We start from the raw sequence: 72,089 nt of genomic DNA on the forward strand, positions 1-72,089 counted from the left end.
TTGCACGGATTTATTTACATTTAATCTAACTTATAGCAAACAGGTTTTTATTTTTTATATAGTGTAATAACATTAATATTATTTGCTAATTATTATTATTTTAAAATCGAACAGGTCAGACTGTTATTATGAAAAGTCGTTGACGTTCACTAACCCGGATATTGTTTGAATATCGTGTTTCAGCTGCAGAGGGCTGCAAAGTGTCTTATCAAATACACATGAGCATGTTTGGATCCTGTAAAAATCAGCGTTGTCTGTTATATGCGTTCTCTTGAGCATTTTGTTGGATCAATGTTACTGAGCGTCTGATTTTAATACAGACACTTTCAAACAGGTAAGTCACTGAATGCTTCTGTATTTAAGTTGATTCTACGTGACAACAGTTCTTTAACTCAACGACAACTTTAAAACTGTTCAAAAATATTATTTAGGATTTTCTAATGTCAGTTTTACTATAATTAATCTGGAAGGGGGATTATAATGAAGAGTTTATGCATATTATAGCTGTATGTTTATATTAATATTAGTGCTTGGCAAAAATTATTGCGATTAACGTTAATCATATTCAAAATAAAAGTTTGTTTTGCGTATTTTAAGCGTGTGTGCTGTGTATATATATATATATATATATATATATATATATATATATATATATATATATATATATATATATATATATATATATATATAAAATAAAAAAGATATATATTTAAATATCTTGTATTGTTCAATGAATCAATAAATATATGTAAATATAATACACACATATATAATGTCAAAACAAACTTTTATCTTGGATGCGATTAATTGTGATTTAATCTTTGCCTAGCACTAATTAGTACACATTATGAATATACAGTATGATTGTTTATATTAGATGCATATATATGTTTATTAATGTATATGTAGGCCATATATAAAATAGTATTGTTTTATAGTTCTATAAACAAAGTGAAACAGATGAAGACCAGATAGTATTTGTATTTACAAAATAAATAAACTAACTTTAAATCTATTTTAATACTACTTTATTACTACTATAATATTTAATTTGCGGTGTTATTTACATTTAAGTAAATTTAGAGCAAACAGGTTTTTTATTATTATTATAAAGTATAATAGTATTAATAACATTTGCTTATAATTATATTAAAATATATATGTAGGTTATATATTAAACATTATTGTTTTATGGTTCTGTAACAAAGTGAAACAGGTGAAGGATATGATAAAAAAAAAATTTAAATAGTATTTTGTATTTAAAAAAATTAATAAACTACTAAGTTGTCACGTGTAGAATATTACTCAGCTCCTTTTTACTGTAATTGTCCAAGAAATGCAGCAAAATTAGTAGTTGAAATTAATAGAAATTAACTCACGTTTTGTGTGGCAGGCACTTCAGCCAGGTGAATGTTGGGGGTTCGAGCTCTGTTTGGCATTGGTCTTCTTGTGACATCACGAGGAGGCTTCGTCCTGACACACACACGAGCATGTTCATCTGCTGCCGCTAACATCTACAGTAAACACCTCACGCACAGACACACCTGCACTATGGCCAATACTGGGGTCAAATACCTGGGGTGAGTGCAGAAAAACACACTGCAGGAGAAAATGGCGATACATGATGAGTACTGATGCTTATTAGTCATTATTAATCCATGTTCAAGTTAATATATAACTAAAAAACATAAAAATTCATAATTTTTCTTATAAAAAGCAACAAAAAATAGAAGTTTGTCATGGAAATATTGGTGTTTTTCATTGAGTTTAATTTGATGTGCTTTTTATTTAGTCTTAATTGTTTTAGCACATCAAATTAAACTCAATAAAACTGAGTTTATATTCTTCAGAAAATATACATAAATATATAAAAACAAAGTAGATTTATTTGTTCATTAATTTTATTTAAATTAAGATTTAAATTGTAGTTAGTTAACTAATAATACCCCTTCATTGAAGCTTTAATGTGTTGCATTGTTTGCCAATATATGAATGCTTTTTTTCTAGCACAAATATATCAGGCTAGTTGTGTGTGTTGTGTTGTGTTGTGTTGTGTTGTGTTGTGTTGTAGTCAGGAGGAGGCTCAGCAGATTGATGAGGAGCTGTTCAGCGTATTCAGCTTCAGTGTGGATCAGCTGATGGAGCTGGCGGGTCTGAGCTGCGCCACTGCAGTAGCAAAGGTACTTCTGACGCTCCTCCATCACATACACACACACACAATGCTCACACACACTCTAATCAGCCTTTCACTTCATAGGGTTACCCTGTAACATCATTGCTCAAGAGTCCGGCCAGAGTCCTGGTCATCTGTGGGCCGGGAAACAACGGAGGAGACGGCCTGGTGTGTGCCAGACACCTCAAACTGTTTGTGAGTTCACCTCCATGATTGAGTGTTGATAATCCTTCGTTTGATATAAATTAGTGACATCATTGACAGGCAATTATTTGCAGTCATTATTACTATTATGATGTGCGTATGCATTTGTGTGTGTGCGTGCACGCGTGTGGGCGTATGCTTGCGTGTGTGCAATATAATCAATTTATATTTAGTCGAGCTAAAATTATTATTAGATAGATATAAATAATTCGTTTTAATTGTAGTTATGCAAAGTAATTATATATAGTAATTATTTTTGTTTTCTGTCATTATTATTAGATTTTTATGTATTTAAATATTTTATATATATTTATTTTTTCTATATAGAGAGAAATTTTATATTCATTTTGTTTTATCTATTATATTTTATTATATATTATTTTATATTATTTTGTTAATAATAATAATAATAATGTCATATATATATATATATATATATATATATATATATATATATATATATATATATATATATATATATATATATATATATATATATATTAGTTAAATACTGCTATAGTTGTTATGTTTATAAATATCATATTCATTTTATTCTTAGTTCATGTGAGTCCAATTTGATTGTGTTTTTTTATTCTAAGTTTAGTTTTTTTCTGTAAATATACATATGTAGCTTTTATTTTGTTTATTGTTATTAAGTAATAATGTAGTTGTTGTTTTTTTACTAATTTTATATTTTAGTCAATTTATTTAACCTTTTAAGGCCCAAGCTGTTTTTTTACATGCATTTTTTATTTCTCTTTGCTATTTGGGCTTATCGGAACCTAATTAGAATAAAACCTAAGTATCAGCTTTTGATATGATGTACTTTTAGAGAAAAATAATGTCCATATATGTGGACTCGTGGTTCGAATTTCCATAAGACACAATAAAGTCACCTTTGTATAATAGAATGAAAAACTCTTTATTTCTGCCTTGAACACAGCAGTTTTTTCCTGACTGTTTTTTAATGCATTAATAACACATACACACATTTCTTGAACATGTCTGACTATCAGTAAAAACATATTTTTTTCTGCCCATTTTGGACAGTTACAACAGTGTTTAAGACATTTCATATGCTGCAAAACAGTTGCAGAATGACACTGTATGTCTGTAACAAAATATGAAACATAAGACATAAGAGCTAAAATGTGCTGGCCACTAAGCCCTAGGAGGTTAATGTTGACGTTTAAAAAAAAAATTCATCATTTTTTACCTTGATTTTACTTAGTTTCAACCAGTTTGTTTTTATATTTCCAAATTTTGATATAAATATTAATGCAAATAGTTAGCATTAGTTTTTTAAGTTTTTTATTATATTTACATTTTTTGTTTTGCCTATGCACATGTAATATAATAATTTATACATCAGTTAATACAAATAATTTATGTATAAATAAAGAAATGCCTGTAACACGTCACAGGTGACACATCATCATAAGTAAACGTTGGCATTTTTCCATTGATTCATTGATTGTTCATTTAAACTACAATTGATGATGTAAACTTGTAGAATCTGTCATCCCCTAGTTCAGGATATCGCTAAAAATAAACCTGTGGCATCTAATTAAAATCTTTCCTTCATTAGCCTGAATATTTCCTGGAGCTGTATTGACATTATTGATGTTTCGTGTGAACGTGTCAGGGTTATGAGCCATCTGTATTGTACCCGAAGCGGCCCAACAAACAACTGTTCCAGAACCTGTCCATCCAGTGTCAGAAGATGGAGATTCCCTTCCTGACGGAGATGCCGGAGGTACAACAGCACACAAAAACACATTCATCACCACACGGGAGGCCTTTCCATTAATAAACCAAAAACTAAAGTGCTGACGGCCCTCAACCTGGGCTATTAATAAACGTTTCAGCACTTGAAATGTGATCAATACGTTTTCCTGTCATTTCATTTTATCACACATAACTTTATTTGTAAACTAATTATTTTGGGGGGTTTTTTAATGTATGAATTTCTTTGGTTGATACAAACATCCGGTGAAAAATTCTAATGGAAAATGCTGTTGTGTTCAATACTTACGTTTTCCGCTGTAAGTGTACTTAATGTGTATTTGACCCTGCTGTCTTCAGGCTGACGTGATCGATGAAGCGTATAGCCTGGTTGTGGACGCCATCTTTGGCTTCAGTTTTAAGGGTGCCGTCAGAGAGCCGTTTGGTGAAATTCTCTCCCAGCTGAAGAAAATCACTGTGCCCATTGCTAGTGTGGACATTCCTTCAGGTCAGCATTCAGACACATCATACTGTAAATAATGAACAAGAAATGTCCACTGACTTAGGACACTGAAGGCAAATCATTCATTCAATCATTTTCTTGTCGGCTTAGTCCCTTTATTAATCAGGGGTCGCCACAGCGGAATGAACCGCCAACTTATCCAGCATATGTTTTACGCAGCGGATGCCCTTCCAGCTGCAACACATCTCTGGGAAACATCCACACACACTCAGTCACACCCATACACTACAGACAATTTAGCCTACCCAATTCACCTGGACCACATGTCTTTGGACTGTGGGGGAAACCCACACGCAGGGAGAACATGCAGACTGCACACAGAAACGCCAACTGACCCAGCCGAGGCCGTGTAGCATCTACACAGGCCTGTTTACTGTCTGAAATTTCTGGTGATGTGCAGTAGTTTATGCTAAAAGTCTTCACTTGGGATGTGTGTTTTGACTCTTCAGGTTGGGATGTGGAGAAGGGATGTCCTGACGGCATTCAGCCTGATATGCTGATCTCCCTCACAGCGCCGAAGAAATCAGCGGCTCTCTTTAAAGGACGCTTTCATTTTCTGGGCGGACGCTTCGTTCCTCCGGCGCTTGAACAGAAGTATCAGCTCAATCTGCCTCAATACCCGGGCACAGAGTGTGTGTTTCAGCTCAACTGAACATCTACATAGCTGCTAGTCAAAAAAAAAGAGAAAAAGCTCCTGGAATAAATTTGCTCTGAATACATATTTTGCTTTTCTAATAATGGGCAGATTTGGATTTGATGAATAATGAGGTTCAGGTCATAAATGTCAAATAGTTGGCAAGGGATGTTAGGATGTTTCAAAAGCACTATTCTGATTTGATTATATGAGGATTTATAAAAACCTAAAATAAATATAATACATTTCTTGGCATTTAATCCTACTCAATTGTTATTTTTGTGTGAAATAAATGTTTTATGCTTAAATTATGCTAAAAATTATTCATTCATTCATTCATTTTGGGCTTAGCCCCTTTATTAATCCGGGGTCGCCACAGCGGAATGAACTGCCAACTTATCCAGCATATGTTTTACGCAGCGGATGCCCTTCCAGCTGCAACCCATATCTAGGAAACATCAATTTACTCTCATTCACTATGGACAAATTAGCCTTCCCAATTCACCTGTCCCGCATGTCTTTGGACTGTGGGGGAAACCGGAGCACCTGGAGGAACACGCGAACGCAGGGAGAACATGCAAACTCCACACAGAAACGCCAACTGACCCAGATGAGGCTCGAACCAGTGGCCTTCTTGCTGTGAGGCGTCTGCACTACCTACTGCGCCACTGCGTCGCACTACAAAATTATTATATTACACCAGGGGTCAAAAACCTTTTTTCCAGCAAAGAGCCATTTCTGATATTTTTGGCAAATGCATTTTTTTTAAAGAGCCATTGGGTATATATACACCCCTATGTACTACTATAAATAGTACAGGTTTAAATAAAACCTTTATTTATGCTCATGCACAACTCAAAAATAAGCAAATATGAAGCATCACATGTTGAGCAAGCCCATGATTGAAGACAGGACAATTTATTTAAATTCTGGTCAATAAACTTTCTTTTTTTCTGAAAAGCAACATATTTTAAAATAAATTAACATTTTACTATTATAAAAAAATGCATAGTTACTTCATATAATGCTAAATGAATTATGCAGCAATAATTTTGGCTAATTTTAAAGAACATATTATTGTTATTATGTTAATTTTAGCTAGTTTTGAAGAACAAAAATGTTACTATTATTGAGAAAATAGGGCAAATGACTTGTATTTCTATGGAAACCACATGTACGCGTTTGCCCTTTATTGGTGTCGCGATTAAATTGCATCCACAGCACTACACACGTGCATTGGTTAAGAGGTCCTTTTATTGGAAGTAAGTTTTTATTCATTTTGCTGTAAAAATACAATGAAAAGGGAATTGTAATTATATTTTCGGTAACACTTTACAATAAAGTTCATTAGTTAATGCATTTACTAACATGAACTAATCATGAACAACACTTGTGCAGCATTTATTTATCATAATTGAACATTTACTAATAATGCATTATTAACATCCAAGTCCATGCTTGTTAACATTAGTTAATGCACCGTGGGTTAACATGAACTAACAATGAACTACTGTATTTTCATTAAATAACACAAACAAATACTGTAGTAAATGTATTGTTCATTGTTTGTTCATGTTAGTAAATGCATTAATTAACATTAACTAATGAACCGTATTGTAAAGTGTGGCTGTATTTTTAATAGGAAACTGATTTCTAATGACGGTTATAATTTTTTAAACTGTAAAAAATTATTGAAGGGAGACAGATGGAGAGCCACGTATTTTTGGTCGAAGAGCCACATGTGGCTCGTGAGCCATAGGTTCCCTACCACTGTATTACACTATTATTTAAAAAAAAGCTAAATAATTACTAAAATAATGCTAAAATACCATTAATAAAACACACACACACACATATATATATATATATAGTAAAAATGAAAAAAAGCTAAAGATTACTACAATTTTACTAAAAATGCTTATACTATTAATGAAACAAATATATATATATATATATATATATATATATATATATATATATATATATATATATATATATATTAAAAATGAACAATAAAATAGCAAAAGATTACTAAAATTTTACTAAAAATGCTTATACTATTAATAAAATATTTTTTGCAAAAGATAACAAAGAGTCGATGTTTCAGAGCTTATATGCATTCTTGTAGACTTTTATTTTGTATTTTGTGTCATTTTGGTGGTGTTAATAAAAACAGCATACATTTTGGCATAGATTTTTTTTTTTTTTTTTTTTCAAAAATCTACTTTACTCTCGATTAAAAAAAAGTTACATGCAGGACCTTCTGAAAAAAATCTCACCACTGAAACCCATTAAAACAGCAATATTTAATCCCAGTGCTATTTAAACTAGAAGTCATAAATCCTTATCTTCAGTATTTAATCACCTAAAAATACTCCAAACATACTTATTAATGGCAAATCCAGAGAATTAATAACAACCTTCAAGTAGTCTTCATCTTTTTCAGGGCTGGATACATAATTACTATACTTTCAGGAGTGTAGAAACGTGTAACATTACAACTATAATTATAAAAAGTAAACTGGCATCTATAACTTTATTCAATATATTTATGGCCAAACAAATCAGCACACGGGCTAACACAAAATGTCCCGCATGCTGCTGCTTGCAGAAAATTTCTTCTATTTATATTAAACAAAATCTTTTGTGTCTGACTGAGGGTTTAACCAAGGTATTACTGTTTCATATAATAATACATTTTGCAAACTGCACCAGTGTACATTTCCATAATGAATATGAAACTCAGATCTGAGTTTAACACCCTTTGAAAAACAAATAACAAAAATAATTCAATGCAAAAATATCAATACTCAATAAACCATAGATACCTTCCATGAAAAGGTCTAATTGTTCAGTCTAAGATTTATATGTCAGTATTGATTGAGCTCAAGCTTTGTATAATACAGCACAACCCATATATGTTTATTTATAAAGTGATTCATTACTAAAAATTAAAAATACACCCTTTCTTACATCATCAGTTCCAGCTGTTTTTATCAATTTTATCAGGTGAGACGCTGCAGGCAAAAACACTTTTCAATTTTGAGATTTTTGAAATTTTGGTGTTTTGAAAAGTGTTTTTTTCTTTCTTTTAGCAAAATAATAGGAAATAATACATCCAAAATACACTTTAAAGTATTTATTTTGTTGCACTTTATTAATCTATAAATATCAGTTATTTTTAGAGTCTAAAATTTCTTTACACTTTTATAGTCTATAAATAACAATTGTACATCATTTTAAATTCCAATTTCTTAAAATTCTTTTTTTCTATGTTCAGATTTTTGTGCTAGAATGTATCCAAATGAATGCATATTTAATTAATTAAATAAACATTTTAGAAAATACTCATTAAATATATAATGTTATCAATCAAATAAATCAATTTTAACCCTCTTCACCTAGAGCGTCTCATTTTAAAAGAAATAATATTTTTAATGCTGACGGTCTCTCTGTTTCACTCACTGATATGACATCCAGTCAGGCTCAAGTATGAAGAAATGCCTTCGTGACCTCTGTCATCATTAAAAGTCTTTGTTTTGTGCTGGTGATGGTGATTTGTCAGGATGTCCTCTAGTGTGTTTAGGAGTTTCTGCAGCAGCTTCGGTTCTCCTGGAATTCCCTGGATGGACCGTGCGTCTGTCCGAGAGTCACTGCGCTGATCGAGCCTCTGGTCACTTCTTTACTAGCAACTTTCTGGTGTATCGCTGGAAAACATAGGAAACATAATCAAACACTGCAATGATTAGATTAGATTCAACCTTATTGTCATTACACATGTACAAGGCAACAAAATGTAGTTTACGTCTAACCAGAAGTGCAATAGCAGCAAGTGCAGGATACAGGTATAAGTTATAAAGTGCAGTTCTAGAAAAGCTATGGTGATATTTACAGATGGATGTACTATGAACATTATATACAGGTTGTATTAACTATGAACAGAGATTTACAATGGATGAATATATGTGCAGGTTACTATTAACAATAAGAAGTATCCAGATAGATATGAACATAATTACAAATGTATATGTACAATTCAAGATGAATTAGTGCAACATAGTGTGATGATATGTGCAATTTTAATTGTGCACATTTTAGTGCAGTGTTTTTGGGGAGTTATGAGGAGAGTGGGGGTGTATGAGGGGGGCAAAAGAGAGTTAAAAATAATGCATTTAAAGGTATAAACTAGTTTGATATACTATGTATGAGTGCTCAATGTTTGTAACTTTTTGATTTAGTGGCTAATTTTTATGAATTTGTGTAATCCCATTTGTACATTTTAGTCTGATTTGCTCATCTCCCAGTGACGTTATGGGTGAGTTCTGGGGATAGACTTCCTTTTAAACGTACATTTTCATATGAATGAAACTATGAATTTGTACGAATTAGCAACTCTCCTGACGACACATAAAATAGTTGCACTTCCTTGTGATTGGGTTGTGACACTAATGATTGCAGCAAGGATGCTGAAGGTTGTTTTAAATCATAGGAATAAATTACATTTCAAAATTTAGTCAGGTAGAAAAGTTATTTAAAACAAACTGATCAATTATACTTATATTTTTTACAATTTTCAGTTTTTTCAACAAATAAATGCACTATAAAATGATTTAGAAAAATTTTTCACTTTATTATACTTTATACTGGATATTATACTTTATTTAAAGTTTTTCCAATTTTTAGAACAAACTGCAAACCCATCCCCTGCCAGAAAATAATAATAAACATTTGTAAAATACATATTTGCAAATGTACAGATACTTAATCATATACTTCTATGAACAATTTATACATGCACACGTTTACAAGAGTCTACTCAAACATCTGCATATATACGTAATCATTATTGGAAATCATGAAAAAAAAGAAAGAGAACAAAAATAATAATTTATTTTAAAAAAAATCTAAATTATTGGAACATTTGGGTCAGTAGGGCCTTTTTCTGTTTCGCTTCAAACTGTGCAAATTGAAAATTAATAATAAGCCTAATGGAAACGTGTACATTTTGCTATTGTTCTTTATCGAGTCTTTAAAAATATCACTACAGATTTATGCTAATTTGTAATGGAAACATACCTACTTTAAATCCCATAATATTTTGTAGCACGTTAGCCTTAATCAGTGACGTTAAGTAAAAAATAAATCTCACCTGTTAGAACTTCGAGGAAAGCAGATTCAACATTAGTCGACTCTAAAGCAGAGGTCTCCATAAAAAGTAAGCCATTGGCATCTGTTTTTTCAAACAAAGACATTCATTAATAATTATAAATTGTCTAATTAGGATTATTCTGTAAAACCTTATGCATTTCAATAATTAAAAATGTCAAATTGTTAGGGTATCAATGCACACAGTGTGTCTTACATTACACACAGATGAATGAATGAATCAATTAATCAATCAAATAAATATGTGAATGAATGAATGTAATCTATGGATAAATGAATTAATTGAATCAATTAATGAATTAATCAATCAATAATGAATGAACAAATTAAATGAATCAAATCAATAATAAATTAGTCAAAGGAATCAATCAATTAATGATGAATGAATGAAATGAATGAATGAATGAATGAATCAATCAATCAATCAATCAATCAATCAATCAAAAAATGAATGAATGGAATCAAATTAATCAAGCAATAATTTATGAATCTAATAAATGAATCAATATTGAATTAGTTGATGGAATCAATGAATGAATGAATCAAAAATGAATGAAAGAAAAAAGGAATGGAACGAAATCAAATCAAAGAATGAATCAATCAATCAAATTAAAGGATGAATGAAATTAGCCAATAATTAATGAATGGAATAAATGAATGAATGAAATCAATGAATCAATGAGTGAATGAATCAATCCACGAATCAGTCAATCAACCAAATCAATGGATGAATGAAATCAATCAATAAATAATGAATGGAATGAATGAACTGAATGAATGAATGGAATCTATGAATGAATTGAAGGCCTCAACGAATCAATCAATGAATCAATCAATCATTGAGTGAATCAATAATGAATGAACAAATGATTGGAATGAATAAATAAACAAATGAATCGAAACAATCAATATTCAATCAATCAATCAATCAAAATGTGTTATTAAGTATTCTCTAAATGAACGTTTAAAAAAACGTGAGGGTGAGCAATGACAACATTAAGGTCCTCTTTCATGCTTGAAATGTCTAAAACCGAGGGCTATAAACTGCAGATACCTGCAAAGTCTTTAGCCTCCTCTGTGGGTACAGTGCGCACAGTTGTCAGGTCATTTTTATTGCCTACCAGCATGACCACGATATGAGGATCAGCGTGATCATACAGTTCCTTCAGCCAGCGCTCCACGCTCTCATAGGTCAGGTGTTTGGTGATGTCATAAACCAGCAGCGCACCCACCGCTCCTCTGTAATACCTAAAACAAACAGCATTACATTTAACACAAGAAACACAATTGCATATTGGCTCACATGATTCATTATTTAGTTTTTAATAAGTTGTGATCACACAACATCTACACTTTAAAGGTTTCGGCCCAGATATTAATCAAAACACTTTCCAATAAGGTCCATTAAACTTTAACTTTTGGCTAATGTATTTATTAATAATACTCATTCGTTTTCCTTCGGCTTAGTCACTTATTTATCAGGGGTCACCACAGCGGAATGAGCCACCAACTATTCCGCCATATGTTTTACACAGCAGATGCCTCTCCAGCCACAACCTAGTACTGGGAAACACCCATACACTCTCACATACACACACTCAGACACTACGGCCAATTTACTTCATCCATTTCACCTATAGCGCATATCTTTGGACTGTGGGGGTAACTGGAGCACCCGAAGGGAAACTCACACCAACACAGGGAGAACATGCAAACAACGAGAAATGCCAGCCGGCCCAGCTCGGGCTCGATCCAGCTACCTTCTTGCTGTGAGACAACAATGCAAACCACTGAGCCACCCTGCCAACAATAATGAACAATTGATAATGTTAAATAAGAAGCTTTTTCTCTGTATGTCAATAACAAAATGAAAATTTTTATACAGTGTAATTACTTTAAAGACATTTCTGATAAATTTATGGATATTGCCATTCTTTTGAATCTTCTATTTATTAATGAATCCTGAAAGAAATACATTTCAGTTACTACAAAATTATTAAAAGGCACCACAACGATTTGATAATAAATATTTCTTAAGTGCGGTGACCATGAGAGCTCAAACATGCTGCAAAGATCTAAAAAGTGTTATGTCGGCGCCAGTGGTGTAGTGATTAGTGGGTCGACACATGCATTCCGGTGCTCTCGGTGACCTGAGTTCAATTCTGCCTCGCAGTCCTATGCCGATCCTTCCCCTCTCTCTGCTCCCCATGCTTTCCTGTCAATTTTCTCTACTGTCCTATCAATATAAAGGTGAAATTTTTTTTTAAGTGTTGTTATTAAATTTTTATCTCTCATAATCTGACAAATTGCACAAATAATGTTAAATTCACTTCATTTGAGCTCTCTCGGCCACCGTATTCGACCATTAAACCATCAAATAAAATGTAAAATATATTGAGATAGAAAACTGTATTTAAAATACATTTAATTAATAAATAAATTATTAAATTTTTTTATTCAAACTTGTAATAACAATTCATGTGTTTTTTAATCAAATAAATGCATCCTTGATAAGCACACTTAAAAATGTATAATAATAATAAATTACCAAATCAAAACTTCTGAATAGTAGTTCACTAATCTGGAAGCATCTTTTAGCTAGAACTCAATATTCTGCAGTATTTCAGTAACTACATATTTGACATAACCATAGTTACATTCAAATTTGTATCATCTGAAAGCTCTAAAGTTCACAGGTAGGACGGCATCAAGGCATTTCCGAATCAAAATTCTGCTTCACTTCCTTTCTCAGAAGGGACCTTCATCTGATTGCATGTTGAAGGCAGCACAGATGTGTCCATTGCAATTCAATTTAACCCAGTGACTGGGTATGCCAATATTTGACAAGTTGAAATAGAAATTAGGGTGGCACGGTGGCTGAGTGGTTAGCAATGTCGCCTCACAGCAAGAAGGTCGTTGCTTTGAGTCCCGGCTGGGTCCGTTGGCATTTCTGTGTACAGTTTGCATGTTCTCCCCGTGTTGCCGTGGGTTTCCTCCGGGTGCTCCGGTTTCCCCAACAGTCCAAAGACATGTACTATAGGTGAATTGAATAAACTAAATTCGCCATAGTGTATGTGTGTGAAAGAGTGTGTATGGGTGTTTCCCGGTACTGAGTTTGCACCCAGGATTCCATCTGCTGCGTAAAATGTATGCCGGAATAGTTGGTGGTTCATTCCGGTGTGGTGACCTCTGAAATAGAGACTAAGTCAAAGGAAAATGAATGAATGAATGAATGAATGAATGAATGAATGAATGAATGAAATAGAAATTTGACTCGTTGAGTTGAAATAACTTAGCATTTTTAAATGTAGTGGTAGAAATTTAAAAACACAATCACGTGCTGTGCTATAGTAAAATAATACAAAAAATCCAAACACTTTAGCTGTCAGGAACTATCCTTTAAACTGTGTACCAGGTTAAAAAGAAATATAGGAGTGGTTCTGGGTGTGAGTCTAAATCAACTGCAACAAATTCCCGATAATATAAAATAAGGGAAAGTACATGAATCTGAGATCAAAGGATGATGAAGTGAGGGACGTACGCTGAGGTGATGGCTCTGTAGCGCTCTAGACCCGCAGTGTCCCAGATCTGGGCTTTGATGGTGATACTGTCCACCTGAACAGAGCGAGTGCTGAACTCCACGCCAATAGTGGTGCGACTGTCATGGTTGAACTCGTTTTTGGTAAACCTTGACAGCAGGTTGCTCTTTCCAACCCCTGATTCTCCAATTAAAACCACTGAAAGACAACCAAGACAACATTTAACTTACTTTGAATGATGCGTAGTTAAAGGAAAAATTTATTTTTCACACTTCACTTGTTGCAAACGTGTTTGACATTCTTTCTTCTGTTGAACACAAAAGAAGATATTTAGAAAAATGCTGGAAACCTGTTACCATTGACTTCCATAGTATTTGTTTTCCTACTATGAAAGTCAATGGTTACAGATTTTCAGCTTTCTTCAAAATATCTTCTTTTCTATTCAACAGTATAAAGAAACTCATAAAGGTTTGGAACCACTCGAAGGTGAATAAATAGTGAGTAAATATTAATTTTTGGGTGAACTACCCCTTTAAATTTCTGACAGTATTAGTAATACATGGAAAAGACAAAATAATAAATATCTTTTATATATTAGATTATCATGCAAAGCCTCAGAGGTAGTACTCATAGTAAAAGCAATCTGATCTTCAATCAGCTGACTGAAACTTACCTTTGAAGACAAAGTTGTAGGCTAAATCTGTCCCCATGTTGTCTTTAGCTGTAATGTGTCAGTCTGTGTTTAGTGCTTACGTGTTACTCGAGCTCAGAATCCACTGGGAGGAGAAAAGCAGATGCTCAGGTTTCTGCGAGAGCTTTATTGATCCATTCTTGCAGGTCTAAATGCAGATTCAGCCAGACTCTTCTTTGAGACAGTTTGGGTGGGAAAGCAGGTGAAACTGGTAGAACCACTGACACACACACACACAATGGGAGTGGCTTCATGCTCTCACACACACTACTGTTAAATCACCGTTCCTTCACTCCGACAGCGTGTATGTATCCAGTTCTGTATGTGCAAAAACAAACATCAGAGGAGCTGAGTCAGAAAAACAAGCCGTCCTGCATCAACATGTATCTTTATAGGCAACAGATTGAGTTCCTGTAAACATAAAATAAAAGAGGTTTCGCTTAGTATGACGTAATCAAACCAAAACGCTTTTAATTTAGCTCATTTTAATGCAAATTTACCCGTTTAGCCCAGTGTTTGTTCGTGTTTAGGCTTGTGAATCACACCTCTGCTGTCCATGCATTTACAACATCTTTTGTCACGATAACCATTGTGTATATTGTTGGGTACAGACAGCCAGGGGTGTGAAATATGTGTGTAATTTTATTAAATGAATGTTCATTCATTCATTCATTCATTTCACTTCAGCTTAGACTTAATTTCAAAAGTCGCCACTGCGGAAGGAACCGCCAACTGTTCCAGCATATGTTTTACGCAGTGGATGCAGCGGCGCAACCAGGGTGCGAATTGCAGGGGGGGGTGGGGGGTTGGGGGGGAGTCTTCTAAATAGAGAGTTTGCTCTGATTTGTATCTTAAAAGATAATATAAAAAATGAAAATAATAGGAGCGTCACGGTGGCGCAGTAGGTAGCACCATCGCCTTACAGCACGAATGTCGCTGGTTCAAGCCCCGGCTGGGTCATTTGGCATTTCTGTGTGAAGTTTGCATGTTCTCCCAGTGTTCGCGTGGGTTTCCTCCACAAGTCCAAAGACATGAGCTATAGGTGAATTGGGTATAGACTATAGCTAAATTGTCCGTAGTGTATGTGTTTGAATGAGTGTGTATGGGTGTTTCCCAGTGATGGGTTGCAGCTGGAAGGGCACCCGCTGTGTAAAACGTATGATGGATAAGTTGGCGGTTCATTCTGATGTGGCGACCCCAGATTAATTAAGGGATAAGCCGAAAATAAAATAAATGAATGAATGAATAAAAATAATAGATAATATGAGTATACATTTGACCACCCCTATAATGGTTCATATCACTGTGAATGCACAATCAGTCTATGTGAGAGAAAAAAATTATTTATCAGTCTGAAACCATCAGATCAGAGCACAAATAGACAACCTAAGTGTTCACAAGACACTTTTCTTGTAAAATAGGTTTGACCTACAGTAAACTCTGGAATAGCTAATCAGAAGATCCTTTAGGTCAGAATACATTAAATATCGCACAAAACACTGAAAACTTAAATATGTTTTATTAATAAATCAGATTAATTAAATTAGTTTAAATAAACACATACATGTGATTCACTGAAGCATGGATTACACAAACTAAAGTTAACATTACCGAAAAAGTTGACCCTCCTGATCGTGAATGTAGAATTCGCACCCTGGGCACAACCCAGTACTGGGAAACTCCCATACACTATCACTCACACACACATTCATACCCTGCGGCCAATTTAGCTTTTAGCTTTTTAACTTTATTAATACATTGCAAACAATGCAGGGTTTCCAGTTTGTTCATGTTGTCCCAACACACATAGATTAAGTTACTTAACAAATTTAAGTGGTTTAAACATAAAACAATTAAGTTGTCCCAAAAAATATCAAGAATTGTGTTGTCTCAGCTCATTTTATATGAGTAGCTTTATTTGAACAAACAGCAAAATCATTTTTTGGAAAGTACTTCTACTTCCACTTAAGTATGGTAGGTCATTTTGAGTACTTTATACAGCTCATGATAATATTAAACTGCATATTTGATTAATTTGTTACTTATGTGATAGAAATCATGCGGTAGCCTACTGTTTGTCGCGTCACCACAGACAGTCTGACTGGGTCCTGAAACACTGGCTTAGCATGGCTCTTGCTCCATTTTATGACCTTTAACAACATAAAAGACATATTAAGTAACTTCCGAACAAAAACAAACCAAAGGACGCAGTAAATCATAATTTGACATCCACCAAAACGCGAATGTTCATCTTCCTCTCCTGTGGGCGGCAGCACTGCGATGACAAGGCGATGGTGAGGTGATTTTAGCAAAAAGAAGTGCTTCCGTCTGTACACACGCCGGGGTTCATCATGGCGGCGGGACCGATTTCAGAACGAAATCAAGGTATATTTGATAAATATAACTTTTTTAGGAAAATTTTAATGTAGTGTTCAGGGAAATTGATGTATTGCAGCATTATTGGACACTTTAAGCTCTTTTTATGTTCTATAATGTCGTCAAACCGCTCTCTTTCATTCATTCAAACATGTTGGCTAAAGAAATAAAAACAAAGAAACGTTTGAGTTTTGGTTTTAATGAGGTGTAACAAAACAATCATGTATATTTAAATGCTAAAATATATGCTTACTATTATCGGAATTGATAACATGTATATAAATAATTCATCTAAATATATCCAGTACGTTTGCGTTCAGTGTTATATTACTCATTTTGATCATCTTTTATTGGCAGATGCCACTGTATATGTGGGTGGTCTCGATGAGAAGGTCTCTGAGCCTCTTTTGTGGGAACTTTTCCTTCAAGCTGGTCCTGTTGTAAACACACACATGCCCAAAGACAGAGTAACAGGACAACACCAGGGTGAGTTAACACGTCTTAAAACCCTTCATATTGCTATTGGGTTAAAGTTGGTTTTATATATGCACATTCTGACTTTCTCCTTCATAATATAATTTCAAAAAAGTATGATTTGCAAATGCCAAACAGGGAAATGACATTAGCAGTCAAAGACTATCAAAGGACAAGACCGTTCATGGCAGTGGTGTAATGCAACAATTTACAAATACTCACATTAGTAGTTTTTCACAGGAATTGCGCTTTACTAAGTAGTTTAAAAAAAAAGTGTACTTTTATTTTAATTTGTGTACATTTTGAGTAAAGATTGTCCCTTATCTGTAGATTTGCTTTACTATTTACCTTCAACCTCCAGTCACTACTTTATTTTTTACCTACGTTTTTATATTTCATTGTCTAAGTAGAGTAATATGTTTCATGATACTTTTTTAATCTTGATTTTGGCAGGATAATTTAGTTCATTTTGATGCCATTTATGTCACAAGACCTCTTTATTTCTGACTGTGGTGGAATGTTTGAGTAGATAGTGTTTCTTCCTATACTGATAAACTTCCAGTGAGTGGCTAATGTGACTCTTTTTCAATTTTATATGGTTCCTTTTACAGCATCAATGCTGTAAAGTAATTAAAATGTAATCAGTTAAATAGACTTTGGCATTCATTTAGTTGCTCAAGCATAAAATGAAATGAAAAGCCGTTTACACACTCGCACCCATCAGGATTAGCAGGCTAGCGCAGACGCTCCATTGAATATACTGGGGTAAAATAAATGTTCATATTTTAAAGACATGGTGGGAAAAAATGTAGTTTAATGCAGTGCTTCTTGTACATTCTGAGTAATGCTGTGCACTTAAGCCAAATTAAATCGCAATGGCGTTTTGAAATGCTGCAATTATGTAATCGCAAGAGGCTGCAATATGAAATATCGATGTATTATATAATTTTCCCCACCCACAGATGAATTCATATAAAAGTAATGTCGGTAATATGGGAATAGTTTGGTTTCAAAGTCACAGACACCGAACACAAACAGGTAATTTGTAAGAGCTGTCACAGAATTGTTGCCACAGCATGAGGAAATACAACAACCAGCACCTAAAAAAGCACCACAGGCGAGTATATGAGGAGTGTCTTGCTAAAAAGTCAACTAAAAGCATTGCCAGTGACATTTAATCTAGTAACTAGCAACAGCAAAGTACAATCTCAGAGTTGTTACACCATATGAAAAAACATCACGCAGACACCAGGGGTCCGTTCTTCGTAGCTCGCTTAAATGATCTAAGATGATTTGGCAGATCCTGGATCTTTTCATCTTAATAACTGCTCTCTGGCTAATTTGGTTCTTTAAACAAGTTCGTGAATCAGATTAAACTGATCTGAGATCGCTGCATGTGTTGTGAAGGACAGATCTATCGATCCTCGAAATCATGATCAGCAATGCAATGATTGGCTGACAGCACAGCAGCGTAATGACATCATCTGATTATTATTCAATTATCCATGTGAGCTAAATTACATAAAATTCTTAGTAAACTGTTTGTTAAATATGATATGCAATAACTTTCCACCTTTGTTGTGGGCTGCAGGCTTTACCCTTTCATGTGTCAAGAGTATTTAGCAATTTATTTAGTTTTACAGTTAAAGAGGCTTTTCTTTATTATAGTAGCCATAGTAGTATTATTGTAGCCGGTTTCTTAATCGGTGTAAAGAATAACTGAATGTTTACAAAAGCATTGGTAAAAGCGTCTGCAACTTTTGTGAAGCATCTAATCACCGTCATATTAACTGTTAAGACATATTCATGACTGCATAAATGTGTTATTCCTTTAAAAAAAAAGTCACGTATTATCACTATATATATATATATATATATATATATATATATATATATATATATATATATTTATATTTATATATATTTATATTTATATTTATATTTATATATATTTATATTTATATATATTTATATTTTTATTATATATATTTATATATATTAGTTAAAAAATACATTTACTATTTTCCCAAGTGTACATAACTACTGTAAGAAAATATCAGCATTTGGTACATACTTTCAGTATTATCTTTGCTTGAACTGACCCAATCCTATCCTGTTTATATGAAATGAGCCCGCTCCCTAGCAGGTTTGAGCTACCAGAACTGTTGCTATGACAACAACTCTCGGATCAGTTTTGAAGAACGAAATTATCCTGGATGGTGTCAAATCGTCAATAACCAAATCCAGCTAATTGAGTAATCCACGTACGAAGAACAGACCCCAGGAGTTAACTTATGCCATAACTCACCACTGAAAAATTAGTGTTTAATTTCTAAATGTTTCTAAACAAATTTGAATAGAAGTTGGAGTAAGTTATTATATCTTTTCAGTTTCAGTTTAGTTTTTAACTAAAACTCACTGCATTTTAGCAGTAAGAAGCTACGATACAGAATGTTCAGCTGAAGCTTGACTACAAAATAAATTGCAAATCAAAATCGCAATATCTGTTGAAAAAATCTTAATTAGATATTTTCCCCAAATTGCACAACCCCATTTCTGAGACCCACTCCACTCAGCCAGTGGAGATCATTGATATTAAAAGAAAACAGATGTTAAACGTGCCAATTTAGTAACTGCATACAGTTCACCGTAAACGCTTGTTCCAGGTTACTGACAAATTAAAAGTCCTCCTGCATATACCCTATTGCATGAAGAAATTAAAGTGTGTTGTAACATTGGATGCATGTAAAACAAAATTAGGAAGTATTAGATCACTTAAAATTAATATCACACTCTCTTCTCCAGGTTATGGCTTTGTGGAGTTTCTCAGCGAAGAGGATGCGGACTACGCCATAAAAATAATGAATATGATCAAACTTTACGGCAAGCCCATACGAGTCAACAAAGCTTCAGCGCACAACAAGAACCTCGACGTCGGTGCCAACATCTTTATTGGCAACTTGGACCCTGAGATCGATGAGAAATTACTTTATGACACATTCAGCGCTTTCGGTGTGATCCTTCAGACCCCCAAGATCATGCGAGACCCTGATACAGGCAACTCAAAGGGTTACGCCTTCATCAACTTTGCCAGTTTTGATGCTTCAGATGCGGCTATCGAGGCTATGAATGGCCAGTATCTGTGCAATCGGCCGATCACTGTTTCATACGCATTTAAAAAGGACTCAAAGGGCGAGAGGCACGGCTCAGCGGCAGAGCGTCTTCTTGCCGCGCAGAATCCACTGTCCCAGGCTGATCGCCCACATCAGCTCTTCGCAGATGCTCCACCTCCTCCCAGCATGCCCACGCCTGTCATGACTGCCCTCGGAGCAGCCATGCCTATTCCAGGTTAGAGATTAAAAAGATTTTAATGACATTTTCCAAATGTTTTTTGATTGGACATCTCTGCATTATAAACTAGTTTTGTTATAAAAAAAGTTTTGTTAAAGAGGCCTAAGTTCAAAGACATCAATAAATGCATGCATTTGTTTTTCACTAAGAGAATTTATGCAGGTCTTTAAAAAGTATTTTTCCCTTCCTCAATTTAAGACATACATTTATAAATCAGAGCAGATATAATATCAAAAATAATAAAAATTGCTTTTCTCGTCTTGAAATTGGTCATTCATATAAATCCTGTAGATCTGTAAAAAAAAAAAATTTAAAGTTGGAGGGAGGGGTGGTCTAATGGAAAATATTGCCTAATAGAATTATTAACCTGCCTTTTGAATTTATTTTTCTTTTTTAAATATTTCCCAAATGATGTTTAACAGAGCATTGAAATTTTCACAGTATTTCCGAAAATATTTTTTCTTCTGGAAAAAATTTCTAATTTGTTTTATTTCGGCTAAAATAAAATCAGATTTTAATTTTTTAAAAAACATTTTAAGGTCAAAATTATTAGCTCCTTTAAGCTATATTTATTTTCGATTGTCTACACAGAACAAACCATTATTATCCAATAACTTGCCTAATTACCCTAACCCGCCTAGTTAACCTAATTAACCTAGTTAAGCCTTTAAATGTCACTTTAAGCTGTAAAGAAGTGTCTTGAAAAATATCTAGTCAAATATTATTTACTGTCATCATGGCAAAGATAAAATAAATCAGTTATTAGACATGAGTTATTAACTATTATGTTTAGAAATGTGTTGACAAAATCTTTTCTTTGTTAAACAGAAATTAGGGAAAAATAAACAAGGGGGCTAAAAATTCAGGGGGGCTAATAATTCTGACTTTAACTGTATATACAAACATATTTTACTTTTTCAACTGGCGAGTTTCCACCCCTGTAAAATCATGGCACGAAGCCTTGTATTTGCAGCAAAAACTCTTCAGAATTTGTGTTTTGTAAAATAAATATATACAAATTTTTAAAGCCATATACATTTACTTGATGTAAAAAATACACACACACACACACGCACACATATAATATAATATAATATAATATAATACAATACATGCATATATAATCTTGTTTTCTGGAAGTTCAGACTTTTGCTAATATAGTACAACTTTTTTTTTTGCTCTCTATAAATTTACATGAACAAAATATTTTGACACGATGTGTTCCAAAGTGATCTTTACCTTTTATTAAGGTAAATTTTAAACCTTTTATTAAGGTAAATTTATAACTTTAAAAAGTTTAAAATTTGCCTTAATAAAATACCCTGCTCAATTAAGATTTTTTCTAAATTGCATGAATCATGGTTAATGCAAAAAAAAATTTATGTCAAATCTTCTCAATTTTACCAGTGAGATGTTTTAAAATGTGTCAATTAACCTGCAGTTTGCTAAGCAAAGATATTTATTATTTTCTACTAAACCTTTACAAAATTTTCTGCCACTTTTTGAAAATAGTAAAACACCAACAGTTATTGTAGAAAACATCAGTTATTTCCATTATATTTTCTCCTGTCATAATTCTAACCTAGAGTTCATCAAATAATTTCATGTTAAATTATCGCTTAAAGAACAATATAAATGGTGATTAAAGTCACCATACTGTGGCCCATACATTGAAGACTTTGAGGACAACACATACACAAACACACTCCATTGAACATGTACATAGACAATATACTATATTACTGCAGGTTAACTTTGTTTATATATAATAACTTTAACTGGTAAAAGCTATTAGTTACTAGTTAATTTCTTAAATTTTTTAGGAACTAATAAAGTTATAGTAAATGATAACCTTTACGAGTTTGATTGTACTGCAGTAATGTGCACCTTTTGTAGAGCTGCTTTTAAACTATAATTGTTGTCAAAAGTGCTCTACAAATAAACTTGAATTGAATTTGTGTATTAATCTCGCAGGAATGCCTCCTCCTGGTGCTTTCCCACCTGTTCCTCCTCCTGGCACAATGCCACCTGGGATGCCTCCCGGTATGCCCATGCCTCCAGCACCAGGTACTCCTGCGCCACAGGGCGGTGGAGGACCCCCACCGGGACACCCGCCCTTCCCTCCTGCTGGAATGCATCCACCAGGAATGCCGCATATGCCGATGCCTCCAACGGGACCTCCAGGAATGGTGCCTCCCCCACCCGGCCCACCAGGATCTAACCAACCAAGAGCGCCACCTCCACCACAAATGCCTCCTCCACCCATGGGTGTCCCTCCCAGAGGACCCTTTGGACCCCCAATGGGTATGTATGTATGCATGTATGTATGCATGTGTGTGTGAAGAAGACTGACTTGTTGTGTTAGTATGTATTGAAATCATAAAATAATAAATAATTATTCGTAGTATTATGACTATATCAGTATTGTACATGATCATTATCATAATATAATGATGTTTTTTTTATTTATACAATGATTTCTACAAATCTTCTACTTTTATCAGGTCCACCAATGCATCCGGGTATGAGGGGTCCTCCTCCACCAATGCCGCCTCCAGGTTATGGTGCAGGACCACCCAGACCCCCACCCTTTGGTTTTCAGAGAGGGCCTCCCATGCCGCCACGTCCTCCTGCACCCAGAGGTCCGATGAGAGCACCGGCGCCTTCCTAAACCCTAATGTGAAGACTTTGTCTCGTTTTTATTTTACAGTCTGTGCTCTATTAGATGGATCTCTTGCTTCTTTGTATACAGATTTCTTAATTTTGGTCAATGTACCTATTCGGAATTAGCAAGAATAAACCGTTTTATATAACATCGTAGTGGTATCTTAAGTGGACTTTTAAAAGCTCTCTACTACCCGTCAGACATTGAAACCATTATAATATGGATACATAGAAACAGAAGGATGGGATTATAGTTCCTAGACATATCAGCGTAGAATATAGCAACTTTTCATTTTCCGTCTTAGTACACCATGTAATCTACAGAAGAGTCCAACTTTAAATACAGGGCACCTCCGGGATCCTCCAAATGAAATTCAAGGCTTTTTAAGACCTTTTTAATACCATTTCAAATGAAATTCAATGCCAACTTCGTACCTATTCCGACAGAAGAATAAGGGCAGAATGTCAAATCTGTATAAATTTTGAACCCATATAATTTGATAATTATGTATAAGTGGGCTACTTGAATTAAATAAAACATTTAATTTCAATTATCAGTTATATTAAATCTGTCGTCCACCCAGTAGCGATTATGAAGGTCCAACTGCTTACTTTTGGTCATCTTATTGAGACTCTTGTCAAACATAACCACAAACCCGTTGGCCTTATTGACCTGGTCAATAGTTCTTTAGTTATAAAAGGAGCCGATCCGAATTTAGTAATATATGCAGTTTTGTTGCTTCCACACAAGAATGTAGCTGCAACCTTTGAGTCAGGAAACATGGTTTTGAAAACCTCTGTAATGTTCTCATTCGATGTGTAAGATAGGATGTTCTTTGGCTGTGGTGGCAATGCTTCTAATTTAGAAATTTCTTCCTTACTGATGTTTCAGTAACCGAAGAGGTCTCCGGTGTACAGAACTGCACAATAGGTGGTTGGCGCTGACGAGGAGTACTACACGTGGTGTGTTTGGCACCCCTCATATGGGAGTCCAGGGCCCGTAACACCCATCGTCGCAAGCTTAAAAGATTTCCGGCAGTAGGCGTCGTGGTCATTTCCTGGCACAGGCTAGACCCAAATGTAATTCGGATTCATTGGCCACAGCGAATTACACCGACGCTTTCGCATTTTAGCCGACAAACTAAGCTTGTATTCACTTGCCTTCTAACCATAGTAATGGGTGTGCATGCTTTCTGCTATGACGTGGAGCGCGAGGTGCACTCAACGTTACGCTGCATGAATTTTTAATTAGCCTAAATTAGTAACACTTAATTGTGTTACGGTATGAACTTAATCCTAGGAAAGGCAAAAATAAATGAATAAAAAAAGACTTTTGTAACGAAATCCAAGACTTTGTATACAAAATTCAAGGCTATAAAGGCCTTAAATTGAGATGATCAAGACTTTTTCAATGCATTTAAGACCCCGCCGGTACTCTGAAATTGGAAATTGATCTAAAAACCTTTTAATTTTTAGTGAGATGCTAATAGTCTAATCCGATTCAATGATGTATTCCCGCCTGACATGAAGATATCCGATGAATAGATTCAAAAATGGTAAAATACAAGTGTTTAATTACTTTTATGTTAATTGATACCAATGCGGTCATATTTTGCCCCCAAAAAAGTCATTCACACTGTTACACCACCAGCAGCTCGGACTGTTGATATAAGGAAGGATAGATTTGTGTTTTATTTCATTTACACCAAATTATGCGCCAACAATTTGAACGTTAAAGCAGAAATTGAGACTCTTCAGACTAGGCAACCATTGCTGCCGTTTGATTGGATAATTAGATGTGTGTTACTGAACATTTGAATTGGTGAAATATTAAATCAATCACCAAATAAGTGGCCAGTAAGCGTACACCATACAAAAACCTCAAAACATCATGCAATTCTGAGTGTGCCTCGCATAGGTGAGTGGGTTTGACAAACCACCTGTAGAAACTTTCACTTTCGTCTGACATTTGCACATTTGTACCAGACGCTTTCTCACACTCCATATCTTTTAATAAAAATATAAGCTTTGTGCATTTATGAAGTGGGTTGGTTAAACCACCTGAAGAAACACCCAAGATTCCAAAAATATAACTTTTCGTCGGAACAGTTTTGTAAGTATCCTAGCGATAACATAGTCATCTACTTTATACCATAGGTCTCAAACTCAATTCCTGGAGGGCCGCAGCTCTGTTTTGCTCCAACCTAATCAAACACAGCTGATGCAACTAATCGAGGTGTTCAAGACTACTAGAGACTGTTAAGCAGGTGTGAGTTGGAGGTGATTGGAACTAAACTATGCAGAGCAGCGGCCCTCCAGGAATTGAGTTTAAGACCACTGCTTTATAATCTAAAATAAATACATGAGCAACACAAAATGTACATGGAAGCCAACATTTGGTAATTGGAACATTTTTAATCAAAAATAAGTCAGGATTTATACATCATTTAAGCACAGCGCTCAAGATTTAGCATTAACATCGGTGTAGTTCTGTAAATTGTAGTGCCGGTTTGTTATTGTGGTTTATACAATGAGGGAACGGTCTTGCCTTTACTTAAAAAGGGAAATAATCACATACTTTCTATGTGAGAAACTAAACTTTATCTGAACTAGATTGAATGAACCATTAACTGCTTATTTAGGTCATTTATTTTGTTATTCAGTGGAATTTGCATAATGCATATTTCATTATCCACCTCAAAACCCAACTACTGATTAGTTTAAATCCCAGGGAGTTCACATTATGTACTATAAAAGCTAAACCTTGATGCTGAAAGTAGACTTTTTACATTTGTGAAAGCAGTCATTGTTCATTTAAACAAAAAAGAAAACATTATACACAGAGACGAGAAATACATTACACAAGGAATGCGAGATAAACGTACTATAAATGGGAATTATATCTTATAGCCATTAAAACAAATACTATTTATGCAATAATTCGTGTTTATGAATGAGAACTAAAAACATGCGAAGGCACTTTTAATTGACCTACAGATTATTTTAAGTTGTTCAACAGGACAAAGGAAATCTCTGAAAACGTGTGCATTATTTTATTTCAATGCATAGAACACATAACACCGCTGCATTCTGAGATGAAGCGTCAATGTTTGCTTTCGAAAGCGACGAAACTGAATAAGGCAGCTACATTTCTACAGGAGCTCAAAAAGACGTAAGATTTGCGAAGAGTTCCATCCTGAGTGACTCTTTTTTTCCAGCTGTTTGGAACAACCACATCTAGGGTGATTCACAGGTGTTCGCTTTTAAGGACGCTACTGATACAGACTTCCAGAAAAACATTCTCTTCCCAGGTCTTGTGTGTGTTTGTGAGTGTGCATATGATGCACATTGTGGTTGTTTCTTTATGAACTTTCAAATCGAAGCAAGAAACGTTAACCGAAACAGAAAAAGGAAATAAATTACAAAAAGGACTTTGGAGGAACACTCCACTCTTAAAAAAGGTTGATTTTACAACACCCGTCGAGGTAAACAGTTCACTTTTGCCATTTTTGAATCCTTTCTGGCGATCTTTGGGGGAAGCAGTTTTAGCTTAGCTTAGCATAAGTCATTGAATCAGATTAGACCATTAGCATTTTGCTCAAAATTGGGAAAAAAAAAAAAAGATTGATAATTTTCCTGTTTAAAGCTCGACTCTTCTGTATTTACATCGTGTACTAAGAACGACAGAAAATGAAAAGTTGGAATTTTGTAGGCCCATATGTCTAGGAACTATATTATCGCATGGTAATAATCACGGATGTTTGCTGTCGTACCATGGCTGGAACAGGCACAATGATATTACATAGGTCTGTTATGTAGCTGGGAACTATTTTTAGGCACTGCATGGATATCATTGCACTTGCTGAAGCCATGGTACGGGAGCAAAGTTCTGTTTTTATTAGGCCAGAATGAGACAGATAGATATATAGTTCCAGATACATGTATAGTTCCTAGACATATCAGCCTAGAAAATAACACCTTTTTACTTTCTGTTGGTCTAAGTGCACAATGTAACTACAGAGGAGTCAAAGTTTATATAGAAAAAAAAATCTAAAACCTTTAATTTTGAACTAAATGCTAATGGTCTAATCTGATTCAATGATCTATGCTAAGCTAAGCTAAATGTATTCCTGTCACACCCGGAGATCGACTGAATGGATTTAAAAATGGTAAAACTGAACTGTTTAACTCTAGGTAGGGTTGTAAATTGAGAATATTTCCCAAAAAAGCAGCGGAGTGTTCCTTTAAAGAGATAGTAGACCCAAAATTTTTAATTTACACACCATTTACTACACTCTTGTGGTTTCAAAGAGGTTTTTTTTTCTGTTGAACACAAAAGAATGTGAAAACTGGTAGCCATTGGCATTCAATGTAGGAAAAAAACATATTACGGAAGCCAATGGTTAGACGTTTTCAACATTCTTTAAAATATCTTCTTTTGTGTGTGTTCAATACTAGAAAGTCAAACAGGTTTGGAAAAAGTGGAGTAAATAATGACAATTAGAATTTTTCCATGAGAGGTAGCCACTGGCATTCAAAGTAGAAAAAACAAACACTACAGAAGCCAATGGTTACATGGTTTCAACATTCTTCAAAACATCTTCTTTTGTGTGTGTTCAACACAAGAAAAGTCAAACCGGTTTGGAAAAAGTGTAGTAAATGATGACAACTTTCATTTTTGCGTGAACTATCCCCTTAATTGCCTGAAAAATCAAAACGAACCAAACTGTGCTGATGCACTCTTTGGTTTCTTGTATATTCAGTCCGCGTTCTGGGGTGGTCTCTTATGAAACGACTTCAGTGTGACCTGCTGTTGCTTCCACCAAAGTGATCTGCTCATCGGCAGATTCGATTTCTTCAGTTTTGATGATGACATCGCCTTCTGAAAACACCACGACTTCCTCTTCCCCCTCTGCCGTTTCTTCAACAGCGAGCTCCTCCTGTACGAACACGACGTGCTCCTGCTGGAGAGCCGCTGTGCCGTTGCTCTGTCCGTTGGCCATGGCCTCCAGCTTCATGCGGTACTCCTCGGCCTCCTGCTCTTTGCGGAGCAGCTGCTGCCGATACGCTTGAGCTTTTCTGTTGGCTTCCTGCAGCTGCCACTGGAGATGCTCCTAGAGGACGAGGACAAGATGGAGCAGGGTGAGACATGTCATCTGGAATGTTTATATGGGTCAAACATCAAAACATTAAGTGTAATTGTGATTAGCAATTATTATGACTTTTCTTTACTTTTTCTGGGCAAAAATAAAAGATTTTCATACGTTTTTACTATGATTTATAAATGACAGCTACTAAAATGTCTTAGTGTAATAATAGTTCATATCCAGAAATATCTTGTGAGGCATATTTATGACAAAAAAACATCTTTCAAACCACTAGGGTTTACGAATTTGAAATATTTATAAATATTTTATCATTTAAAATTACTGCTAAGCAATGATTAATCACATTCAAAGATAAAAGTTTATATTTACATACAATATGTGGCTGTAGCAAGAATATCTATTATGTATATATAAATACAGGATGATTGTATTTCAAATAATGTATTAGTTTTAGTTGTTTAACAAAATTGACTCTCACATCCAGTGGCGGTTCTAGACCAGAGTAACTGGGGGACCAGGCATGGGCCACTTGTACTTTTAGGGGGCACACTTTAACATACATCACTACTACTTATTCAAAGCCATCTTTTCTTTCATGCGTCGCTCTGCAGTCTTCATAAACAAGCTAATTAAATAACTTGAACTTAAAACTCATTAAATTAAATAACTTAAACTCAAATGTTAATTTATTTGACATGTAACTTTGTATTGAAAGCTAACACAAGTACATCAAGGCAGATTTTTGCACCTGTAAACTTTAACAGATGCAGTTGAAGTCATTGTTTCTGCCCTCCCATTAACTTAAAATAATATTTTCCAAGTGATCTTTAACAAACCAAGGACATTTTCACAGCATTTCCTGTAAAACAAAAATAATTATTCTGAAGTCATATTAAGTCCTATTTCTTATAGTTTATTGATTGAATGAAAGCAGTTTTTAATTAAAAAATATATATATATATATTAAAAGGTCAGTATGATTAGCCTCCTTAAAAAATATTTACTGTGTTTTTTTTTTTATTGTCTACACAACAACTTGACTAATTATTCCGATTTTCCTGTCGGTGCAATAGCCTAGTGGTTAGCGTGCAGACATGATGCAGTAGCATTCAGGGCGTCCCGAGTACGAATCCTGGCTCGTGGACATTTCCCTATCCCACCCTTTCTCTCTCTCCAACTTCGCTTACTGTCTCATTACTGTCCTATCTAATAAAGGCAAAAAAGGCCAAAAATAAATCTTAAAAAAAAAATACTAATAATAATAATTATTATTATTATTCCAATTTTCCTAGTTAACAAAACCTAGCTAAGTCTTTAAATTACACTTTAATCTGAATCAAAGACTATAGAATACTTAAAGGGACTTTGTCTGAATACAACTATCTTGCAAAATGACTAGTAAAATATTATGCACCCACTAGCTAGGTTTCCATCCAAAAATGCGAATTAACTTTGTGCAAAACTGGATTATTGTTTAAAAGACGTGCGAATAGAGCAGCGTTTCCATCCAACGGGTCAAAGCGAACAAAGTCATCACTTCATGATTAACTGTCACCAAATATCAACCGTAAAAATGGAATTTGCTGCAGTAGGAGAAGCTGCGTCAATCTTTTCTTCATCTAATAAATGACTTGCGCCTCAGAAGGCAATCCTGACATGCAGTGAACGCGCAGTGGCGTTTGAAGATGTCAGTCGCAGAGCACAGACGCTCTTGATCCTGGAGGTCATTAATTATATAACAACACCAACACTGAAACATTAAGGCGTTTTACAATGACCAAAACAACAGTTCAGATGTTTTACAGTGTGTTCAGCCTGTTGGTTTATCCATTTACACACATTTTTATCATCACATGATCTCTTATGACAGAATCACATCACCTTTTTTAATGTGCATACTGAAATTTATGCAGTAAAAGTATTTCCATCGTAGTTTATGCACATCTTTTCTTATTGAATAAAAAGTTTATCCTACTCAGTTATGCGCATACATTGTTTCTGCGGATATTCAAAATTTATGCGCATCATGGTGTTTCCAACCGATTTTTTAATGCAAAATGCGCATAAAAATAGGTGGATGGAAACATAGCTACTGTCACCATGGGAAAGATAAAAAATAAGTTATTAGAAACTAGTTAAACCATTATGTTTAAAAATGTGTTGTAAAAATTCATGTGTTTGACGTTTGTGCTCTGTCACTACAAGACTTAAACGAGTTGAATATTTTACATGAGTGTGACTGAAAACTAAATGTTATCAACGTGTAACATCTGTTCTTCAGTACTTGCCGACTGTTTTTAAATTCAAGACTGCATTTTCTAACGTAAAACTCTGTACACTCAATTTCTGATTAATAATAACCTCTGCAAAGCCGAGGACTTCCTATATTAAAAGTGTTAAAATCGCTATTTTAAACAAAAGTCTAATATAATCAACAGTGGACATTTTGATGGTGTTTTTCACAACATGAACATGACTGAAGTTGAATCGTTTAATAACCCGTGTCGATTTGGGGGTTAACTTCTGAAGAATGCGGGGAACTGATGCACACAGCACAGTCACTGACAGAGAGCGAGTGCGTGCGACACCGAGAGAGGCCCCAGTCATATCTCCGCAGTTAGGTGCTAATGGCTGATCTCGCTTCTCCGTGGCATTTTGACACAAAAATACGTGTCCAAATTTAGGGGGGCCAAGCTTGTTGACACGGGAGCACCGGCCCTCCCTGCCCCCCCCAGAACCGCCACTGCTCACATCTAGGAGGTTATGGTGTGGAGAAGCCCTAAAGAAGCATGCCACCCAGATTGTTGGATGCCCAGAGTAAAGCATGGGGGTGGATCAGTGATGGTTTGGGCTGCATTATCATGGCATTCCTTAGGCCCAATACCTGTGTTAGATGGGCGTGTCGCTGCCAAGGACTACCAAACCATTCTAGAGGACCGTGTGCACCCAATGGTTCAAACACTGTATCCTGAAGGCGGTGCTGTGTTTCAGACTGATAATGTACCACTACACACAGCAAGACTGATGACAGAGCGGTTTGATGACCATGAAAGTAAACATCTCCCATGGCCTGCACAGTCACCAGATCTACATATTATTGAGCTACTTTGTGGTGTTTTGAAGGAGCAAGTCATTCACATAGTAACCTGGCCACTATTCTGCAAGAACACTGGGTCAAAATCCTTCTGGCCACTGTGGAGGGCTTGTATCTGTCATTCCCAATATGAACTGATGCTGTATTGGCCACAAAATGAGGCCCTACACCATACTAATGTTTTATTATGGTCTAAATCCAGGCGTTTCAATTTCATTGTCCGACCTCTGTATATATACAAATTATATATAAATATATAGGTTTAATTTTGTTTTTATATTCGAGTATGTTTTTAGATACACATACATATATTATGTGAAAACAAACTTTTATTTTGGACGTGATTAATCATGATTGTTCATTGCCTGGGATTATTTAAAATACAATAAACTTTCTTATGATTCCTTATTATTTATATATTTTAATAAGTACAGCTTAAAGGTAGTATGTAGTTTCAGTGTTACACAAATATATATCTGTTACACAATGACATCAGACATTATTTCAGACATATTTAAAGATTTTATTTCTACATTCAGTACACTAATCCTGGGACTTTTAATATGCTTTTCTATGGATATAAAATAGATGTAGAAAATAATAGGAGGGGGCATCTCATCTTTGACCCATACACATACCCAGCTGCACATATTACACTCACCGTTTCACCAGTCTCTGCATTACTGGATGCGACTTCGATCTTCCTTTTACGGGCAGGAGGTTCAGACTCCTCCACCACTTCCTCTGTGATCTGATTGGCTGGAACTGCCAATACTAAAATATAAAAAAAATGAATAAATCAAAGAGGCATACTACAAATTCAACGAAAAAAAAAAAGTGTAATAGTGCAACGGGATGTTTGTTTGAATATTTTGCAAACCAACAATGCTATGTGTGCAAGCCATTTTTTAAAACAGTCATTATTTAAATGACTTTAACAGTCATTATTTAAAACAGTAAAAACAAGGTCAACCGTTTGGTAGAGCAAGTAGTTAAAGGGTTAAAACTTAAGTTAAAGGCAGTTAAAGGATTACACTTAATTTTACTGCCTTTTTACAGTGTAACTACACATTTAAGTACTGAGTAATATTGTTTAACTATAAGTACTTACTATAGGATTAGGCTCAGGATGATGACTAGGATTAGCATAAACTACACATAATTATGCATAATTGACTGCTATTACTGTAGTACATTGTATAACAAGGACACAGTAAAATATTTAAACTATAATAATTACATACAATGCCACTCAGGTTAGGAATAAGAGTGAGTAAAGATGTATTACTGATCAAAATAGTGTCTTGTCGGTCAGCGCCAATAGCTTAGTGGTACTGTGCGCTGACATATAGCACCGACGTGCTCACGGCGACCCGAGTTCGTTTCCAGTCTCGAGGTCCTTTGCCGATTCTTCCCCTCTCTCTACTCCCAATGCTTTCCTGTCTGAAATCTCTACTGTCCTATCATAATAAAGGTATAAAAAAATAAATAAAATCTCTTGTCGTGAGTGTCTTGTCGGACTTTTGTTTCATCAAAGAATCCCGAAAAAAGTATTATGGTTTTCATGTTTTTTTTAATTGATGGTACACTTGCATATTTCTAATAAAAAACATTTCTTGTACTGAGAAGCTTGATCTAAAAGAGGCCCATTTCAAACTGATAACCAAAAGCGAGTAAAAACGCAGTTTTACATAACCAGGCCAGTAGATGGCGATGTTACTCTGTAAACAAACACTACACAACACGAAAAGTACACGTACGATCAAACGCATCACAAATTAGCATTTTTTGTGGATTTTACAGAGAAACTGTAACCCATTTTTGGAAACTTTGCACTTTTGCAAACAATGCTATTGTGTAAATGAATAGCACATGATGATTCACAATATTACTGTTTTAGTGTATATTTGATCAAATAAAATAAGCATTGGTAAGAAGAAACTTCTTAAAAAAAAAAAAAAAAAAAACATTTGATATGCTACCAACCCCAAACTAATCACAAATCTTGAAGTACATCTTAGCGAAGCTTTTTTTAAATCCAAAATAAGAAGAGCAAGCGATAGTTGTCAAAAATATTGATATAACAATAAATATCGATACTGAAATATTTTAAATGATACAGTTACGCTTTTGGTTAGTATCGATACTAACTTCGCACTCTCGCAACGGCACAAATAATTTGATAAAGAATCAAAAACAATATTAAGATTTTAACACTTACAGTAATATTTTTTATTTTGTAATTTATTGCCTTCTGGACTTAAGGTTGATTTATACTTCTGCGTCAAGCACAAGCGTATGGTCAGGAGCTGCCAAAAAAAAAAAACGTAACAACGCGTAGCACAAGCGGTGTGATTTGTCAGCTGCGATGAGTGTGGGCAGTGCTGAGAGCCGCGAGCCTGATGGAGGGAGTGTTTACAAGTGTCGAGTCCTGTGAAGGAGCTCCAGATGGAAACTTTTGTTTTGCGTTTACCTTCTGATTAAAGTTGTTACACGTTCATCAGTTCCTGCCACTGAATGAGCGAGTTTTAGCTAGGTGTACATTAAGGAGGCATTCAGAAAAAACAACACCAGTAAAAAAAACTCAACACAGAGGAACATAAAAACCTGCTGCCAGCAAGCATTTCGGAAGTGTTATTTCAGAGCAACACAAACAGCGCGCAGAAGTAAAATGCACAATGCGCAAGGCAGGTGCCGTCGGTCACGGTGATCACTCGACGCAGAAGTATAAATCAGCCTTTAAGGACTGCAGACGTACCTGGTGTAAGAATAATAAAGTTTAGCTATTTTTTTGTCCTTTTTTACTTAATTTGTATACTTTTAATGTTGCAGAATTTGTCTCACAGTATCGAAAAATCAATATTTTTCAAGGTATTGTATCGAAGTTGGAAATTACAGTATCGTGACAACACTAGTAAGCGATACCTTGTCGTCCATCCTGCATCGTGACAAAAAACGGCTGACCAAGTCCATTAGTCTGCAGGTTCCCATGTTGATCTGTTAATATGGTTATGACCCTCTGACCCGATTCATTCACCACCTGCTGGATACTAGAGTCCAAAGCGCTGACAGCAATTGCCTCCTCTGTGTCACCTAAAAATCAGCCAGAAACCGAAACAAAAGATGGTTTAATGACTAATTGAAATCATAAAGCACCGATCAATGTTTATATGACCATAATCTTGCGTTGTGTACCCGAGTTGGTTTTGATCAAGTCTGTGAGACTTACGACTCCCCCTTGGATGTTCGGGACACCCTGAATGATGAACTGTGGTGTTGAGGAGCCGTTTATGATTGATGCTTCTGCGTTTCTGTTCACCTGATTCTCCATTCCCTCCTAAAAGACAAGAGCATTATTTATTGACCATGCAGCTAGAATTAAAGGGACAGTTCGCCAAAAACTGAAAATTATCATCATCATTCCATTGCATGGTTTTAAAATGCATTTCTAGTAGGTGATCCCAATAAACAGGGTCTGAATCACTTTTTGCTGCTAGAGGTAACTGAAAATCCACTGATCTTCATTGTTCAATTTATGTATAACAGTCACAAGTTGACTGTTATTCTCCATAGAAAAACAAAATACTGTTAATTTCAACTGTTACTGTTTGTTTACTGTAACTGATTGTTCCGTTGTATTATCTGTTTGTTCTGTTTACCGTTTGTTGTTTTATTGTCAGGTTGTTCCGTTTACTGTATATTTTGTTGTAAAATTAGTTTATTATATTTAAGGCAGATGCATTTTTCAAGATACTTGTTAGCATTGTTGGGCAGTAGCATCGCTACTACATTTCTCAGTAGCGTCGCTACTTTATAAATCCAATAGCTTTTCAGTAGCGAAGCCACACAAGCTACATTTACCAATCGCAGATCAATAAGTGACAGCATCAACATTCACGGAGCTGTGAGGCTGGTGTCTAGCCGATGAAAGTAAATCCATTTGATGGCGAGAATGACGATTTTTTCTTCCTGTTTTACGATGGTTGACAACAAACTATTTGGTGCGTTACTGCCACCTCTCGCTCTGGTCGGTGATGTCGCAAATCAATCATTGGGCTGACACGTGAAACTTGCTTGATGGAAAGATGACTGAGGTAGGAGTTTTATTTAAATATATAGTTTATTGTAGTAAAAACTAAACTATACTACGGTAATTACTATTATTTCATGATAGTTATTAATGATACTACAATATGCAAGTTAGTGTAATTTAATGCTTAATCGTAAATATTTCCCTTTACTATACATTACTAAAGTATTTTAAATGCGTAACACCTGGTTTTATTGGATTTTTTGTTTTTGCTGTTATATATTAGAATTTGTTTCTGTTTGGTACAATATTATTTACAGTAAATAACTGAACTGAACAATCACTAAGATATAAATGATAATTTAAGTTCCTTCTTATTAAAAATTTAAATAGCTTAAATGTAGCTAAGCTACTTTTGCAAAGTAGATTTTAGCTTAGCTTGCTACATTTCCCAGGGTGTAGCTTTGAGTGTAGTTAAGCTACATTTTAAGTAGTGTAGCTGATAGCTTAGCTCACTACATCAGCACGAGGACTTTATGATTGTTTATGAGAGTCAAAAGTGGGTGATCTGATCGGCGAAATATTTGACTGCGTGTCACTGCATCTCAAACGACTAAAACAATAGCTGCGTTCGAAAACCGCTTACTAAGTAGGTACTGCATTTGAATTTAAACGTACTACTCGGCCGTTAGAAAAGTACGTGCTATACAGTATGAATGTGAAAAGTATGAATGGAATTCAGATGTACTACATCTGTCATTTTGTCATGGTCACGTGACCTTCCTGCATCAGTTGTGTTGCTTCACTCCCATTCATGAATTCTCTCGCGGGGCATCATAGGATAGCGCAGCCTGCATGGGATGCGCACTTCAGAATCTCGCCAGTAGTATTAAGTATTAACTGCATTTCGTTGCCTTGTACTTGTACATGTGTAATGACAATAAAGTTGAACCTAATCTAATCTAAAAGTCATCCGGGTACTTCTCGCATACTGATTTTTGAATTCTATGAATTTAGACATACTACTCAGCTCGCATACAGATTTTAGCATACTGTATGGTATGGAAGTATGCGGTTTCAGACGCAGCCAAAATAACTAAAGAAATCTTATTGAACAGCGCATCATCGATAACGCAAGCGTGCCCAGGCCCGAATGTAATCTGAGTGCAGGCCGTCGGGGGGACAAGTCTGAGTACGCCCTTAGTATAATTAGACAAATCATTGTATAATGATGGTTTACTCTGTAGACAATCGGAAAAAACATTGCTTGAGAGGTTTAATAATATTGATCTTAAAATGCTTTAAAAAAATAAAAACAGCTTTTATTGTAGCAGACATAAAACAAATAAGACTTTCTCCAGAAATAAAATATAATAGGAAATACTGCGAAAAATTACTTGCTCTGTTAAACATCATTTGGGAAATATTTGAAAATAAAAATAAACAGGAGGGCTAATCATTTCGACTTCAACTGTATACTAATAAACCACAGCAATGACAAACCTGTAATAGATGCATGAGATCAGGGTGTTGGATGTCGACGGCGATATCAAAAGCGGTCTTGCAGAACTTGCTGAGGGCATGAACATCAGCGCCGTGTTTAACCAGCAGCTCTGCGACGCTATGATGGCCGTGTTGAGCTGCCCAGTGAAGAGCCGTCATCTTCAGCATGTCTTTGGCGTTGATGTCGGCTCCACTCTAAAACATGAAGGAAATAGATGATTAACAAATGTATAGTATTATAGTATAGTATATATTAATATAGTATAGAGTATATATTTAATAATATATTAAAATGATCACAACGTAAAAAGAGCATTGTGTTACCCTGATTAATAAATCCACGATGACCTCGTGGCCTTCTGTGGCCGCCATGTGCAGCGGGGTCCTGTCCACTTTTGTTCGTGCATCTCTGCTGACACCCGCCCTCAGCAGGACCTCAGCGGTGGAGTAATGACCATGCTGAGCTGCTAAATGTAATGGAGATGTACCAAGCTGCAAAAAAAAGTTATGTGTAAAGAGGCCAGATAGATTTAATTCAGAATTTTGAAATGGGTTAGAGATAAAATTTGATTTATAAAATAGATTTTTCCACAGTACGAATATTAGAGTTATGTAAAGTGCATGTTTTAATATTAAAAATGTTGTCCACATGTCAAAATATGAGTTTTATGTAAAAATGAAATAGAATTATTCTGACCAATACCCGTTTTAAACTAATCCAATATAATTGGATAATGAGACATATATAACACCGGGAATGTTAAATTTAATAGAAATATTTTGGACATTTGTGGAAAATGTTTGATTTACAAGGGCACACTGCTCCATTGTGTTTGGCAATGTGAGCACTTGCAATCCTTTTTGAAAATAATTAATAGGTGTAATCTCTAAAACTATTGGTAAAGAAATCCCTGTTTGCCCTAAAATCTGTTTTCTTGGTCTTTTCCCACCTGCCTTATCGCTGAAGTCATATGAACAGAAGTTTCTAAATCTGTGTCTATTGCATGCAAAGCACCTGATTGCCATTCACTGGAAAAGTATTCATAGTCCATCTTTGTCACTCTGGAATAAGGAAATGTCTTCATGTATAGCAATGGAAAGACTGACTTAATCAATAAAAAAATGCACATATTTTACAAGATTTGTGACTTCTTCCTTCATTTTTTAAATAAGAATGGACTGACCGTTTAGTAATCCCAAAAATTGTGACTGTGTTAATGTGCACCGTGTTCGTACAGACTAACTTTAATATATTTTTAACTTTCATTGGAATGTATGTGTTGAAATGTCTTAATGGTATTTTTTATTTAGTTTTTTACAAAGCTGCCTTTTTATCTTTAATATTATTTTATCTTATTTTAGTTTATTTTTTCCATTTATTTGTTTATGTATTTTTTTTTTTGCATGTGAATACATAATGATGTGGTGGGTGTTCTTTGATTGGTATTTGGTTACTATTACAGTATGTTTCACATTTTTTTGAAACAATAATACTTTTTTTTTTAATAAATAAAAAATAATTATTCTGACCTGCACTTAAAATATTAATAAGTTATAAGTTTTCTATTAAAACTACATTTAATTATTTTTAAAAATACAAAAATAAATTAATTCTGAACATAAAATGACTATGGTCAATTCATAACATGATTTATAGAAGATGATACACCAAAATGTCATTCAGAATTATCAATATACCAAAAATATTTTATATACATTTCTAAAAGCATCTAATACTAAAACATATAACATTTTGAAAAGTCTCCATTTAGGGATTAAATTGTATACTTAAAATACTAATTAATTGTTAATTTAAAATGAACTTTTTGTAGCAAAACATTTAAATTATTTATCATCATATTTATCATTTTCTAATATTTGTATATGCGTTTTATTTTAAATACATGTTTTCTATACATTTATTTAGAACAATAAAGCTTAACAAATTAACTTCAGACAACAAAATGGATCAAATTTGACCAGATTTAATAGCTTTTATATTCTACATAGAAGTAGTATGACAAGCGGATGACGTCAGTAACGCCTCATCATGACTCATTAATATTAGATGATGAATATGTCATCCGTTTACAGATTGGTTGAGCTTTTCCACTTGTTCATCATACTGATCATTTCTCATAAAGCCATTAAATAACATGAACTCATTTCATGAAAGACAACACAACTAACCCAGTCGGTAGTGAACGGAGCTCCATTGGCCATTAGCGTTCGGACCTCATCATCGTGACCATTACGAGCCGCTTCTAACAGACGCTTTCCCAGATCCACCAAAGACATCTAGACAGCAAACACAGAGATTAAGAAATACACCAATCAGGGACTTTGGGTTTTTGTTTATTTTAGGGCTGCACAACATCGATATCGCAATGTGATCATTCTATTATAATTATTATAGTCTTATAATTTATAATTTGAATGCGTGTTTGAGGCCTGTGATTGTATAATGATTTAAAAAACACTCAGGCATAAGAAATTGTATCATTTGAAACTTTATTAATGATGAATTTCACTGAATTATCTTTATTTTTATTATTCAATTACTGTACCTGAATACTGTTAGACTCGGAAAACGATAAAACCCTATTCATTTCAATTGTATCTTTTTCTTTATTGTAATTATAGACTGCTTATTAGATTTTCACTCCCACTGCAGAATCCTCCCAATCAATCTAAAATAATAAATTATAAATAAATAATATATTCAAGTCACCTGGTGAAATTGTATTCATATCACAATATATAAAATCACAGAATAACAAAATAATCGGATCGCAGGCCTAGTTTGTTTATATATTGCATTTGCAACTCATGGCTACTTTATGGCAAGAGTGAAATAGATAAAACCATATTACATAATAATAACAATAACTTCATAATTCAATAAGAAATCCACTAAGGGATCAAAAGCTGTGTTATTATATTATTATTATTAATATTTTTTTACATATGCAATTATTTCAGTTTAAAGACAAATTAATGCTTAAAAGAATAGAAATTTCAATTTAAAGACAAATTAATGCTTAAAAGAATAGAAATTAAAGGTACAACTAATAAAAGACAGCATCAATTTGTAATTAGATTAAGCAACCATTTGCATAGAAAGTATTTCACAATTGGAATTCATACTGGAAAACTAAATAGCTGACTACCTCATAGAAGTCAATGACAACCAGTGACCAAGTTGATGCTTGTAGCAATAGAATATTTGCTAATCACTAATGAAATATGTTCTAGTATCTATTTAATAGGAACCAGTAACAAATAATAACAATTTAATAAATAAATACTAGTATCTAATAAGTTCCAGTCCTATATAAATGTACTAGTAACTAAAGATTAAGCACTAGTAGCTTATTAAAAGGTTGGTTTTATATTCACACTTTCACCTTCTTATTATAATTTCAGAAAAGCATTATTTGCTAATTCTAAATAGAGAAATCATGTTAGTAGCCAATGGCTATCAAAGTACAATACAACATTGTTCACAGTCAAATCCAATAGTGCTAATGTTGTTTTGGTAGTTTGTATTCGAATTAGTGTGGTAAACAATAGAGGGTTCGTGTCACAAGTTATAAATAATCTTTATTAGCCATTTAAAGAGACATTCTACCAGAAAAGTACATTTTCACTTACAAAAAATGTGACATGGCCTGACTTTTAAGTTTGTTGTCCTTGACAAATCATACAAAACAAAGCATAAAATCATACAATTCAATGATAGAACTCATCCCTGATCACTGTCAAGCCGCCTAAACTGCAGCTCTGCACAAGTCGTCTGGCCAGAGGAGAATGGTTGTGCCCAACTGAGCTTGGTTTCTCTCAAGGTTTTTTTTTTCCCTTCACTTTTGTCAATTGGTGAAGTTTTGTTCCTCGCCACTGTCGTGCTTGGTTCGGGACTTGTGGAGCTGTGCATTGATGGATTTGCTCCTCAGTGTTTGGACTTTCGGCAGTGAATATTAAACATAACTGAACTGAACTTCAACTCTGAAAACTGGACTGACACCATTTCAATTTACTAGGTCTTCTATGTTAAGCTGCTTTGAAACAATCTACACTGTTTATTTATTTATTTATTTTTATTACCACATCAGCAACTTATGCCTATTTCATGGCAAAATGGATATACATAAAAAATTTACATGATAAAAACAAATTCGTATTACAATAAGAAGTTACTTAACAAATATATAGAATAGAAATAAATACAATTCACACAAAAATATATTCAAAGTTAAATGTGATTTTTCAGTTCCATATTTGATAAATCATTTAGGATTCTTCCTGGTGGTGACACAGTCTACATTGTAAAAGTGCTATAGAAATAAACATGAACAGAATTGTCAGCTTCTCCTCAATCAAATGATGTCACTTCCTCTGAGCCATAGCATGCAATTTATGTTAGATTTAATGCAAATGTGACAGGACTGACCGTAACATGTGGACAATTGTACATTTATTTGTTTTATATATTTGTGGAAATTATTTATAATTTTATGTTTTAAATAATTTGATATAATAACAACTTAAACTTTCTATTTCTGAAGTTTTTTTCTACTTTTTAGCATAACAGAACTATTAAAGCTGTAGGTTCAACTGAGTTGAGGACAAGGTTTGTACATTTGTAGTGTTTTTAATAAAGAAAATAAATCTGAGACCCAAATGAATGACATGTTCCTTTACATAACAACTCACAGAAATCAACCATCAGTCCATTTTAAAATGTTTCGGGTGAACTAATTTTTATTCACTGTATTTGTTTTAATTTCAGGCACAGATAATGTAGGTTTCTGGAAGAATGTCCCTAAAATTCGCTTTATTTTATTGAACGCCAAAGGCTGAATGTTAACGTAACAAACATAAAGCTAACTTTACCTTAAATAAAGGTACTAACGTTGGTAATTTAATTTATTAAGAACTACTATCTAATGGTACTTAATGGGAAGCACACTAGCATGAAAATAGTTACTAGTACGATAAAACGCATATGCTAATACATAATACGAAAATACCTAAACCAAAACAGTGCATGCGCAATCACACAGAGCGAATAATCTCGTCAAATCATAACTCCATAAGAACACACACACAAAAACAAAAGAACCTACAAATTAACCAAAAAATATAACAGTACTCGGTAGGCAAAGTGATATAAAAAGCTTAAAATTGTCTATGCCAAACTCATGTGCCATGTGGAGTCAAATAGAAAGCCGAGCTGAGCACACAGATCCTCCATCTGCGCCATTAAACAATGAGATCTGCGCATAAGAAACTCACCTTTAAAGCCGTTTGTAGACGTCTATTGGGTGTTGTTAAATCTCTATATAGTTATCTCTTCTGTATTTCTGAACTGTCTGAAGATAAACATGTCTGTGTGTTTAAAGCGCATTCGGATATGGCGGCTGCTTTACCCCGGAAATAAAAGTGAAGCTTTAGGACGCAAAAAGTGGACGTGTTTCAAAGCCTAGTCAGCTCCCTGCTTAGGCACCATATTAGGGCCTTCTAGGTATTTGAATACCGTTCAAATAGCCCGTAACATTAAAAAATCTTGACTAATTAAGTAGACAGTGTAATTGATTTTAATACACAGCCTACTATTACTGTATTGAATATAATATAATATAATATAATATAATATAATATAATATAATATAATATAATATAATATAATATAATATAATATAATATAATATAATATAATATAAAATAATAATACTAATAGAATAGAATAGAATATGATAGAAAATTTTAAAATTGTTTTTTGTTTCCGATATAGCTTAGCCTACATGACAAGAAACATTTTTTCAATCATGAAAATAAAACAGTATTGTACAACTTAAATTTTTTTTTTTAGTATTTTAGTATAAAAATAGTGTATTACAATGTGTGAAAATGTGTGAACGTGATTTAGTAATTTTCTTTTACCATGATTTACAGAATTCACCAACTAAAGCATATAATTTAGTGAAACAATATAATTATATAATAATTATAATATAGTAATTTTTACAACATGAATCCTATTAAAGACTTGGTTTTTGTTTCTATGTTTGTTTATATGCTTATATTTATAGCACTTCATTTTTGCATTATTATTTAATACCGCTTGTTTAAATACACTACGAACAGCAGCTACACTAATTATTTTCATTATTCATTATTTCCATCCCAAGTCTCCAGAGATTTTCCAGCGCCATTGATGTGATCCAAGAACTGTGAAGAGATGATGCCAATCATAAAGGACTTCTAGAGGTATCCATAATCTTGGACCAGGCCGTACCCTGAGCAGCTGCTGTGGTGGTCATGGAGGAGTGGAGAGAATGAGACTGAGTTTCTGAAAGACCCCAGTGACAGACGAGTCTCCGCATTGATCCCTTGAGCCAGCCTGAACACCCGCTGGTGACTTACTCACACCTGCACGATAGACATCCAGCGTTCTGCAGCCCCTGGTGCCTAGACTGCAGCTCTGCACAAGAAGTTTGGCCAGCGGAGAAATGGTCATGCCCAATTGAACCTGGTTTCTCTCAAGGTTCTTTCCTTTACTTTTGTGAATGGGTGAAGTTTGTTCCTCGCCACTGTCGCCACTGGCTTGCTTAATATATTATTAGTATAGAAATAGAGATGAAATGAATTGAATTTAAGGTGAACATTGCACCAAAATGTGAATCATTGTAATTAATTATTTTAAAACATTGGCATATTTTCCCTTAAAAAAAATGGTAATTGATGAAACAGTAAAGAGTATTAAACTGTATATATTATAGTAATTACAACTATTTGCTTTCCCAATACTGGGTTGCTGCTGGAACATCATCCGCTGTGTAAAACATATGCTGGAATAGTTGGCAGTTCATTCCGCTGTGAAGATCTTGAAATTGAGACTAAGCCAAAGGAAAATGAATGACTACTCTTTGCTATAGTGCTATAATGCTATATTAATAGTAAATCGGCTAGCATTAACTATAGTGAAATGATAAACTGTAATAAATTCTGTAGTATACTTCCATTTTTACTACAGTAATCTGTTTTGTATTATTATATACCCTGTATAGTTGATAACAGTATAGTATAGGGTCATTTGTTTATATTAATATAGTTGCTGTATTACTATTGCAAATTCAGAATTACCTCAACAGGTTAACACAAGTACTTAACTAAAACGTTACAGCATTTACTACAAATTACTATAGTATTTTTCACGTGGGTTATGAATATGTATAGTCTATATTAGTCAACAAGGCGTTTTGGCCATTAATTAATTAATTTTCCTTCGGCTTAATCCCTTTATTCATCAGGGGTCGCCACAGCGGAATGAACCGCCAACTTATCCACCATATGTTTTACACAGCAGATGGCCTTCCAGCTACAACCCAGTACTGAGAAACATCCATACACACTCACATTCTCACACATACATACACTATGGCCAATTTAGTTCATTCAATTCACCTATAATTCAAACTCCACACAGAAATGCTAACTGGCCCAGCCGGGACTCGAACCAGCGATCTTCTTGCTGTGAGGCGACATCGCTAACCACTGAGTGGCATTTTAGTCATTTAAAATAAACATAATATTTTGTATGCTACACTTCTAAACCTAATTTGCAGCTGCGTAGCATTAGCGAAGTAAACCACAGGAAAAGGGTAATCCATAATCAGCCAAAATCTACTCCGAATTGTAGTAGAGCTAGCACTAACAACACCAAAAAAACAGGTGCACTTGTAACAGACACATTATAATGTTTTTAATAAGTTTGTGTTGTATGTTCTCTCAACTTATAGTGTTCAAAATGAACATATTAAAAACAGAGACATGTTTGTGTTGATTTAGCAGCAAGCTCACTTTAATTGGCATCTGACATTTGTCAAACCAAATGGGGGGAAATTGTGAAAAGCATTAGCATTTTAGCATTTCCGCTCAATACAAAACACCTTAAAAGTGAGATTCCACTTTAACCTAGCAAAATTATGGTATGTGTTAATAATACAATCAATTTGGCAGATAATAATAATATTACAATAAAACATTAGCGTTCAAGCACCCCTTTCCTTAAAAAATGAAATAATTTCAACTGATTTACCTCATGAGCATGACCAATTGAGCAGTTAGGCTTGACAAGGCAGTGAAATACAATAACGCCCTGACAGTTTTCGCACAAATAAGAACTCAGTCATTACAATTGTACTGACATGGTTTAACAAGAAATGCATAACACATAATTTTTTCGAATCAATTCATCAATATCAGATAGTAGAGAATTGGTGAAACCACAGTGGTGTTAAAGGGATAGTTCACCCCAAAAATGAAAACTTCCTCACCATTTACTCACACTCAAGTAGATCCAAACTTTTATGAATTTCTTTCTTCTGTTGCACAAAACAAGATATTCTGAAGAACGTTGGAAACCACTGACATCCATAAAAAAATAATAAAAACATACTATTGAAGTCAAAGGCTGAACATTCTTCGGTATATCTTCATTTGTGTTCAACAGAAGTAAGAAACTCAAACAGGTTTAGACCAAGTGGATGATTAAATGATCATTTTTGAGTGAACTATCCCTTCAAATACAGATTTTGGGCCGGAACTGATAATGGCATAGCAGTGTCTTATAACAGCAGGCTGAAATCCAAGGTGTCAATGCTGGCGATGGGCTCCTTCCAGAAGTTGAAGGTGGAGAACTTTGACAGCAGCTGATCTTCGTCCTCGTCCTGTCGTGGGAAGCTCTTGCCGGACTTCATTTCCTTGGATTTGGGGGCGGAAATGCCCAGGTCTTCCAGCTCCGACAGGTCCAGTGATGGGATTGGCTGCCTCCAGAACAGGAAGGAGTCGAACTGGCTGCTGGTTTTGTCCAACATTTCGATCTGCCAAATCAGAAGAGATTGTGGAATCGATAACTCAGATTTTCATACAAGTTCATACAAGTACAGCGCAATACTCAATTAGATTTAGGGGTATTAAATTATGGAACTATTTATCCCATACAAAAATTTTATAATTCTATTGAATGTATGATTTCGGCGGTTTATTCCGCTGTGGCGACCCCAGATTAATAAAGAGACTGAGCCAAAACAAAAATAAATGAATGAATGTATGATTTCACTTGATTTTATTGTTTTATTTGCTTTGTAATTTCATTTGTGTATTCATCACTTACTTGTAACTGTAATTTAGTATTTGTTTTAACACAATTGTTTTGTCTTTTTATTATTATTATTTAGGCAGAGGCTCTAAATAAGCCTTTCGGGCTTTTGCCTTTTCTTGCACATTATGGCTTATTTTTTCAGTTTTATTCCAATATGTTCTTGTGCAAATAAAAAAAAAACAGAAACAAAAAACGAAAACTTTTGAAAGTGTGTTTCAATGTTTGTTTCTGATAGTCATCTTTACATAAGCTACAAAAATGTTCATTTGTGAAAGAGAGGTAGCATTATTGACATGGTCTGTAAACTTGCATTAGTATTACACCTTGTCCTAACTACACGCGACGATTTCATCGACAAGCAATTTGTCTGTCTCCACAAAACGCGACACAGCATGACAGAAACATTTAAATACCACCCACTGCACTCCCAACGAAATGGTTATAATCTTATTAATACATATTTAACCAATTTGACAAATTGGCTTATGTTGTTGGTTCGCACTTTCAGTTCAGACTTCCATTTGCAAACTGTTTGCTAGTTATAAATATCACAAAAACAAAAACTCACACTGGTAGCATTTAACAATGAATAAAGCCCATAATCAGTACCTGAGGTGATAATTGTTATGGTAGTTTAGGGTGTTATTTTGCCGGGACATCGCGAAAACAGAAATTGTTTCTAAAATAGAAATTTCGTGCATCACTGCAGCAGACGGTTAGGACAAAAATTTAAGATGAAAAAGATAGCTTTTATCACATTTCGCATGTAGTTCGGACACCGTCTGTATACTTGTATGAGCATAGCATCATGTCCTAACTACACGCAACGCGACAAGATTCCATTGACAAGCAATTATTTTTTTTTATTATTTTAATTATTTTCAAGATCTGAGGTGAACTATCTGATTTCGCTTTTAGTATTGCAATAAAAAGTCACAAGGTGTTCAAACTCACATTGGTTGCATTTAACACTGAATAAAGCCCATATTCAGTACCTGAGATGATCATTTACATGGTAGTTTAGGGTGTTGTTTTGACACGATGTCACAGAAATAGAAATGGTTTCTAAAATAAAAATTTTGCACATCACTGCCGCAGATAGTTAGGACAAAAATTAGTTTTAACATGAAAAAGCTTTTATTTTTATGTAATTTGTGCAGATTTATGTAATTTTGAGAATGTTTCAAATTTTTTTTTGCATAAACATACTTATTGAGGATAGTTCCCACAAAAATGAAAACTTGCTGTTAAATATGGTGTAGAAAATGCTGGGTTTCTTGCACAGACTAATTTCACTTCATAAGACCTCAATGTATCATCTGGAGACATGGGTAATAATTTAGTTTTGCCTTCATAATTTTAAATTTATATATAAGCAATATACGAATCGCTAGGACCACAGTTAAAAATATTCGTTAAACAAAATTATGCACTTACTGCTATCCACCTAAACACACACGCACATGGTCATTAACACATGAAAAATCATAATATTTTTATGAATGTTGACAATCAGTTTGAGTTATATGTTTGGTTGTATGTATAGGTGGTTTTATGCAAATATTGTCAATAAACTTTTACACAATTTTTTTAGTTTCTGCAGAAGAAAACAAAAAGTCATCTACATTTTTAAGGTTGAGTCAATTAACAAAAGCATTTTTGGGTGAACTATCCTTTTTATGATCATCCAAACAGAAATATTCCATCAGAATGATTGTGTGCAATGCTGAAATCAACTTTCACAGAATACTTTGCATTGCTTGCCATTTATGAGCTTGTTTACATTTCCACTTAGTGATCTTCCGACTAGCCGGAGATGGGCTGCTATTTCAGTTACCTGCTATTTTCAGGGAAACCCGAGCAATTTACATCTGCAAAACTACTTTCAGATGCAGGTGAAAGGGTAAAACATTGTTATGTAAACAAGTAATAAACATTATCGCAATAACATTAATAAATCAATTATGAACAATAGCTTTAAATTAAAATAGAGTAGGAGTACAAATAATTAGACAGTTGTTGAGCTTTACAGATGTGAACTATTATTATTATGAACTATTATTAACTATTAAATATAAGCTATTAAATATATTATATTAATAAATATACTAATATTTTTATTAAAAATGTATTATTTTTTTGCATTTTAATATTTCATTAAAAGATCATGTTATTATTATTATTATTATGATAAATGAGTAAACTCATTAAAATTTGAGACAATTAAATAAGCATTTTATATTTGCAAAAAAAGTTGTTTGCATATAGCTAAAATGAAAAAATATTTCAAATGAATTAAATTATAAACTGTCCTTTCAGGATTTTGCAAGTCCAATAGTGCTTGAGAGATTAAAAAAAATCTAATTTTTTGGACTATTTTCACAGCAAAACAAGAATTGAAGCATGCATTTCGGATGTATCCTCACAAAAATGTATCATTTATGACTGCAGTTTATTTTTAGATAAATAATTTAAGCACAATTTATTAAATATAAGCTATTCAATATACTTTATTAATAAGTATACTATTTTTTATTTTAAAAAACTGAGACAATTAAATAAGCATTTTATATTTTCAAAAGAAAATTGCTAGTATATAGCTAAAATACAAAATATTACAAATAAATAAAATTATAAAATTGTCCGTCCAGGATTTTGCAAGCCCAATAGTTCTTGAGAGATAAAAAAAAAAAAACATCTTACAAGATTTTTGTGTATTTTCACAGCAAAACTGAAGCATGCATTTTGGATGGATCCTCATAAAAAATTAATTATTTATGGCTGCAGTTTATATTTATATAGATAATTTAAGCACAATATATCAACTATAAGCTATTAAATATATTCTATATTAATAAATATACTATAATTTTTTTAACTTTTTTGCATTTTAATATCTTATTACAAAAGATTATATTATTAATATTAATATTGTTATTAATATGATGATGATTAATAAGTAAATTTATTTAAAAAATTGAGAATTAAATAACCAGTTTACATTTGCAAAAAATACTTGCATACAGCAAAAACGAAAAATAAAACTTATTTCAAATAAATAAAATGATAAAACTGTCCCTCTGGGATTTTGCAAGCCTAATGGTTCTTGAGAGATAAGAAAGACAAATCTTATATAAGATTTTTGTGTATTTTCACAGGAAAACGAGAACTAAAGCCTGCATCTTTTATGTATCCTCAAAAATATTAATCATTTATGGCTGCAGTTTATTTTTAGATATATAATTTATATTTTATGTCCCTGCAAAATCCTAAAGGAGGACTGATAAAATTATATTTTATTATAAAAAGACATATTAATCAGGCTGACGATAAAACCTCATGTTCAGTAACATATGGTGTCTTTTCTTAAGTTATCTAATTATACTAATATATTCTAATTTAATTCAAGACTACAGAACTAACATATACAAACAAAGAAGCATTATGGTTTCGTTACAAAGTAAACACATCCTTTGGGAGCTGATGATCCTTATCTGAAAGCTAAAAGCGCCACCAATTTTAATGAAGCTCTTCTATAGTTAACTGAAATTCATATCACGTCGCGTCGTGATTTAGCTCCGGTCGCACAATGCACGGACGGTAAACGCCCAAATATCAGACAATCACTTGACGAGACCCTTACACGACCACCATAATTAGCCTCGATGTTTTTTTAAGCATTTGACATGCACGTCTATTAAAAGAGAGGCTCTGGGGGCCCCAAAAATAGCGATGGCGCATCTCATGACAAAGCATTTCAGAGATGCTCCAATCAACAGACATTCATTAAAAAGACATTTACTAATAAAAAATACATTTTATTAAAATTAATATACATTTCATTGGCTTGTACATTAAATTAACGTCATTTTAAATGCTTTAAACATTTAATCTTATGTAGAAATATAGCTGAAGACAACAATAATAAACATACCTCTTGTAGGCCTATGTATGTGGTCGCGTTTGTTCTCTTTTAAATGCAAGCTGTTCTGTAATAATTAAGATTTGATGAAGATTGGACGATGCACCCTGTTTAGTTCTCAATCTTCTCGCCGGCTGCTCAATGTGAACCAACCGCGCCCAACATCACTAGTGACTGTAGTGGGAGATTTGCATTCGCCCCGCCCACCTGCTGTGGCAGATTTGAGGGGACCAAGAAGTGGCAGGTGTATAATAATTAGTGGGCGTTGCCGGTCTATTGTGTTGTATTGTATTGCTGCGTTTATGGGGTATGCTGCTTTTGTGGTATCTTTATCGTTTGTGGATCTCGTTTGCATCTGTTGAAAACCCCCATCGGGTTTCTTTAAGTGGAGTGGTCGTCTGTTGTTGGATGAGAGTTGTGCGTGGCGATTGGCTGAGCTCCGCGTCTGTCAGGTCGATTGATCGATCCATGTTTCCACTGAGTGAACGTCCAACATCCTGCACCCGAAATAGAAATATATTGAGGATTTCAGTGGTATATAAATGTAGCTGTTGATCTTTAAAGCAGCTCAGCTAGTAGTGTTTATTTGAATTCTGTGATACATATTCAGTGATACATATTAAAATGTGTACAATGCTTTAGTGAATACAAATAAATAATTATATATATATATATATATATATATATATATATATATATATATATATATATATATATATATATATAATTTATTTATTTATTTATTTGTATTCACTAAAGCCTTGTACACGTTTTAATATGTATATAATGATTAATGGGAGTAAAATAATTTAAAGGTTGTTGCAATGAAATGAGGATTTTACATTTGCAAATAATATTTGCATAGCCAATATGAAATATAGAACTACTACTTAAAATTAATTTAAATTTTAAAACTGTCCCTCCAGGATTTTGCAAGTCAAATGGTGCTTGAGATAAAGAAAACATTTACAATATTTTTTATATAAAGAAAAAGTTATAATGCTTTAGTAAATACAAACAAAAAAATAAATGAACAGGAAAATAATGCATTAAATCAATCTAGTAATTATAATAAATATGAAGTCTGAAGAAAAAGAAACAAACAGGAAGAATACAAAATAATAGGCTATAAAAATGAACAATGTTTGATAAAAATAATTTTAATAAATAAATAACCAAACATTTCCCAGTGCTGGTTTGCAGCTGGAAGGGCATCCGCTGTGTAAAACATATGCTGGATAAGTTGGTGGTTCATTCCACTGTGGCAACTACTGATAAATAAAGGGACTAAGCCGAAAAGAAAATGAATGAATGAATGAATGAATAACCAAACACTGTGATATAAAGAGTAGAAAAATGCAACTATTTAGAAATTGCTCAGTATGAATTGTGTGAATTCTCTGAACAAAGTGGTTGAAATTAAATATTAACAACAAATATATAATAAATTATAATATATAATTATAAATAATAATATATATAAAATTTTATAATAAATTATGGTATATTATTACATACACCCTTTTACTTCTTTGGATAAAGGTTTCTTTACAATCACATCACATTTCAATTATCTGACTTTCTGCAACTGGTCAGAGTGATCTTTATTGTCAGGTACTTTAAACACACATAAACACATCCAAGTTTATATATATATATATATATATATATATATATATATATATATATATATATATATATATATATATATATATATATATATAATTTAGAGTGATCAAATAATTAACTCCCATGCAGCTTTATAAAACACTCTGTTCATTCTGTAATGTTAAACATTTATAAATGTACTTGTACTTATGCTAAAATGTGTATGAAGCACATGAAGCAGTCAGCAAAATAAATAACACAATAAAAAAAGATAGAAATAAAATGGGGTTCTTTAATCTATATAATTGGGATTGCTACAATCGAAAAGTTTTTTTTTAAATATATAAATACACTCACCGGCCACTTTATTAGGTACACCTGGCCAACTACTTGTCAACGCAAATTTCGAACCAATCAATCACGTGGCGGCAACTCAATGCATTTAGGCATGTAGACATGGTGAAGACAATCTGCTGCAGTTCAAACTGAGCATCAGAATGGGGAAGAAAGGTGATTTAAGTGACTCTGAACGTGGCATGGTTGTTGGTGACAGACAGTGCCAGACAAGCTGGTGTGAGTATTTCAGAAACTGCTGATCTACTGGGATTTTCAAGCACAACCATCTCTAGGGTTTACAGTGAACAGTTCGAAAAAGAGAAAATATCCAGTGAGCGGCAGTTCTGTGGGCGCAAATGCCTTGTTGATGCTAGAGGTCAGAGGAGAATGGCCGGACTGGTTCCAGCTGATAGATAGGCCACAGTAACTCAAATAACCACTCGATACAACCGAGGTCAGCAGAAGAGCTTCTCTGAATGCACAACACGTCAAACCTTGAGGCGGATGGGCTTCAGCAGCAGAAGACCACACTGGGTGCCAGTCCTGTCAGCTAAGAACAGGAAACTGAGGCTACAATTCGCACAGGCTGACCAAAATTGGACAATAGAAGATTGGAAATACGCTGCCTGGTCTGATGAGTCTCAATTTCTGGAACAACATTCGGATGGTAGGGTCATAATTTATTGTCAACAACATGAAAGCATGGATCCATCCTGAATTGTATCAACAGTTCAGGCTTGTGGTGGTGGCGTAATGATGTAGGGGATATTTTCTTGGCACACTTTGGGTCCATTAATACGAATTGAGCATCGTGTCAACACCACAGCCTACCTGAGTATTGTTGCTGACCATGTCCATCCCTTTATGACCTCAGTGTACCCATCTTCTGATGGCTACTTCCAGCAGGATAACAAGCCATGTCATTAAGCACGAATCATCTCAGACTGGTTTCTTGAACATGACAATGAGTTCACTGTACTCAAATGGCCTCCAGAGTCACCAGAACTCAATCCAATAGAGCACCTTTGGGATGTGGTAGAACGGGAGATTAACATTATAGATGTGCAACCAACAAATCTGAAGCAACTGCGTGATGCTATCATGTCAATATTAACTAAAATTTCTGAGGAATATTTCCCGTATCTTGTTGAATCTATGCCACAAAGGATTAATACAGTTCTGAAGGCAAAAGGGGGTCCAACCCGGTACTAGTATAGTGTACCTAAAAAAGTGGCCAGTGAGTGTAAATTGTACTTAGTAGTGTATCTAGAGCTGATTATACATTTTGACAGATTTTGAATAATGACGCCAATTCCATAGACTGTGTTCAAACAAATTTACTCAACTTCGAACTTGTATGCTATTTATATATTTAATTATTTATTTAAATATTTAGTTTTGTTAGTCAGTTAATTAGGTAGTTAAAAGGCTTTAGTTTATACAGGATCTGCATTTTCATCCTCCAACCACCAGATGCCACTAAATCCCTAATAATTATTTGCACGCTGTTCTTCTTAAAATATCAAAACACAATTTACAGCAGCTTTTTAACCTAAATGACTAAGCAAAACCCTTCGTCAGCATACAGCAAAAAAATCGATGGGTTATAAACATTATAACAGCTTCCGACATGACGTCAGTGTTTACAAACACTGGCACCGGAAGTGAGACAGGCAAAAACAAGATTACGGAAAGAGTGGCGAGAAAGAGAGAGCGAGAGAGCGAGAGAGGGAGACGTGTGTATGTATCAGCAGGACAGAGACAGCAAAAACCTCCGTATATCAGACAAACACTCAGTGCTTTACTGTAACTGTGTTTTACAGTGTATTTATTAAGGATAAAGAAAACATTGAGAGAAAACTCCACCTCAGAATCGTCGCTATGGTAAGTTGCTGCTGCTGCTGTAAGTAATGCAGGTTAAACTGCTGACTCTACGTTAACTCTTTAAGATTGTTAGTATACACTATTATGCTTACAAACGCATATAATACACTGACCAAAAGTTGATTTCATAATGTCAATATATCGTCATATAGATCTCTTAATGTTCTGATATTTCGCAATCCATGTTGACAGTTTGAATATTACCTGCAATGTTTATGTTGTAGTATGACGACAGCAGTTGCTCATTTGCAGCCGTTTTTAACTAGTTTCATAGTTGAATAAATCATAAAGTTATTTAACCTCCAGAGCTTCACACTTCAGTGATCAGGTGAAAAATAACCCTAGGGTTTTCGAGCATATGTAATGATTCATTAAATTAGTTTGCCAAACCAAATATTTATAAATTTGGGCCTTCTATTCAGTGTTGCAAAATATTGCATTTTTGTTTTGTAATTTAGACCTGTCATGTTCATTCATTTTGTTCTGATAATTAACTGTCAACTAACATCTGTGTCTGTCGTTGTGTACTTTATATGTTTTAGTTGAAAACATAATTAAATATGCTTGTATGTTTTTAAATCCTTTTATATTCAAAACTTGGGTGAAGTCTTATATTATATTAATATTAATTTATAATATTATACCATTAATTTGTTTTCGTTTTTTTAGCGCAGAAAACCAAATCATAATATAATATAATATATATAATATACTATAATATAATATAGTATAAATTAATATAGTATACTAAAATATAAAATAAAATAATATACAATTTAAATAATATAAAATAAAATATTATAATAATATTATAATAAATTATAATAAATTACTATAATGTAATATAATATAATGTAAAATAATATAATGTAATATAATATAGTATAATATAATATAAAATACTATGATATAATATAGTATAAAATAATATAGTATACTATAATATAAAATAAAATAATATAAAATTTAAATAATATAATATAAAATAAAATATTATAATATAAATTAATAAAATGTAATATAATATAATGTAAAATAAAATAATATAATGTAATATAATATAATATACTATAATATAATATATTATAAAATAATATAGTATACTATAATATAAAATAAAATAATATAAAATTTAAATAATATAATATAAAATAAAATATAATATAAATTAATATAATGTAATATAAAATAATATAATATAATGTAAAATAAAATAATATAATGTAATATAATATAATGTAAAATAATATATTGTAATTTAAAATAATATAATATAAAAAATAATACAATATAATATAAAATAATATAATATAATATAAAATAATACAATATAATATAATATATTATAAATTAATGTAATATAAAATTAAAATAATATAAAATTAAAATAATAAAATATAATAAAATATAATATAATGTAATATAATATAAATTAATATAATGGAATATAATATAACATAATGTAATGTAATATAATATAATATAATATAATATAATATAATGAATTATGAGAAAAACGCTTTGAGTCTCTTTGTCTACTTACAGGATTAAGTTTTTATTTTTTACTGCCTACATTCAGATTAGTTTGCTCAAAAAATAAACTTTTGTCATCATTTACTCACCCTTTATTTGTTTAAAACCTTGAACAAAAAAAAGATGTTTTAAAGAAAGTTGAAACCTGTAACCACTGACTTCCATAGTATTTGTTTTTCTACAACGGAAGTCAATAGTTACCGCTTTCCAGCTTTCTTCAAAATCTCTTCTTTTGTGTTCAACAGAAGAAAGAAGTGGAACCACTTGAGGGTGAGTAAATAATGAGCAAACGTTTAATTTTTGTGTGAACTAACCCTTGAAATCCAGTGGCTGTTATACTAATGTACACATTTTTATAAATCTTTGATTGACAAGCTTAAACGTTGCTCATTTCAAAACTTCACCACATAGTTATCATGGCTATCTCCTATAATTGCTATTATCCAGTAACTGTGACAGGCCTATTGTAGATGTGTAGTCAGTAAATGCCGACATGCTTTGTGTGCGTCCACAGAAAGCCTCCCTGTGACTCAGCTCTTCGCAGAATTGAGAAACTAAAATCAAGACAGAGGTGTGGTGAAAAAGAAAAACGCCTCTCCAACAGTTTTGTGCTCCGCATACCAGTGATGGATGTGGCATGAAGGCAAGGAAGTACTGCAGTTTTAACTTATGAAGGAACTCTTATAATATTTCAAGCTTTTTGGCACAAGCGCTTTTAATAAGAAACCAAATAAGTGACTCCTACAGAAATCTCCGGAACATGAAGTAAGGTTTATTTGTACAGAAAGTAAACACTCACTGCCAGATCTTGCTCTTATTTATTTTATAAGCAACTAAAAAAGACTTTTGAATCTGTATTTTTGCTATTTTAACTTCAATTTAATAGTCTCTGAGCTGTCAGGTCATGGCAGATTCTTGCGCAGACACCATTGACGGTGAGATTAAAGGCTTTTCTGAAGGACAGCAGTTAAATATTACTAAAAATGAGGACTTGGAGCAAGCTAAACCACAAAAAGAGGCCATCCCCAACACTGAGGAATCCTCTGCAAGTGTTTCTCAAATAAAAGATGACCTTGCATCATGTAAAGATCCTCCTACAACCATAGCTTCTCTTGAAGACGACGCAAAAGCAGCTTCATCTGCATCGGTGACCAGTAAAAGCCAAGATGAATCAGAAGTCATCAACAGCCAATCCTACACGCCCAGCCAATCAGAAGCGACGCCCAGTTTCTCCATGGCCAGTCTGGAGTTTTCCGAGGAGACCAATGGTGTTCCTCTGGATGGGCCGGTGAGCTCGGTTAAATCTGCTCGGGATGGAAACCAAGTCCCCGTTCAGGAAAATGAAGGGGCCGTTGCTGGGGCCATGAGGCCTGCAGAGCCGAGCATGCCGGCGTATTATTTTGTCAAGTGGATTACCTGGAAGGAGAAGAAGACTGCTGTAATCACGCAGAGCGAGAACGGACCCTGCCCTCTGATCGCCATCATGAACATCCTGCTGCTGCGCTGGAAGGTAAAGCCATTTAGGTTGACCTGCTCATCATCATTGACAAGCTGTTGAGTTGAAACATATGGTGCAAAACAAACATGTTGGATGGTGTTTGCTTAGGTTAGGAAGAGTTAAATTACACTTTTTTTAAATGAATAATTTTAAAATTGACCTTATTTTAAATTAAGCATGTTATTTGTCCTTTACTGATTCTTTTACTGATGTGAAAGATGCCACAAATTGAAAAAGTAATTGTTTTATTGTATGTATATCTTATGCTATATATAGTTAACGTCAGAATTATTAAGAATTATTTGATTTTCTGGGGAGTCAAACACTATTCTGAAGCAGAAATGAAATAATCACAGTATAATAATAAAAATAACACCATCATTATAAGTAAATAATCATATAATGTACAATTAATCATTAAGCTACAAACGTTTCATTTATTGTGCCCAAATGGCTTAAAATTGCTTCAAATTCTCACAGTCAGGTCTTAAAAACACACGCAAATGATAAACTTTCACTCTAAGGTTAAAATATCAAATGACTCCACTGTGTTGTTAACTGTAATGTCTGGTCAACTATAACTATAATCCCAACTACATTGCAGATACCTTCAATGTGATTATTGCAGACTTGCACATTGCATTGTATTATCGATGCTGAAACTATATATTGTGCTGCCCTAATATATATATATATATATATATATATATATATATATATATATATATATATATATATATATATATATATATATATATATATATGCACACACACACTTTTTTTTTGCCTGATGAATTTTAACTTTAAACCAAAACATACGGTACGTTTCTGTCACTGTTAAAAAATGATGGATTATTATAATAGAATAATATTTAGAAGATAACATTATTGAATAAAAAAAGTTTCTACTACAAGATTTATACCTATAGATAGAAATGAGTTGGTAAATAAAAAAGAATTTCATATTTTTATTTAGAATAAATGCATTAAATTTAATTACAATTAACAGTAAACTGTGTATAATGTTACATAGCAAAAAAATACTATAGATGAAACTTTTTATAAATAAATGTTCTTTTAAAAACATCTACCCCTAACTTGAACAGTAGTGCATGCATATATAAAATTGTAATATACTTCTTCAATTTTCTAATATATACTGAAAAATCCAATTGCTCTGCAACAATTTAACAGATATTTAGCTAAACTTCAAAACTTCATTGGCCTAGTAATAGATTCATAGTTCTCCTTATCTGTTCCTGTGTGTTACTGTGTAAACACGATTTCAGCTTACAGTATAACACTGATAACACATTCAGGAAAAAGAAAAACTGTTGTGACATTTTTCAGAGAAAAAAAAGTAGTTAAGGGTGTGTCCTGACTAAAAGCAGAAGTTTTGTGTGTGAATTTCAAGTGCACAAATTGTTTACACTGTAAATCTTTTACATTGTTTTCACATTTAAATTAAATTATTTGACTGTAAAAATTTCTTTCTTTTTTTTTTAAGTACACAATATATTGTACAACTACAGGTTAACTGTACATATTTGACTACTTTACTGTCCACTGTGTCAACACCTTAACTTGCTGATTTAACTGCAATATAATAAAGCTGCCTTGGAATGATAATTATTATACTATACAAAGTATTACTATAAAAATAAACTTGAATTGAATAAAAAGCAATTAGTTACTTGATTTTAATAAAAGTAAGTAAACGCGTTACCTTAAAAGTGGCTAATTGACTTCACTTAAAAAAGTGAATACACCCATTATAATTTTAAAGTTGAGATAACTTAATTTTTATAATTATGCTCATAGTTTGTTTACTTAATAAATTTAAGGCAGTATGTTTACTCAATTTTTTAAAGTCAGGTCAACTAATCACTTTAAAACAATGGGTTTACTCACTTTTTAAAGAAAGGTCAACTATATGCTTTTACTTTGCATGCACTAAAAAATGATTGCTTCCACACAATTCTTTCATGTTGTTCCAACACAAATTAAATTAACTTAATTATCTTTACAAATTCAAGTGGATTGAACATAAAAAAACTTAAGAATTGTGTTGTTTCAACTCATTGTAAATAAGTAGTTTGAACAAGCGGCAGAACTCATTATTTTTAGTTGACTGTGAAAAATGCTGGCTTCCACACAATCAATTTGTGTTGGGACAACATTAAGGAATTAAGTTAACATTATTAGTTTTTACAAATTTAAGTGGATTGAACATAAAACATTTATACTTCTCTTGTCGTCGATCCCAGTTGTAAAAACAAAAAATAATAACTTGACTTCTAGTTGATCATTTGGAAAAGTGACAGAAGGCCGATTTTTCTGATGTTGAACTGCATCCCAATCATCACAAATACTGCAGAAGATTTATTGGAACCTGCATCGACCCAAGATTCTCAGAGAAATCTGTCAGGTTTGGTGAAGAAAAAATTCAGTATCCTCCATTCAGTATGGGGGCATGCGAGAGATCTGCAGAGTGGATGACAACATCAACAGTCTGCATATCAAGACAGGAGAGGGCAAATTCTTCAGCAGGATAGCGCTCCTTCTCATACTTCAGCCTCCACATCAAAGTTCCTGAAAGCAAAGAACGTCAAGGTGCTCCAGGATTGGCCAGCCCAGTCACCAGACATGAACATTATTGAGCATGTCTAGGAAAATCAAGGAGGAGGCATTGAAGATGAATCCAAAGAGTCTTGACGAACTCTGGGAGTCCTACAAGAACGCTTTCTTTGCCATTCCGGATGACTTTATTAATAAGTTATTTGAGTCATTGCAGAGATGTATGGATGCAGTCCTCCAAGCTCATGGGAGTCAAACACAATATTCATTCTTCTTCCACTGCACCATGACTTTATATTCTATACTGTACATTATTTCTGTTATGTGACAAGACTTTTGTCTAAGCAAAGTCAGACCTTACTGTTCTAAATATATAAATAAAAGTTAAGACATGATCATAGTTTATTTTGGTAGAATAAGCGTAATCTAGAGCCCTTTGCCTTTCATATAAGCCACTTCTGATACCAAATGATCAACTAGAAGTCAAGTTATTTTTTGTTGTTACTAAAACTTGGATAGGTGACAAAACGTTTGTCAGGCAAGTTGTCTTAACAAAATCTCAAGAACTGTGTTGTTTCAGCTCATTTTACATAAGTAGTTTGAACAAGCAACAAAAAGTGCATGTATCCTTGTGACCAATAATATGAAGTCTGTGTTTATTGTTCAGGTGAAGCTGCCAGCTCAGACAGAAGTGGTCACCACAGAAGAACTGATGGCTCACCTCGGTAAGATGTTTTACAGCTCTAAACATGCAGTATCTATTTCCCATTACAGTAAAGCATGAGTTACAGCATGACTCTCTTACTAATGCACTGGATTGAATTAAGGAGCTGTACTGGTAATGGCTGGAAACAGATGGCTGCTGTGGTCACTGTGTGAAAACATTTGTGTTTCAGTCCCAATAATGGCACCTCAATCACGGATTATACCATTAAGTCTCTGCCCTTTGTGTAAGTAGTTATTTAGCAGCTGCTTTGTTCAAGGACGCGGCGGTAATACCTTTCGACCCTACGGTGGGTTGAATCTTTTACTCGTCCAGGGGCCAGATTTACTAACAGCTTGTTTCAATGCAAACAATTAAACGGCACCTAAAAACGACTGTAAAGATATGCGGTGAAAAAGGTGTGGAGAGTCATTCTTGTGGCTGATTTTATCTCATTATTTACTCACATTCTAATCTTTTATAAATTTCTTTCTTCTGTTGAACACAAAATAAGATTTTGGAGAATGTTGGGGAAATAGCAGCATTGATATCTGTAGTTGGAATAAAATATACTATGGAATAGGGCTGAACGATATATTGTTTAAGCATCGATGTGTGTATATGCAATAGTCACATCCCATAATTACATTATTTATGAAAGATTAAAAGATAAAGATATTATTAAATATATTTATTTTTGATTATCCATACAATGATGACCGTGCTATATTACGATCTAAGCTCAAAGTCTAAAGCTCATGACGCAAAAGCATTAAGGGCCTGTCCGAATCTACTTATTTTAAGGATGGAAAAATACAGTTTTACGCCCTGGCGCATGGTCTAACAGGGTTGTGCTTATTCTCTTAATGAGTTTTGGGTGTGTTTTGAAAATACAGTGCATTTCACCAATCAGAGTCACATCTCGCATTCCCCTTAAGAGTCAGTTGCTTCACGCCATGGCACATTTGCTATTTACATGATGGACTTTGTAAGTGGAAAAACTGAACACTTCACTGGTGAGAAAACAGTTGAACAGACTGTTGGATAAATTAATTTTATTCATTTCCATATATTCTATTTATATTCTTTTTATATATGTATACTTTTAAAGGAACCCTAAGTTAAAGGTAAATGCATGTGCTTCTTGATATAATCACATGCTCAACTGTAGTTTCAGTCAGTTGAATGGTTGGAATGTGCCAGTTGCAAGAATATTGTGCTGACAATGATTTGATTATATGATCAATAGGTTTCTACCAAACACGCTGTTTAGACCAGGGGTCAGGAACCTTTTTTCAGCAAAGAGCCATTTCGAATTTTTTTTCAAATGCATTTTTTTAAAGAGCCATTAGGGATATATATGAAGCATCAAATGTTATGCAAGCCCATGTATTATTAAAGGACAATTTGTAGAATTTCTTTCTTTTCACCACTCATGAACGTTGTTTGAATTTTATGGCGCAAGGTTACCATCGAAATGTAAATGGCATGCCTTTTATTGGTGTCGTGATTCAAGTTAGTCCACAGCGCATTGGTTGAAACGTCCTTTTATTCTTATTCATTTTGCTGTAAAAATATACAATAAAAAGGTAAATTTAATCGTATTTTCAAAAGGAAACTGATTTTTAGTGACAGTTTAAATTTTTCATTGAAGGGAGACAGCTGGAGAGCCACATATTTTTGGTCAAAGAGCCACATGTGGCTCCCGAGCCATAGATTCCCTACCCCTGGTTTAGACCAATGATTAAAGACAATACTTCATCTGTATGCCTGTATATAAACTGGACTCAAAGGACTGCCCTTGGAGCAACCAAAACGGAACCTCTTGTGTTCCTTCTGTATTCTTTTGCTGCAAGAACATTAAATCTTTTATAATGAATCTTCCTGAGTCTTGGAATAATTTTTTTATCCTGACACAGACCATCAGTATCGCGAGGATAAAAAACGAGCCTCCTCCATTCAGCCTCTTTACTTTCTCTTTACTTTACTTTTACTCTTTACTTTACTCCTTTACTTTCGTGGATAAGGAAACGGTATTTCATCCATTGAAAATCCACTAGCCTACATATTTAATTTCGTTTGTTAAGCACAAAGATTTGTTTCAAAACTATATCTAAATTCAGTTCTAATTTCCAGCAAACAATAATAATGTAGTGTTGTCAAAAAACTGATTTATATCCAAACACACATCCTGTTGTTATGCCCCATATGGTCCAAAACCCGACAGGTGGACAAATCTAAGCTTGTTTTTATTAAAACAAATATAAATATGCGTATAATGAATAATACTGCTAATAATAATAACATTATGCAAATGCAAATTGTCATAAACAACCTGAAAAGCCCCCTGAGGCGAAGAAGGCATGGAGGCTTTTATATTCATGTAGAAAATAATAATTTTTGTTATGTTTTAATCCTTGAATTTTTTTCATATGTAAAGATATTTGTGTATTGCTGTAAATGGTGTGTATTAAGCAATGTGTAAGCGTTTGGACCAGCATAGGCGCATAACTAACGCACTCTGCGCTGGACTTTAGATCAGCTTTTACTTGGTCAATGGCGTGGTCTATTTCAGTTCCTCAAAATAGCAACGCACCAACAATGCGCCTTAACACACCTACTTTTTAGACTGGAACACTCATGAGTCCACAAAGTGGCGCAAATGGATTTGCTATTTAAACAACGTGGCACAAAACGTGAGAATTACTGCTGCACTGGTCTGAAAATAACAACAAATAGTCTTGTGCCTCATTTCGCCGGGTGTATGATAGGGCCCTTGCTGTTTATCTTGCTTGTAATTTATTAACATTTATGCAGATAAATTATAAAATAGAGCTATTTAAGACGTCTAGTTAAATGAAATTCATATCGCAGTAATACAAAATATCGCAATGCCAGATTTTTCTAATATCGTGCAGCCCTACTATAGAAGTCAATGGCTCATTCTTCAGAATATCTTCTTTTGTGTTCAACAGAAGAAACTCATCTTTTCGTCTTTGGTTGAACTGTCGCTATAAATGGAGATTGCATGGGTGGAAAGTGTTTAAAATGAATCATGCATATTGATCAATTTGCACAATAAGGAGACTGTTGTACTTTTGGTATAAAAAAGTTAGCACACACTATGAAAATTGAAGGCAAAAATACATGTATCAATACTGGGGCTTATCTATTTAACACATAAAATTAAAAACTTATCTGTAAAAAAAGGGAAAATATGTGAATGATGATAAATGATGAGGATATTTTAATTTTTGGGTGAACTATCCCTTAGATTAGTCTGCACATAATGAAATTTATTACATTTAATTAATTAGAAATTTATAACATGCCAAACCTGATTGTTTTTTTTTATTTATTCATATAAAGTAAATCATTAAATTCTGTTCTCTAGCAAGAAAAATTGTACAGCTTTTTAAAAAATGAATGGAGGAAAAACACTTAAACTGCCATAACGCACTACAAAGGTTGTTTGACGTCAATTTACTGGAATTTGTTCTATTATTTAGTGAGTCTTGCCCATTTTGTGCTTGACATGGCTGTGATAGTTGCTGTAAAAGCACAGAGAAATAATTTACACAGTCATAAGAAACACACACAGAACTCTACACTGCCATTTGCATTTTATGGATTGCTCTCTTATGCTAATTTGCCCTATTAGGGAGTTTGGTCCTTGTTGTTCAACCACAACTCCTCATTTCAGCTGTGGGTGCAGGGTTGCTTTTACACAAGAGATACTGAAAAAAAGTCTGAAAATGCTTGCACCTAAGTCACGTGTAAAGACTAACATTTCAGTTTAAAGAACCATAAAGTTTTACATTCCTGATTTAAAAATGTCTATTAACCTGGTGTCAGTACAAAATGTAAAATATAATATTCATATTTATATTCTTACACCTCTTAAATGCACTGATATTCAGACAATTTAAAGGGACAGTTCACCTAAAAATGAAAAGTGTCATCATTTACTTGCCATTCAATTGTCTCACTCGTTAAACACAAAAGAAGATATTTTGAAAAATGTTGGAAAGTAGTAGCCATTAACTTCTATAGTAGTTGTTTTTCCCACAAAAGTAAAAAAAATAAAGGTTTGCTACCACTTGAGGCTGAGTAAATAGTGAGTAAATGAAAATTGTCACCATTTAATCACCATTCAAATACACTCACTGGCTACTTTATTAGGTACACCTGTACAACTGCTCGTTAACGGAAATTTCTAATCAGCCAATCACGTGGCAGCAACTCAATGCATTAAGGCATGTAGACATGGTCAAGACGATCTGCTGCAGTTCAACACAAGCATCAGAATGAGGAAGAAAGATGATTTAAGTGACTTTGAACGTGGCTTGGTTGTTAGTGCCAGACGAGCTGGTTTGAGTATTTCAGGAACTGCTGATCTACTGGGATTTTCAAGCACAACCATCTCTAGGATTTAAAGAGAATGGTCCGAAAAAGAGTAAATATCCAGTGAGTGGCAGTTCTGTGGGCGCAAATGCCTTGTTAAAGTCAGAGGAGCATGGCCAGACTGGGTCAAGCTGCAAGAAAGGCAACAGTAACACAAATAACCACTCGTTACAACCGAGGTCTGCAGAAGAGCATCTCTGAATGCACAACATGTTCGCAGCAGAAGACCACACCGGGTGCCACTCCTGTCAGCTAAGAACAGGAAACTGAGGCTACAATTTGCCCAGGCTGACCAAATTTGCACAATAGAAGATTGGAAAAACGTTGCCTGGTCTGATGAGTCTCGATTTCTGCTGCGACATTCAGATGGTAGGGTCAGAATTTGGCGTCAACAACATGAAAGCATGGATCCATCCTGCCTCGTGTCAACGATTCAGACTGGTGATGGTGGTGTAATGATGTGGGGGATATTTTCTTGGCACACTTTGGATACACATTAGTACCAATTGAGCATCTTGTCAATGCCACAGCCTACCTATAGTATTGTTGCTGACCATGTTCATCCCTTTATGACCACAGTGTCGCCATCTTCTGATGGCTACTTCCAGCAGGATAACATGCCATATCATAAAGCGCGAATCATCTCAGACTGGTTTCTTGAACATGATAATGAGTTCATTGTACTCAAATGGCCTCCACAGTCACCAGAACCCAATCCAATAGAGCCTCTTTAAGGATGTGGTGGAACAGGAGGTTCGCATCATGGATGTGCAGCCGACAAATCTGCAGCAACTGCATGATGCTATCATGTCAATATGGACCACAATCTCTGAAGACTATTTCCAGTACTTTGTTGAATCTATGCCACGAAAGATTAAGGTAGTTCTGAAGGCAAAAGGGGTCCAACCCAGGTGTACCTAATAAAGTGACCGGTGAGTGTGTGTCATTCTTGTTAAACACAAAGGAAGATATTGTGAAAAATGTTGGAATCTGGTAACATTAACTTCCATAGTATTTGTTTTTCCCACAACATTAAAAAGTTATGGTTCGTAAGCTCTTGAGCCTGAGTAAATAGTGAGTAAATCTTTATTTTTGGGTGAACTATCCCTTTAAGTGTGACTAAACAATTTTTGGAGCTACTGTGTATCTCGTTTTTATTAATTCATAGCTGGAAAGATTAGTATCTGAGGATATTATTATGTAGTTGAGTGATTGAGACATAAAGCAGAAGTGCTTTGGCAAACTATACGAATATGCAGTCAATTCACAAAGCGATATCAATCTAAAAGCGCGATTGTGTTTTGTGGTTTCAGGTGAATGTGTGCTGTCCATCAAGCCCAGAGAGAAAGCGGAGGGCATGGAGCTCAATTTCCAGCAGGTAAAGAGCCTTGTGGGAGAACGAGTGTAACAGGCACAGATCTATAGCACATATGTCTGATGGATTTGATTAGCATGTTAAGCTGGAAACCTACAAGCAGACACTGTGGAAGAGGCCTTCAGTCTGTGAATGAACGCTTGTGATGCTTCATTAACAATTCCAATGATTACAGTGTGTGTTTGTGCTTAGCAAGATGCTCAAATTCAAAGCATCCTTTTGTTTGTTTGTTTACTGTTGCCTTTTTTTCATGAATTTTTATTTTCACTTGATTGGAAAATAGATTCGATGGAATAATTCAAGCTCATCGTTTAAGCGGTTTCTGAAATGGCTGTAGTGTGCACACTTCAGTTCTTCTTAATATTATTTAAAAATATACAGTCGAAGTCAGAATTATTAGCCCCCCTGTTTATTTTTCCCCCCAATTTTCTGTTTAACGGAGAGAAGATTTTTTCAACACATTTTGAAACATGTTTTAATAACTCATCTCTAATAACTGATTTATTTTATCTTTGCCATGATGACAGTAAATAATATTTGATAGATATTTTCAAGACACTTCTATACAGCTTAAAGTGACATTTAAAGGCTTAACTGGGTTAATTAGGTTAACTAGGCAGGTTAGGGTAATTAGGCAGGTTAGTTTATAATGATGGTTTGTTCTGTAGACTATCGAAACAAAATATGGCTTAAAGGGGCTAATAATTTTGACCATAAAATGGATTTTAAAAAATTAAGAACAACTTTTATTCTAGCCAAAATAAAACAAACAACTTTCTCCAGAAGAAAAAATATAATCAGACATACTGTGGAAATTTCCTTGCTCCATTAACATCATTTGGGAAATATAAAAAAAAATAATAATAATTCAAAGGGGGGCTAATAATTCTGACTTCAACTGTATAATAATAATGATACATTTTATTTATGTACGCTTTTCTTAAACTCAAAGTGCCACAAGATATACAATAATAAATAAAAAATGCAGAGAATTACAAGCTTGCATAAAATCCCTGAAAGAAGCCAGAAGTCACATCGCAATAATAAAACAATAAAGAAGAATAAATAAGCAAAATATTACAAATAGTATAAAAGTGACAATGATGATCACAAATTAAATGCTTTGCTAAAAAGATGTGTCATATATAGTCTGCAGTTGGCTTGTTTTAAGAACTGGAAAAATAGAAATAGTTTCTGTGTTGTTGTTGTTTTGGAAGATTTAAGTGTATTTATTCAGCAGGCATGTCATTAATTTGTTAAAAAAAATGATGGTAAGGCTTTTACAATGTTACAAAAGAGTTGTGTTTTAATGAATGCTGTGCTTTTGGACTTTCTGCTTATTAAATATTAATGAAACATTCATTGGTTTCCACAAAAATATTATGCAACCGTTTGAAAAATAAAAGCCAAATAAATGGTAAACATAAAAAGTATTATCGACTCATCATCGACTTTGAAATATTAGAAAACAAAACAAATATAATCAATTATTCCAGACAAAATATTTAATGTTTTCCACAAAAATATTAGGCAAATAAACTGTTTAAATAAAAAAAATATATATAAAAATATTTCACAATTTTACTTTTTGATCAAATTAAGGCCACCCTGGTGAACATAAAAAATATATCGACTCAAACGTTTGATTGGTTTATTTTAAAAAAGAAGACTAAAACAGATTTCACAAAATTCACTATTTCACATTATTTCTGTTTTACTGTATGTTTAATACAATAAATGCCGTCCTGGTGGACATAAAACGTATTATCAACTTTATTATCAACTTAAACTTTTGAATATTTTTGCAAATATAATCAAATATTCCTGAAAATATAAATTATTTTGTGATTTCCTCAAAAATCTAAATTAAATAATAAAATTATCAACTCAAACTTTTGAGTAGTTTTTCTTCGGTTTACCGTCTCATCCGAAAGACGGTACTCACTGAGAGTACAGTGTCCTCTTCGCTATACTCGGGCATTAGGACTCAAACAGACCGCAGGTTGAGCGCCCCCTGCTGGCCTCTCTAACACCACTTCTAACAGCAACCTAGTTTTCCCATGTGGTCTCCCATTCAGGTACTGACCAGGCTCAGCCCTGCTTAGCTTCAGTGAATAATCGGTCTTGGGATGCAGTGTGATATGACTGTAGCTTTGGTCAACTATAGACAGAATACACAGTGTTGTGTGATAAATACAAGTCTTTCTTCCTCTTATCCAAGTTTCCATTTATACAACTTTTTTCCACTTGACCTAAAAAACGGTGGCGTCAACAACACGACCATGATAAATAACCCTGAAACCACCACTCACAGCATTTTCAGACTTTATCTTTGAACATATTTCTCATTCCTCTCACAGAACATGAGCGACGCGATGGCCGTGCTGCCAAAGTTGTCGACGGGTCTGGATGTGAACGTGCGTTTCACTGGCGTGTCTGATTTCGAGTACACGCCTGAATGCATCGTCTTTGATTTGCTCGACGTCCCGCTTTACCACGGCTGGCTCGTCGACCCGCAGGTACGTCAGCAAAACAGTGTGAATTTATGTATGCATTCAGGACTAAACACTCAATCACTCCATTGTTCTCCAGAGTCCTGAGGTAGTATCTGCAGTCGGCAAACTCAGCTACAACCAGCTTGTGGAGAAGATCATTGAGTTCAAGCACTCGACAGACAGCAGTCAAGTCAGCGAAGGTACATTATGTCCAGTTTCAACATATAAGAGGCCTATTATGCTTTTCCACATTTCAGAGATCATAATAGTGCAGGAAGAAATAGTTTTGAATGTCCTGATATTAGTCATCAGTAATTCCAGTCTTACTTCTGACAAAAACCTGTGCATGTAAGTCAGTAATAGTTTAGTGTGGGGGAACCAACAGTTTTAACCCAAAAATGACCAGTCTGTCAGATGAAAAAGGCTAGAGTCAGAGATTCAATCAAAGAGCGCTTACTGAAGATAGTTTGCATTTTCATAAAGCAGAAGCCAGCTTCAACACTCGCATAGTAGTTTGTAAGCCGCTCTGCTTACAATCTCAAAACAACAATTATACTCTAACATAACGTCACTAACTGTGTCAAACATATAGGTGAAGTCAAAATTATTAAACCCCTTGAATTATTAGCCCCCGTTTATTTTTTTTTCCCCATGTTTTTTTAACAGAGAGCTGATTTTTTCAACACATTTCTAAACATAATAGTTTTAATAACTCATTTCTAATAACTGATTTATTTTATCTTTGCCATGATGACAGAAAATAATATTTTATAGATATTTTTCAAGATACTTCTATACAGCTTAAAGTGACATATAAAGGCTTAATTAGGTTAAATGGGCAGGTTAGGGTAATTAGGCAAGTTATTGTATAATGATGGTTTGTTCTGTAGACTATCGAAAAAACATATAGCTTAAAGGGGCTAATAATTTTGACCTTAATTGGATTTAAAAAAAAAATAAAAACAGCTTTTATTCTTGCTGAAATAAAACAAATAAACTTTCTCCAGAAAAAAAAATATTATCAGACATCCTGTGAAAATTTCCTTGCTCCGTTAACATAATTTGGGAAATGTTTAAAAAATAAAAACAAATTCAAAGGGGGGGATAATTCTGACTTCAACTGTATAGGTGTTTTAACCTGATTAAAACACAGATAGACTTGGAAAATGTCCATTTTTATATTAGAATATCTGTCTGTGGTCTTTATTGGCTGCTCATAAATAATGGCAACATTGCAGTTGGGCTGGAGGAGTTTGGTTTATATTGTTGATTCGATTGTTGAATATGTTTCCGAAGGCTGTATGGTTATGGTAAAACTGATGAGTTATTACTGTTTATATCACTGTATTTATGTGTGCTGAGGAAGTCCTGCAGAACTTAAAATAAGATAAGAAAGTGGTTGTTTGGTTTTCTAAAATTTAATCACAACTGGGGTTAGGTATGTTTTTTTCTTTTTTTTTTTTTTCTTTTTTTTACAATACCTGTACCAAATTGATACTTTTCAAAAAGATCCATATAAATAATTTGATAAATCATTGTCTTCTGCTATCTTCATTAGTTTCAATGCACAGACTTCTTTACAACACATAAAAAAACCTACCTTTTTTCGGTTTTAAAATTTGACATTTTTCGGTTTTAAAACCTTGACTTTTCCAAACTGCGATTAAACCTTGAAACCGGTTATTGTGCCATGCCTATTCAGGTCATCATAAACATCTCTGGCTCGACACACTTTAAGGTGCAGTAAGGGATTTACGACAATGCTAACCGGCTAGCATAAATCTCTGAAACACAGTCCCACCCCTGCCGTCCAAAGCCAAGCCTCCTGAAATACGAGCGCGCGCATTTCTGACTAAATATTCAGATTAGCATGGTAAACAATATAGGGAGCCTGTCACAGGTTGTCATTGTTCAAAAATGAACCAATGTGAATACAAAACCAACTTCACCTCAGTAAAGCAGGCTAGGTGGAATCGGCGGATCTGCGTGTAAACAGGTGCGCAGTAGATCAAATCTGCATTTGCTGACAGACAGTTTGAGCTGCTTATCAGAATTATGCGAAACGTCGGCCCGACACTATTTAATTGGATAAACATTTTTTAGTCTTAACCACTAGGCTAATTTTTCAAGATTCTTTAAATTGAAAAATATGTTAAAATGTAACGTAGACTTTAAAGGGCACCTAGGCCCCTTTTTCCAGATTTAATATGAGTCTTTTGTGTCTCCAGAATGTGCCTGTAAAGTTTCAGCTCAAAACACCTATCAGATAATTTATTATACCTTTCAGAAGTTTCTATTTTATAGCTCTGTGCAGCAGGTAGTGTTTTTTGTGTACTGCGCCTTTAAGGCTAGTCCGTCACAGCCACCGTTTCCATGTACCTTTCTGCGTGCCTTAATCTCCTCCCTCGGCTGTGTCAGACAACAGACAGACATAAAGGAAGAAGATCTCACGTAAATTTGTGAGAAATACTACAGTAAGAACTTTCCCAATGAGTATTTGATGCATTTTTTGTGGAGTTGCAATGGGGAGTCACACACAATGTCATTACAAAGTTCACGCACACACACAGATACACGCACACACACAGATATTGCGTGCGTTTAGCTTTGCACTCTTTTTGCACGCAAATGTGACAGGATACAGGTTAACCTCCGCTGCTGTATGGATATCTGTTATGTTAATGTTCAAAATAAACCTGATTTAACGTCCACAAACCGGGATTGAAGCGTCTTCCTTTATAATTGTTCTGACACGCGGCTGTGCTGATGAAGTGAATCTGAAGTAAATCGCTGTAATTCATTACACACATGCACTGTTTTAAAACATTTTAAACTTGTAAATCTCACTCTTGATCACATTTGATGATGATTGATGATCCTAGCGAACTGAACAGAACTTTTATTACTGGCTGCTTTGCGCACGTCCTGTCTTGTTGATATGATTATACGCGTTACTATGGATACATGTTAATACGCAACTGTCAATCAAATCAATTCGGTGGACGGGGGGACCGCACTTTGTTGTCCGCAAGTTGCGGTCGATCTGAAAACTGCTCGAATTGGTCCACCGTTTTTATGTTGTTAAATTGAAAAAAAAAAAGTACTGGGTGTGTTTATATCACCCCAATATGACGGTCTATACACTATACCTACACATATGTCTGTCCAAACAGCTTGAAAAGTTGATTTTTCACCATAGGTGCCCTTTAATATAAAAATATATGTAAATAAAACACGAGACATTTACATAACAAATTCATGATAAAGCAAAAGCCACCTAACACAGCTACCATTTTTTTAACAACGAATAACAGTAACCATACAAAGTGAACA

General features: G+C 33.9%; 6 protein-coding genes across 7 annotated transcripts in view; 3 read left to right on the forward strand and 3 right to left on the reverse strand.

Annotated features, from left to right (window-relative positions):
- Window positions 1-169: 169 nt before the first annotated feature.
- naxe (NAD(P)HX epimerase) lies at window positions 170-5,514 on the forward strand. Its single transcript, XM_056480507.1, has 7 exons — window positions 170-334; window positions 1,394-1,580; window positions 2,072-2,180; window positions 2,258-2,368; window positions 4,023-4,133; window positions 4,463-4,610; window positions 5,075-5,514. The coding sequence occupies exons 2-7, from the start codon at window positions 1,411-1,413 to the stop codon at window positions 5,275-5,277; spliced, it is 852 nt and encodes a 283-aa protein (XP_056336482.1). The 5' UTR covers window positions 170-334; window positions 1,394-1,410; the 3' UTR covers window positions 5,278-5,514.
- Window positions 5,515-8,312: 2,798 nt separating this feature from the next.
- Window positions 8,313-14,848, reverse strand: rab25a (RAB25, member RAS oncogene family a). The gene is made up of 5 exons (XM_056479703.1): window positions 14,638-14,848; window positions 13,967-14,162; window positions 11,480-11,673; window positions 10,409-10,489; window positions 8,313-8,966 (listed from the first exon to the last, which is right to left on the reverse strand). Exons 1-5 carry the CDS (start codon window positions 14,672-14,674, stop codon window positions 8,842-8,844), a joined length of 633 nt encoding a protein of 210 aa, XP_056335678.1. The 5' UTR covers window positions 14,675-14,848; the 3' UTR covers window positions 8,313-8,841.
- A 2,106-nt stretch (window positions 14,849-16,954) lies between these two features.
- On the forward strand, window positions 16,955-23,669 carry sf3b4 (splicing factor 3b, subunit 4). The gene is made up of 5 exons (XM_056479701.1): window positions 16,955-17,040; window positions 17,389-17,517; window positions 20,311-20,853; window positions 22,831-23,160; window positions 23,361-23,669. The coding sequence occupies exons 1-5, from the start codon at window positions 17,007-17,009 to the stop codon at window positions 23,525-23,527; spliced, it is 1,203 nt and encodes a 400-aa protein (XP_056335676.1). The 5' UTR covers window positions 16,955-17,006; the 3' UTR covers window positions 23,528-23,669.
- A 2,246-nt stretch (window positions 23,670-25,915) lies between these two features.
- Window positions 25,916-42,674, reverse strand: gabpb2a (GA binding protein transcription factor subunit beta 2a). The gene is made up of 8 exons (XM_056480218.1): window positions 42,551-42,674; window positions 39,446-39,553; window positions 37,580-37,747; window positions 37,256-37,450; window positions 34,918-35,059; window positions 34,648-34,815; window positions 32,384-32,496; window positions 25,916-28,634 (listed from the first exon to the last, which is right to left on the reverse strand). Exons 2-8 carry the CDS (start codon window positions 39,551-39,553, stop codon window positions 28,305-28,307), a joined length of 1,224 nt encoding a protein of 407 aa, XP_056336193.1. The 5' UTR covers window positions 42,551-42,674; the 3' UTR covers window positions 25,916-28,304.
- A 2,417-nt stretch (window positions 42,675-45,091) lies between these two features.
- mllt11 (MLLT11 transcription factor 7 cofactor) lies at window positions 45,092-50,512 on the reverse strand. The gene is made up of 2 exons (XM_056479779.1): window positions 50,356-50,512; window positions 45,092-46,140 (listed from the first exon to the last, which is right to left on the reverse strand). The coding sequence occupies exon 2, from the start codon at window positions 46,132-46,134 to the stop codon at window positions 45,886-45,888; it is 249 nt and encodes an 82-aa protein (XP_056335754.1). The 5' UTR covers window positions 46,135-46,140; window positions 50,356-50,512; the 3' UTR covers window positions 45,092-45,885.
- A 3,445-nt stretch (window positions 50,513-53,957) lies between these two features.
- The window catches only part of mindy1 (MINDY lysine 48 deubiquitinase 1), a 28,048-nt gene continuing 9,916 nt past the window's right edge, over window positions 53,958-72,089 (forward strand). The window contains exons 1-7 of one of the 2 annotated variants that reach the window (XM_056479989.1): window positions 53,958-54,171; window positions 56,219-56,469; window positions 56,591-57,214; window positions 60,447-60,504; window positions 66,200-66,264; window positions 68,622-68,780; window positions 68,854-68,956. In XM_056479989.1, the coding sequence (XP_056335964.1) occupies window positions 56,609-57,214; window positions 60,447-60,504; window positions 66,200-66,264; window positions 68,622-68,780; window positions 68,854-68,956 (991 nt within the window). In that variant the 5' untranslated portion in view covers window positions 53,958-54,171; window positions 56,219-56,469; window positions 56,591-56,608. Of the gene's footprint in view, window positions 54,172-56,218; window positions 57,215-60,446; window positions 60,505-66,199; window positions 66,265-68,621; window positions 68,781-68,853; window positions 68,957-72,089 lie in introns of both variants that reach the window. The other variant, XM_056479988.1, reaches the window with a different exon arrangement.

Source organism: Danio aesculapii, chromosome 19 (assembly GCF_903798145.1).
Source record: "Danio aesculapii chromosome 19, fDanAes4.1, whole genome shotgun sequence".
In the NCBI taxonomy this organism is placed as follows: domain Eukaryota; kingdom Metazoa; phylum Chordata; class Actinopteri; order Cypriniformes; family Danionidae; genus Danio; species Danio aesculapii.

Excerpts from the sequence above, each read along its gene's own strand:
- naxe (XM_056480507.1), top strand. The coding sequence starts at position 1,411 with ATGTTGGGGGTTCGAGCTCTGTTTGGCATTGGTCTTCTTGTGACATCA. Across the intron at positions 1,581-2,071 it reads ACTGGGGTCAAATACCTGGG|TCAGGAGGAGGCTCAGCAGA; the intron begins GTGAGTGCAGAA and ends GTTGTGTTGTAG. Across the intron at positions 2,369-4,022 it reads CCAGACACCTCAAACTGTTT|GGTTATGAGCCATCTGTATT; the intron begins GTGAGTTCACCT and ends TGAACGTGTCAG.
- gabpb2a (XM_056480218.1), bottom strand. The coding sequence starts at position 39,553 with ATGTCTTTGGTGGATCTGGGAAAGCGTCTGTTAGAAGCGGCTCGTAAT. Across the intron at positions 37,748-39,445 it reads CTCCGTTCACTACCGACTGG|CTTGGTACATCTCCATTACA; the intron begins GTTAGTTGTGTT and ends TTTTTTTTGCAG. Across the intron at positions 37,451-37,579 it reads TCGTGGATTTATTAATCAGG|AGTGGAGCCGACATCAACGC; the intron begins GTAACACAATGC and ends TTCATGTTTTAG.
- sf3b4 (XM_056479701.1), top strand. The coding sequence starts at position 17,007 with ATGGCGGCGGGACCGATTTCAGAACGAAATCAAG. Across the intron at positions 17,041-17,388 it reads GATTTCAGAACGAAATCAAG|ATGCCACTGTATATGTGGGT; the intron begins GTATATTTGATA and ends TTTTATTGGCAG. Across the intron at positions 23,161-23,360 it reads ACCCTTTGGACCCCCAATGG|GTCCACCAATGCATCCGGGT; the intron begins GTATGTATGTAT and ends TACTTTTATCAG.
- rab25a (XM_056479703.1), bottom strand. The coding sequence starts at position 14,674 with ATGGGGACAGATTTAGCCTACAACTTTGTCTTCAAAG. Across the intron at positions 10,490-11,479 it reads GGAGGCTAAAGACTTTGCAG|ATGCCAATGGCTTACTTTTT; the intron begins GTATCTGCAGTT and ends TTGAAAAAACAG. Across the intron at positions 8,967-10,408 it reads TTTCCTCGAAGTTCTAACAG|CGATACACCAGAAAGTTGCT; the intron begins GTGAGATTTATT and ends TATGTTTTCCAG.
- mllt11 (XM_056479779.1), bottom strand. The coding sequence starts at position 46,134 with ATGTTGGACAAAACCAGCAGCCAGTTCGACTCCTTCCTGTTCTGGAGG.